The 72,089-nt window shown below is 40.1% G+C and overlaps 1 protein-coding gene across 2 annotated transcripts; it reads left to right on the plus strand.

Moving 5' to 3' along the window:
* Positions 1–18,470: 18,470 nt before the first annotated feature.
* LOC136876915 (hemolymph lipopolysaccharide-binding protein) lies at positions 18,471–53,989 on the plus strand. Of its 2 annotated transcripts, none has more exons than XM_067150669.2 (5): positions 18,471–18,602; positions 25,682–25,812; positions 33,032–33,146; positions 35,130–35,396; positions 53,588–53,989. In XM_067150669.2, exons 2-5 carry the CDS (start codon positions 25,684–25,686, stop codon positions 53,761–53,763), a joined length of 687 nt encoding a protein of 228 aa, XP_067006770.2. In that variant the 5' UTR covers positions 18,471–18,602; positions 25,682–25,683; the 3' UTR covers positions 53,764–53,989. The 2 variants fall into 2 exon arrangements, with proteins under 2 accessions (XP_067006770.2, XP_067006771.2); XM_067150670.2 differs by having other exon boundaries at positions 18,471–18,542.
* The last annotated feature ends 18,100 nt before the right edge of the window (positions 53,990–72,089 follow it).

Below are 72,089 nucleotides of genomic sequence, written 5' to 3' on the forward strand. Positions count from 1 at the left end.
CAGATCAATGAAAGTAACAAAATTGCTCTAGCCCATACCAGAAGACATACTGTAGTGCACTGTAAACACTAGGTCCTGCCAGCAAAGGCATCAGACTTATATAATTAGGATAAAATCTGTTCACAGCTTTCAAAGCAATCGATTTCAAACATTCTTAACACAAAATAGAAAGGTACATGTAAACATGTAAACCCAAATGGCAGCAAAGAAATAAAGTTTCATTAAGCGTACACCGGGGAACTGTATGCCCCAATCATACTCGTATGTTTTGATATACAAACAGTCGTCTCTCGATAGAACTAATGCACAAGTGAGAGAGTACGAAGGTCAGGGTTGCGAACACCAATTTACTGCGAATTAAAAATTTCCTGGGCACTCAGTGCCCTGGCGTACGGTTCCAGGGTTAAGGTAATCCCCTGTAGTTCACGGGTCACCGGCTCACCTTTTGATGGCGTCACGTCTGTCATTGTTAAGAACTTAAATTTGAACTATTACATTATTGTACTATCTATATCATGTTGCATAGAAGTTTAATTGAAAATCCAGCAAAATATCCACTGATGTTAGCATGAAAAAGACTAGATTTCCCACTACCCACCGTATGTTAAAATTTGCCCATTGACGATGAGAAAATAAGCCAAGATTTAGTGAGAAAACCACCGTGTTGGCAAAATTACTGGTGACAAGCCATTCTTTTTTTTGAACTTCTTTTCGATAATTTCATTACTCATATGTCACAACATTTCTCGCACTTCTTGGCACCGAAATTTTTTCACATGTTCACTATTTGATTTTGTAGAAATCACTGAGACGAATTAAACGACATCTCACGTGACATACTGACTCGTTGGAGTCCAGAGTTACACTAATTGTCAGCGATTTTAGTACCTCAAGACGGTGGCGCTATTGCAGCACTGTATGACGTCATACCTTGATCGGACTCCTTTTGTTGGGTACATTGGTCCTGGTTCTTTACAATGGGTTATTGAACACTGCTGTCGCACTTGCTTTCAAAATAATGTTTCAATTTCAAAACGTTCAAGTTTATGTCAAACTCACCAAACCAAATACGGTTCAGAAATTATTCATGTATTCTAGATTTTAAAAAACCGGTAAAAAAATCCGAAGATTTGTCATTTTCGATATATTAAATTTGTTATTTGCTAATTCACGAATGTCACCGAAAGAGCGGTCAAGAGAAAGAAAATTCTGTACAAAAAACTAATGGTTGTATTTTCTGATAGACCTTTGTATAATATACACTCAATGCTCTTTCTCCGCTGTTAAGCAACGGTAAGCAATATCGGCACCTTCTTTTGTCAAGTAAAGAAAAAAAAGAACTGCGATTTATTGACAGGGAAAATTATTATAAATATTCCAGCAGATGTTAGCGTATTTACGAATTGAACTTTCAGTTTTGATTCTCGCAAATTGGTATTATGCTTACATGTGTCATAGGCTTCGCAGGTTGGTAACACAGCCGGAAACAGAAAGTTTTTCACTTCCGGTTGTTTCCTATGTCATACTATCAGTCCTGTATCCGCTCTACAACAAGCAGGTGTTTACGTGAGTTTTGAATAAATCTACTGTAAGTTAAATAAGTGCAATTATTGTTCGAAATGAGCAAAATAACTAGTTAATTTATGTCTTCTTGTTCTTCTTCTGTTAACCCTCCAGGGTTGGTTTTTCCCTCGGACTCAGCGAGGAATCGCACCTCTACATTCTCAAGAGCAGTGTCCTGGAGCGTGAGACACGCTATGCTTAACAGCGGCCTTGTGGGTGGATGGGAAGTGGGAAACCACGTATAACCAATTCCGGGATGGCTTAGGCGGGAATCGAATCCACCTCTATTCATTTGACCTACCGAGGCTGAGTGTACCTTGTTCCAGCACTCGTACCACTTTTCAAATTTCGTTTTAGAGTCGGGAATCGAACCCGGGCCTCCAGGGGTGGTAGCTAATCAAACCAATCACTACACCACGGAATAAATAAATGAATAAAATAAGGAAGGCTGAAGAAGCAGAAATGTTCAGTATTATTTTCTTGTTTGTAATGTCTGAAGCCGTCTTGTTTCAGTTTAGACTCATTTTATTTATAACTGTTAGGTTCTTCAGTTTGCCGAAACTAATTTCGAATAAATAAATTTATAAAGAACCTGGAAAGGAAAAGCATATGGTAAAAGTATTATCCCTGGAAAAGAAACAACTCAATTGAAATAGAATGACGTTTCGTTCTTGAAAGAACATCATCAGTTTCTATCAAATCACACTCAAATACGAGGGTTGGGGCAAAAGTCATGGCAACTTTTTTTTCTTCTTGAAGATACCAGTCCGGTTGGAAAATGTGACATATACAGACGAAAGGACAAGGTGTTAACTACATGTGTGGACAATGAATAGCACTGAAATATCGTAACGCACTAATTTATTACGATAGTATAAGGGCATTATGGCCTTCCCGGTGCAAAAGAATGACAACACAGTATACATAAAGTTTACATTACAAACCTGGGCCTAAAGACCCTCAAAGTAGACCCCTGCTACTAACACCACACGCTGCCAACGATGTGGGAGGTGCTGAATACCATCTGCCTCAGCATTTGCCGCGCCATGTGTGAATCGGGTCATTTGTTGGCGCACAGCATTAGCGATGTCCTCTCGGGCTGCGAATCACCTACCACGTAGTGGTTCCTTAATCTTTCGAATGAGATCAAAGTCACAGGGCGAAATGTCGGGAGAGTACGGTGGGTGCTCCAATTCTTCCCATCCCCAACGTCCCAGTAGCTGCCCTACACACTCTGCTTTATGTGGTTTTGCATTGTCGTGCAGGATTATTGCACTGTCCACAAGATCTGGACGTTTCTCCCGAACGCCACGTCGTACCTGTCGCACCAGGAAGTCCCTGTAGTACTGTGCGGTCACTGTTCTGCCATGTGGAACAAAGTGGCAAACAATGACACCCCTGACGTCATACGCGACGATCACTATCAATTTGAATGGGGAAGGATTCTGACCGACCTTCAGCCTCCTTGGTAGTCGCCACTTTGCGGACTGACGTTTCAGTTCTGGTTCGTATGCCCTGGCCCAAAATTCATCGATGGCGATTATTCGTGACAAGAATTGATCGCTGTCCCGTTGCCAACGTGCAAGCTGGTCGGAGCACATTACATAGTGCACGCACCTTTGAACTTCCGTCAGTGCATGCAGTACCTACCGCGATGCAATTTTGCGCAGTTGCAGCTCATTACGCAATATCGTGTGGACAGTGCGTTTCTCGATGCCACTTGCCCTCTTTAACTCCAGTAGCGTCCATCGTCTGTCTTCATCCAGGAGCTGCTCGATGACGGCACGTGCCACGTCGGTCCGCACACTGACAGGTCGTCCCAAACGTTGCTCATCACTAGTTAACACACGTCCTTGCTGAAACTTTCCTATCCACCGTGCTACTGTACGGTATGGTAGGGCATTATTTCCAAGGGCTTCCACTAATTCACTGTGGCATTCCATAGTCTTTCCCCCTCGGAGAACAGGTATTTTGATGTAAGTGCGCTGTTCAACACGGGTTACTTCCATCTCGCACGACACTCACCAACCGACTGATTTCACAGCCCTCGCTGCGCTACTACCAGCTATCACAGAGCCATCTGTTGTTCTGCATACACACTATGCCTGCAGAACTTCCACACGACACATATATGTTTGTGATCCGTTCATATATCTACAATAAAAAAAAATAGTTGCCATAAGTTTTGCCCCAATCCTCGTATTTAGAAATGTGTAAATATTTATGCCTGTAATCTAGAACTTATCGTAATGGAGATCTCGTTTGTCTCCGCTCCAGCATTTGATAAGAACGAAACATGATATTCTATTTTAATTTTGTTTGTTTTTCAAGTATAATACTATCACCATGTGTTTTATTTTCAGGTAGTTTATTAATTTATTACTCAAAATTAGTTTCAGAAGACTGAAGAAACTAACACTTACATCTATTTAAAAAACTCTGCTTGTGTTCCTGTAAAGGGCAAAACTAGCAGCGAAAATACACGAAACCAAGATCGAAAAGCTACGGGATCAAAAGGAAGCAGATGCTGATAATGACTGACCAGAACGTTGGGCAGTTGGACACTTCCGAAAAAAATAAATAAAGCTTCTAAAGGTGTGGATGATGCCGACGAGGATATATCGGAGTTTAATAGCACCTACAAGGTGAGAACCGACACATTCTGTATATAATTTTTCAATACATCAAACCTTCTAGAATACAGTAATACTTCATACATTTTATGGGCTATTTAGAGAAATAATAATTTTATTTTAAATATCTCCCAGATATGTAATGTTGAATGTGCTGAGTGAGATAAAGCAGAAGTTAGGGTTGCTGGAGAAAATATTCTGCTGTGGTTTGATGTGTAAATGATATCCTCCATGTTTGTTCATTTCTTGTAATTGAGTAGTTTGTTTGTTTGTTTGTTTGTTTGTTCGTTCGTTCTTGCCTGTGAAACTTGCTTGTTAATATACCCTCAGCCGACTAGAATGAAGGTCAGATGCTTTTCATCTGTTTACGTTATTTATAATTCCTTTTTCAGATCTGCCCTGTATTCATAGCCCTGATTTTGAAGCCACCTGTCGTCTGGATTCAAATCCTATGGTCAACTGAGTCTGGAATCAACTTGACAATGTGGTCTGTCATTCCACTGCTATCCAGGATGATGAAGATTGAACACCAAATACATGACTGATAAAATTGTCCCCCGTGAGGCAGAGGGATACTAGAATAAGCAAATTATAAAGATTAACAGCACAAACATATTTATAATGAATTGTTCCCAAGCAGTCTTGTAAACAATCATAGATCTGACCAATCGCTATCCATATAGGATAGTAAATATTTGATTACAGATAGCATTATCGATTCGTGGACATGAGGGTAGAAAATGAAGCGGGAGAGTTTATGGAGTTATCAAAGTAGCTGCAATTTCCTCAGGCTCACCATTAATACATGACAAGTTTCCTAAATCGTTTATCAAAAGGGAACTGCAAACTTACACGAATATGAAATAATTTGTAGACGTGGAGCACAAAGATCAGATGACAAGTGATTTGTTCTTTCTGAAGATACAAGACAAACTACAAAGCAGACTACCTTCACCTTAAAATCTTACTACCTAATATGTTTCGTGCATGGAAAAGTTTGCTCATACTTCAAGGGATATATTAATGACCAGATAAACAATCGAAAGAGAATGTTTTAAAATCCAAGTCTAAGCGGACATAGCCACAATGTGGGTGCGCGTAGAGTAATTTATTTTCACCCGAAAACTATTGACGTATTTTCAATAAACTCCATATTTAGAATCCATGTTACCAAAGGTAGATAATCTCCGGGAAAGCAGGTGCTTCATACCAATAGGTCCTTCATTTATAAGAACCTATTACCATTTTGCATTCTTATGAAATGAAGTACTTGCTCTGAAAAAGTAGAAAAGAAGCCGACGCTTAGTTTTATTCATATCACCTATTGTTTGGTTACCATAGATGGCCGTGAGATGAAAAATGACATTCTCCTATCACATTCCTTGAATGTAGTTGTCAACTGTCGGGAAGCCGTTGGGGACCATTAGCAAGCCGTTCTCTGTTGATGGAGTGTCCTACTGCGCGGAGTACAGATGCCGCGTTAGGAAATTGGCGGCCTCGGAGAGGTTCCTTCAACTTGGGAAACAGGTCGAGTATTTATAATAGGACAGAAGGAATGTCCTCGAAGAAAAGGAAGCATGGAGGACCTTCGAGAGAGTTCGCTGACGTTACAAATCACATGGTTGAAGAGCCATGCACGTAGAACATGCGTAGTATAAAACTGAAGGGCGAAGATGGCGGGTGCACGAGGCTGATGAGTAGGTCCAGAAAAATTTCTTCATTTTTTTAAATTAGAGGGGCATGTTACAGTTTGCTGCTCAGTAGTATTGCTCATGACGATCTGTTTGCTACTCAGTAGTATTGCTCATGACGATCTGTTTGCTACTCAGTAGTATGGATCATGACGATCTGTTTGCTCCTTAGTAGTGTCGTTCACAACGATATGTTTGCTACTCAATAGTATCGTTTATAACGATCTGTTTGCTACACAGTAGTATTGCTCATGACGATCTGTTTGCTACTCAGTAGTATTGCTCATGACGATCTGTTTGCTACACAGTAGTATTGCTCATGACGATCTGTTTGCTACTCAGTGGTATTGCTCATGACGATCTGTTTGCTACTCAGTAGTATTGCTCATGACGATCTGTTTGCTACTCAGTAGTATGGATCATGACGATCTGTTTGCTCCTTAGTAGTGTCGTTCACAACGATCTGTTTGCTACTCAGTAGTATCGTTTATAACGATCTGTTTGCTACACAGTAGTATTGCTCATGACGATCTGTTTGCTACTCAGTAGTATTGCTCATGACGATCTGTTTGCTACTCAGTAGTATGGATCATGACGATCTGTTTGCTACTCAGTAATATGGATCATGACGATCTGTTTGCTACTCAGTAGTATGGATCATGACGATCTGTTTGCTACTCAGTAGTATGGATCATGACGATCTGTTTGCTACTCAGTAGTATTGCTCATGACGATCTGTTTGCTACTCAGTAGTATTGCTCATGACGATCTGTTTGCTACTCAGTAGTATTGCTCATGACGATCTGTTTGCTACTCAGTAGTATTGCTCATGACGATCTGTTTGCTACTCAGTAGTATTGCTCATGACGATCTGTTTGCTACTCAGTAGTATAGATCATCACGATCTGTTTGCTACTCAGTAGTATTGCTCATGACGATCTGTTTGCTACTCAGTAGTATTGCTCATGACGATCTGTTTACTCCTAAGTAGTATTGCTCATGACGATCTGTTTGCTACTCACTAGTGTGGATCATGACGATCTGTTTGCTACTCAGTAGTATTGCTCATGACGATCTGTTTGCTACTCAGTATTAATACTTTCATAACGATTTGTTTGCTACTCAGTAGTATTGTTCATAACGATCTGTTTACTACTCAGTATTAATACTTTCATAACGATCTGTTTGCTACTCAGTAGTATCGTTCATAACGATCTGTTTGCTGCTCGGTAGTGTTGATCGTAACGATCTGTTTGTTACTCAGTAGTGTTATTCATAACGATCTGTTTGCTACTCAGTAGTATCGTTAATAACGATCTGTTTGCTGCTCAGTATTAATACTTTCATAACGATCTGTTTACTACTCAGTAGTATTGTTCATAACGATCTGTTTGCTACTCAGTATTAATACTTTCATAACGATCTGTTTACTACTCAGTAGTATTGTTCATAACGATCTGTTTGCTACTCAGTATTAATACTTTCATAACGATCTGTTTACTACTCAGTATTAATACTTTCATAACGATCTGTTTGCTACTCAGTATTAATACTTTCATAACGATCTGTTTACTACTCAGTATTAATACTTTCATAACGATCTGTTTGCTACTCAGTATTAATACTTTCATAACGATCTGTTTGCTACTCAGTAGTATTGTTCATAACGATCTGTTTGCTACTCAGTAGTATTGTTCATAACGATCTGTTTGCTACTCAGTATTAATACTTTCATAACGATCTGTTTGCTACTCAGTATTAATACTTTCATAACGATCTGTTTACTACTCAGTATTAATACTTTCATAACGATCTGTTTGCTACTCAGTAGTATTGTTCATAACGATCTGTTTGCTACTCAGTAGTATTGTTCATAACGATCTGTTTGCTACTCAGTATTAATACTTTCATAACGATCTGTTTACTACTCAGTATTAATACTTTCATAACGATCTGTTTGCTACTCAGTAGTATTGTTCATAACGATCTGTTTGCTACTCAGTAGTATTGTTCATAACGATCTGTTTGCTACTCAGTAGTGTTATTCATAACGATCTGTTTACTACTCAGTATTAATACTTTCATAACGATCTGTTTGCTACTCAGTAGTGTTATTTATGACGATCTGTTTGTTACTCAGTAGTGTTATTCATAACGATCTGTTTGCTACTCAGTAGTATCGTTAATAACGATCTGTTTGCTACTCAGTATTAATACTTTCATAACGATCTGTTTACTACTCAGTAGTATTGTTCATAACGATCTGTTTACTACTCAGTAGTATTGTTCATAACGATCTGTTTGCTACTCAGTAGTATTGTTCATAACGATCTGTTTGCTACTCAGTAGTATTGTTCATGACGATCTTCTTGCTGCTCAGTGTTGTTGTTCATAAGGATCTATTTGCTACTCAGTATTATCGTTAATAACGATCTGTTTGCTACTCAGTATTAATACTTTCATAACGATCTGTTTGCTACTCAGTAGTATTGTTCATAACGATCTGTTTGCTACTCAGTATTAATACTTTCATAACGATCTGTTTACTACTCAGTAGTATTGTTCATAACGATCTGTTTGCTACTCAGTATTAATACTTTCATAACGATCTGTTTGCTACTCAGTATTAATACTTTCATAACGATCTGTTTACTACTCAGTAGTGTTATTTATGACGATCTGTTTGCTACTCAGTAGTATTGTTCATGACGATCTTCTTGCTGCTCAGTGTTGTTGTTCATAAGGATCTATTTGCTACTCAGTATTATCGTTCATAACGATCTGTTTGCTACTCAGTATTAATACTTTCATAACGATCTGTTTACTACTCAGTAGTATTGTTCATAACGATCTGTTTGCTACTCAGTATTAATACTTTCATAACGATCTGTTTGCTACTCAGTATTAATACTTTCATAACGATCTGTTTACTACTCAGTAGTGTTATTTATGACGATCTGTTTGCTACTCAGTAGTGTTATTCATAACGATCTGTTTGTTACTCAGTAGTATCGTTCATAACGATCTGTTTGCTACTCAGTAGTATCGTTCATAAGGATCTGTGTGCTACTCAGTAGTGTTATTCATAACGATCTGTTTGCTACTCAGTAGTATCGTTCATAACGATCTGTTTGCTACTCAGTAGTATTGCTCATGACGATCTGTTTGCTACTCAGTAGTATCGTTCATAACGATCTGTTTGCTACTCAGTAATATCGTTCATAACGATCTGTTTGCTACTCAGTAGTATTGCTCATGACGATCCGTTTGCCGCTCAGTATTGTTGTTCATAGGGATACGTTTGCTACTCAGTAGTGTTATTCATGACGATCTGTTTGATACTCTGTATTATTGTTCATAAGGATCTGTTTGCTACTCAGTAGTATTGTTCATGACGATCTTCTTGCTGCTCAGTGTTGTTGTTCATAAGGATCTATTTGCTACTCAGTATTATCGTTCATAACGATCTGTTTGCTACTCAGTATTAATACTTTCATAACGATCTGTTTACTACTCAGTAGTATTGTTCATAACGATCTGTTTGCTGCTCGGTAGTGTTGATCGTAACGATCTGTTTGCTACTCAGTAGTGTTATTCATAACGACCTGTTTGCTGCTCAGTAGTGTTATTCATGACGATCTGTTTGCTACTCAGTAGTATTGCTCATGACGATCTGTTTGCTACTCAGTAGTATCGTTCATAACGATCTGTTTGCTACTCAGTAATATCGTTCATAACGATCTGTTTGCTACTCAGTAGTATTGCTCATGACGATCCGTTTGCCGCTCAGTATTGTTGTTCATAGGGATACGTTTGCTACTCAGTAGTGTTATTCATGACGATCTGTTTGATACTCTGTATTATTGTTCATAAGGATCTGTTTGCTACTCAGTAGTATTGTTCATGACGATCTTCTTGCTGCTCAGTGTTGTTGTTCATAAGGATCTATTTGCTACTCAGTATTATCGTTCATAACGATCTGTTTGCTACTCAGTATTAATACTTTCATAACGATCTGTTTACTACTCAGTAGTATTGTTCATAACGATCTGTTTGCTGCTCGGTAGTGTTGATCGTAACGATCTGTTTGCTACTCAGTAGTGTTATTCGTAACGATCTGTTTGCTGCTCAGTAGTGTTATTCATGACGATCTGTTTGCTGCTCAGTAGTGTTATTCATGACGATCTGTTTGCTGCTCAGTAGTGTTATTCATGACGATCTGTTTGCTGCTCAGTAGTGTTATTCATGACGATCTGTTTGCTGCTCAGTAGTGTTATTCATGACGATCTGTTTGCTGCTCAGTAGTGTTATTCATGACGATCTGTTTGCTGCTCAGTAGTGTTATTCATGACGATCTGTTTGCTGCTCAGTAGTGTTATTCATGACGATCTGTTTGCTGCTCAGTAGTGTTATTCATGACGATCTGTTTGCTGCTCAGTAGTCTTGATCGTAACTATCTGTTTGTTGCTCAGTAGTGTTATTCATGACGATCTGTTTGCTGCTCAGTAGTCTTGATCGTAACTATCTGTTTGTTGCTCAGTAGTGTTATTCATGACGATCTGTTTGCTGCTCAGTAGTCTTGATCGTAACGATCTGTTTGCTGCTCAGTAGTGTTATTCATGACGATCTGTTTGCTGCTCAGTAGTGTTATTCATGACGATCTGTTTGCTGCTCAGTAGTGTTATTCATGACGATCTGTTTGCTGCTCAGTAGTGTTATTCATAACGATCTGTTTGCTACTCAGTAGTGTTATTCATAACGATCTGTTTGCTGCTCAGTAGTGTTGATCATAACGATCTATTTGTTACTCAGTAGTGTTGATCATAACGATCTGTTTGTTACTAAGTAGTGTTGATCATAACGATCTGTTTGTTACTCAGTAGTGTTGATCATAACGATCTATATGTTACTCATTCGTATCGTTCCTAACGATCTGTGTGCTACTCAGTAGTGTTATTCATGACGATGTGTTTGCTGCTGGTTGGTGTTGTTCGTGATGATCGGTTTATTGCTCTGTTGAATTGTTCATGACGATCTGTTATTCAGCTGTGTTGTTCATGACGATCTATTTGCTACTCAGTTGTATCGTTCATAACGATCGCTTATGTTATTCATTATGTTCTTCTTTTCCAATGTTGATCTTGACGCTCTGTTCGTTCTACAGTTAAGCCCGTGCCTACCCGAGACTACGATTTCTTTCCTTTTCTCGTCCCCACACCTCGGCGAGGACTTGGTCAGAAGTCTACCGGATCCGTGAACTGGAATGAGCTCATCTCGCCGTTAGCAAGTCGGACACGGAGGCTCAGGTACTGATGGATTGTACAAGCCCATTCCTGAAGCAGAAGAAGCTACTTATAAAACCCGCATTTTCGTAGCTTTAAACGATACAGTTATCAAGGGGAATTTCATGACCATGTTTGGTAAGTAGCTTTAGCCCCCACATTGCCTGTCTTTGGATCTGGTCTTACTCTCTGTCGCTATATATATTGACCCCTTCCAGTTTAACGTTGATATTAGAGGGCAGGAGGAGGCCAGTCACTTACCCTTCTCCAGCGACACTTCGGAGATCGCCTAGTTTCTCGTGGATATCCATTGCCCTACCAATTCTGCTTCGTGAATCTCACGGCACCAGATGCCTGAATATATCGAAACAATCCAGTTAGCAAGACATATGACCCATCTACTAATTTTCCCGATGTATGCCAAGATAACGACATTTTTGTGTCCTTACAGCAACCTTTGTTCATCTTCAGAAACGTCATGAACAATGTATGGCACGTTGTGGTACATATTTTGAACATATATTGTACCAACACAATTAAATAACGCTCCAGTGTGGTTTGTTTTGCAGTATACGGTACTTTTCTTAATTGTTAAACACAAATTTAATTGTTTCAGTGAGGACAAATCGGTGGCAGGCCTCGCCAAATGAGAAACTGGAAAATCTAAAATGCCGGTGGTAGCAACACAAATCCTGGATAAGACTGCGGCGTGATCAAACTAGACACTGGAATGTTCGATGATGAGGCATGCACTAATAAATTCCCTTTCATTTGTGAACAATAGGTGTAGTGGACGTTTAAGTACTTCTTCATTTATACAACTTATATGAGAGTTACAACAGCTCAAAATTCACGCCTTCAACAAGATGTTTAACGCTTCTAAAAGCTGTTCTTGTTGTCTCAGTATACTTATACAGTATCACCGCGTCAAGTAGATGTATATCAATAAGTTTAATAAAACGTTGTTCAGTATAAGTTTATGTTCATTCTTAACCTTTCCCTCGTCAGGTGCATGGTAGAAGAATTAGTCAGGATGATAATTTCTTAGTAACTGAGCAGGCTACTTCACTTACCATGAAAGTATCTTTTCAAAGAGCTGTACTTCAGAACAGAATGTGGAAAACAGGCTTCGTGATGCCCATGTGGCAGTTTGACGGACTATCACACAGAGTCTTCAGGAATAAAAACCTTACAATTCGCACAAAACTAATGGTGTAGCAGGCTGTAGTCATCTCTACACTTCTCTACGGCTGTGAAACGTGGACTTTATACCGCCATGACATCAAAGAGCTAGAGCGCTTTCACCAGCAAAAACTACGCTCCATGATGAACATCAAGTGGGAAAACTACGTCTCGAATGTTGCAGTGTTGAAGCATTGGTCGTTGGCCATGGCCTCAGATTGGCAGGACATATGCGCCGTATGAATGACACCAGACTACCGCGCCAGATCCTCTGTGGTGAACTTTGCTCCGGTTCAAAACCACGAAGTGCCCCCCCACCCCACTGAGACGTTTCAAAGTCCAACTGAAACAAACCTTGAAGATGGCAGAAATAAACCCATAATCCTAGGAAACACTTGCCCAGCACCGTTTACTTAGGCGGCAAAGTGTCCGTGTCTCAGTTCAACACTTCGAACAAGAACGCCGCAGACATGAAGATATTAAGCGACAGGAACGTAAACGCAGTCAATATCTCCCCCGTCCCTCAGCTGCACGATTTGTGGACGTATGTTCTACGCAAGAACTGGCTTGTACAGTCACCGGAAGTTTAACCACGAACTGCTGTGAATTGAAATGAGCTATTAGCCAGGAAATGTGTAAATTCGGAAACGAGTAACTGCCGACGACGACCACTGTAAGCTTGTATTCGAGAGATAATGGGTTTGAACCCAGCCATCGGCAACCCTGAAGATGATTTTCTGTGAGTTCTTATTTTCTCACCAGACAAAGGTCGCTTTCTTCTCAGTCTTACTCCTGACTTGCCCAATTCTCGTCGTAAACCTGTCTGAGTTAGTTCGGCGTTAATACAATAGCTGCGCTGAATAACAAAAGCGCTAGTGCACTGGCCTTATGACCTCAAGCAGGGGGTTAGATCCCGGCTCTTTCCAGTTTAATTTGAAATAGATCAAACAAAACAGTTTACTGGCTTGTAAAAGAAATCCTGAGGGACACAATTCTGGTCCCTCAGAATATCTGAAGACCGTAAAATAGTCTCTGGGATGAAAGACCGATAAGATATAATAATAATAATAATAATAATAATAATAATAATAATAATAATAATAATAATAATAATAATAATAATAATAATAATAATAATAAAGGTGTGGTACTCTAAGGTATGTGTCAGTCTTTATCGACTTCAAGAAAAAAGCGTACGCCTCGATAGATCGCGAGGTGTAGCTAAACGTTCTTAATGAATTCGGAGTTCACCTGAAACTGCTGGCATTAATTAAAACTACCCTGACAGATACAACATCCAAGATAAAGTTCCAAGGATGTCTCCGGATTCCTTTGAGGTCACAACAGGAATCGAACAAGGCGATGGGCTCTCTCCGATACTTTTCAACTGTATTCTTGAGAAGATCATCAGGTCCTGGCGAACGGGTTTAATGAAAACCGATTATAGATCACTGAGAATGGGAACCAAATGCAAGAATGCAAGGGAATGACGGTAGACTGTATAGCTTTTGCCGATGATATAGCGATTCTATCAAACAACGTAGAAATCACTACAGTTCAAATCAAACTGTTACAGGATATCATAAAAAAAAGAAGTAATGATTAACATCAATGACGCATCACCAAAACTTTGGACGAAAATCATATTTGGACATCAGGCCAGTAGGCCATTTAAGTACGTAGGAGAGACCACCATGAAAAATGGACTGGACAAGGAAGCACTTAGGGTACGAATACGCAAACTAGAAATAGTTTACCAAACGTCACACACGACCTACAATAAAAAATGCCTTTCTCAAAGCACTAAGGTACATCACTACGAAAAGTTTCTGAAGCCAGTAGTTATGTATGCAGCCGAAACCCTATCTTTAAATGCCGATAAAGGACTCCTCCAAGAACTGGGGGAAGAGGTGCGCAGAATTATTAGGGGAATCGTGGGATCCAACTAACTTATAAGAAGAGCATCTGCCAAAAAAGATCCAACTAGGAAGTCTATAACAAAATAGAGAAAATCACGGACACTGTCCGCAAAAGACGGGCACGATTTTACGGTCGCCTCAAACGAATGGGCGGAGACAGGTTGACCAAACAGATCTTTCACTTCTTTGATTCCAGACCTAAAACCACGATGCCTTGATTTAGAAACATCAAAGAAAATCTTCAACTGCTACAGATCAAACCGGAAGACGCCCTTGACAGAGGTATTCTTCCGAAAAAAATATAGTGACGAACGGGTAAACCGAGACGAACAACCGAAAGTGTCCCTTGGACACAGGAACGCAAGCAGACTCACTCAGAAAAAGTGAGGGAATTCTTGATTCAAAAGAAAAAAATTCACTGCAAAATTAACAAGCCTTAACGTGGTCCTCGATGGCCCCAGCGAGGAAATAATAATAATAATAATAATAATAATAATAATAATAATAATAATAATAATAATAATAATAATAATAATAATAATCTAATGCCTGGGGGGTACTTGATTTTTTAGCTGTCGTTGTCATCGTGCTAGTAAGTTAAAGAGGAAGGGGAGATCATCACTTGAATCGGATACAATAAAACATCGATATCAAAATAATGCAGATTACGACACTACAACACAGTCATTAAAGCACGACGTAGAAACCGCTAGAAATCCGAAATCTTGATAATTTGTGGAACGTCAGAAATATATAACATCGAAAAATAAGATAGAATAATTCTCAGAGAAATTCTAGGACCAATATATGAAAATGGCATTTGGGTGGAAAAGAAACCATACGAAATTTATTCAAGAATACAGGTACAATTTTTTAAAAAAGGCGATTAAAATTATGCAGACACCACAGAATGGATAACAACAGCTGACAAAGAAACTTCTAAACCTAGCACTATCCCTAAAAAACACAAAAAAATTGCTTGGTGAAAATAAAGGAAGATCTGCAGAAAATTGGCTTTAACGAAGAAATCATTTAAGACAGAACAAAATTGGGAAGCTTATTAAACAAATATAAATATAAAATATAAATAAAAATATAAATTTGCAGATAAACTTAAAATAAAATACAGAGGATGGACAGAAGAATGCGGAGCAATGGTAACAGAGCTGGAACTGAATGCAGGCTTCTGAAACGCAATCTAGTGATAAATTGAATACCGCCATTTCTCCTACCGGGAACATTCTGATGGTGAAGATTTTTCCGCCAACGGAACACAAACAGATCATATAGACTGGACGCTTGAACCATTTTGGTCACCAGGCAGGCTAGGTTGGGCAGCTGTTCTGAGCGATAAGTAGTAGGAAACTCCAATGGTGGCTATTTATTTTGGCACTTGATGGCGTTGATGGGTCCTCGATTGTTACAATATTATGCCTCTCGGAAGTGTTTGTACCTTTCGCTGTGGCCTTCTCAGTGTTGTGGCCGTTGCGCAATACATCGAGATGGAGCAGGAAGCAAATGTTTTTCTTGTTTAGTTCCGTTGGTTGAAAGCGAAGAATTCTAATAGTTTGATGCTACAGAATTCCGACATCCATACATGCAGCACTTAAATAAATAAATAAATAAATAAATAAATAAATAAATAAATAAATAAATAAATAAATAAAATATTCACGTACATATTTTTTCGCTTTTCAGCGTTCAGTCCGTAACCTTCTGTGAATATACTAAACGCCTCCACAATCCCCTGGTAGTAAATAGCTCTGTGCTCTGTGACCTCATTCAGTTACACAACTCTTGTCCTTAAATCATTAGAAAATGAGCCAAACTTCGCCATCTTGGTCTCATTCTACTTCTCTTACCCTCCATGGCCGAGTTTATTATTCTCCTAGGTAACCTATCCTTCTCCATTCGTCTCACATGACTCCATCACCTAAGTTAGTTTATGCGCACAGCTTCAACAGTCGAGTTCATACCTAAATTAACCTTTATCTCCTCATTCCGAGTACCCTCCCGCCATTGTTCCCACCTGTTTGTAATAGCAATCATTATCGCCACTTTCATGTCCGTTATTTCTATCATATGAATAAGATATCCTGTATAGCAAAAATCGGTTTGAAAACCGCCCGGTGTAAAGATTGACTTCTTTCTTACAGAATACTGTTGATCGCAACTGCGAGCTTACTGCATTAGCCTTACTGCATCTTGGTTCAATTTCACTTAGCCTATATTCCTGATATAACATTCCATCGTCGTAGGTTTCTTCCTTACTGGCATAACTTTAGTGTTGGGAATGTTCACTACAGCTAGTTTCAAGTTCCAGGATATTAGATTGCAGGCTTTCAGCAAAGTCTGCCAGTAAGAACATGTTGTCGTGTGCCAAACTGCTTAATTTATTTCCACCTAACTGAATCCCTCCATGTCAGTTTATATCTTCCAGTAAATGATCCTTGAAAACGATTGACAGCACAGGTGATTATAGCCTTGTCTAACTCCTATAAGTACCTTAAGTACATATTCTACCATCAGTTCCCATTGGAGCCCAATGTAAATATGAATGTCTTTGATTGCTTGTAATAATCAACAGTTAATCCAGTAACCCTTTAGTATGGCTAACATGTTTTCCCTCGGTAGGCTACTCTGTCATAAGCCTTCTCTAGATCTACGAAACATAAACGTAAGTCCATTCCTTTCGTTGAATTTTTCAGTTACTTGGGGTATCCTGAAAATGAGAAATTTATTTTCAAAAGATACCGACTCCAAAAGTAACATTTCACAGAAGAGAGAGAAAACGCTCGGAGCGTAAAAATCCAATTGAAAATTCATGTTAGTACTTTTTTTATGTTCAGATAGAATAAATGCATTGTTATACAAATTATTTCTGTTAAACCTTGCTTAAGTTAAGAAACATGCAAGAGAAAACGGTGGATTTGGTACTTTTCGACACTCAAACTTTAAATAATTCCATCTGAAATAAATACATTTCACTGCAGTAATCAGAAAACTGATTGTATTTAATTATAAAGCGATCCAAGTCACCTATTTGTAGTGAAGGCACAGATTAGTTAAATGAAATAATGGAACACAACTTTGTAAATTACAAGTGTTCTGTTGCAGATGGTCCCGTGCGCCGGAAATGGTTCCTCATTGGCTGCATGGATACGTTATCTGTTGGCCATTTAGGATTTGCTACTTATTAATATCAAACGTGATTTTTAACGCCGTATTTGTCATGGATTGGGGCCATTTTGACGAGTTCTTTTTCTTTCCCAATATGGAGCTTCCTACCAATGTATATTTTCCATCATCATCATTATTATCTCAATTTTGATTTTTTAAAATTTGGTACCTTTTGTAAGTAAGCTTCTCAAATCTGATCCTGACAGATCCTAACAGATCCCCAATGGTCAAAAAGAACACTGGTTTTCAGCCAACGTACTCTCAACCACCGATCGCACCTTCCTTGCGTGGTATACTGATGAATGAAATACCTCAATATTTCGTGTAATTCTTCCTGTTCCCTGGCTTATAGATAAGTGCATTTGCTGCTTTCATTCAAAGTACCTTACTAACATTCCATGCCAAATATTCTTAGAAGCAATTTCACCTCAGCCTTCCCACAACATTTCACCATTTCAGGTCTAATTTAATTTATTGCTGCTGCTTTATGACAATGCAGTTTGTATACCATCCTTTCAACTTCCTTCGGCGTAATTTCATGGTCCTCATTTTATTTTAGTCAGGAACTGAGTTGTGCGAGACTTCAAGGGAAATATCTCCTTTTACATTGAGAAGATTTTCCATACATCCGTTCATTCTTTGGGATCTACTATGAGTTCACCTGAGTAATCTTTTCTCCTGTTTTCTAAAATTCTTTATTACCTGAGGCAGGCAGACCATATTTTGATATGGAGGAGGAGGCAACTCTGCTGGTTGTTGTATGTGTAGAAATAACGTGGATATAATCTGTATTATCCTAATTAGGTTTGATATTGGTACAATCGTTAGTCTCCTATGGACTTTTAAACTCGACTTTACACTATCTTGAATCCGACAGCATAAATTATCTTGTAGCGCTGATAAACTTCATCTTGACCTTTATATCAGTCATTCTCAGTGCAGATACAACGTGCGGGGATTCTCCTTCGCAGCTACGGGTGTATATAAAATGAGACAGCTTGGGCCATGTGCCAATCCAGAGGAGGACAGAAGAAAGCTTTGGTTGAGATAAATCGCCTGGGATTTACTGGGGTTTGTTTTGGTGTATTGAAGGTGTGTCATAAGTTATCCAAGTTTGTTACTTATCCACCTTGATTTCAGAGCCAATTTAAGGTAACGATATTCTTAAATTCACAAGAGCCTCCTTTATCTTAAATTGCCTTGATAACATCTTATAATTTAGTCTACCGGTATTTGGTGGAGGCTAGAAAAGTTGGTGTAACGAAATTGCAGAAAATTCGCACAATAGCAAGGATGTTATGGATTTTCGAGTCCGTTTCAGCCCTGAGGATACATTGTTTACAAAATATTAATGCTTTGTATTTTCATGCTGAAAACGAATGACAAATTAAGGGAAAATATTAACCCGATTTTTAATACAAATTTATAACCTATGGTATTTTTGTCATGCGAGTCGCAACCGTTAATTCTTCTCAATTTCCTTACCTCTATGACAGGTTAATTGACTGTAATTACACATTTTAACAAGCAAATGTCTTATGTTCTTAAGGTTTAAGGATGCGACAGAAATTTGCCTCATGCTCTTTTCTAAATCAGTTGCATTCTTTTAAAAGTTGAAATCCAACTGTAAATATTCAGTTTTCTAACCGTTAAATAACATAATAATAAATGATTTATTTTCAAATTCTGCTTCCTCCAACCGCAGGCTGATATTTACAAAGCATACCAGAAATAAACAGACCTCAAAATTGTAACAATTCCTCTTTTAACATTTACATTAAAAAATAATTAAATGTGAAAACCTTTTCTTTCTGAGTGCCACACAAATGACTGAATAATACTTTACATCAAGAAAATTGCTGAGACATTTGCTTCTCTTGTCAGGGTCAGATATTTGTCAACATTCCATAACCAAATTGGAATATTAGTCACTTGTAACAGAGAGAGAGAGAGAGAGAGAGAGAGAGAGAGAGAGAGGGAGAGAGAGAGAGGGAGCACGTGTTGTACAAGTATGAACTCCCTAGCCCATTCAGCAATGATGTTATTATTAATATTATTGTTGTTGTTATTACCTAGGAAGTCTTGAGATTGTGACGTAAAATGGTTGATTCCTTCTCCATAAAGGGAATATTTTCATAAAGGTGAGAGGATTGGGTACTGTCCATTGAGAGCAATGTGCGGCACAAATAGCGGATTTTTTGGATGTTCGTGATCGCAAAAATCCTTACAATAGAGCAGACAGTTTAAGAGGACCGAGAAGGCTGCGCGAGAAGTGTGCCAGGTGGGAGGGTTATCGTGCATTGATACCTGCAATATAAATTCGGGTGTGCGGTCAACTTCGAGAAGAAGCTGTGTTACATTCAATGCAGATGGAATAAATGGCATTCGTTTGCAACATACTCCTATTTTCTCGAAAGAACATTGATATCACAGACCAACGATGGAAAAGCTTTTTCAAAGAATTTGCCATATTCTTATGGTTTTTAGTGTGTTGAATCTGAATGTCGCAATTAAAAAGGTTGTATTAACAACCATTATCTTACATTTCAAAACTTAATATTTATGGAAATAAAATTTGTACCAAATTCGAACGTATTTTATACATTATTAAAATAGGTAAAAAAGGGGTTTCAATTAAGATGGCGGTGTTTGCACTGGTCTGTAGTATATATGGAGAATTAGATCGCGGCCCTCTTGATTCTTATTTTTCTTTCGTTTGTAGCTGAAGCGTCGTCGTTGAGTTCTGCTGCCACCTCTACGTATCAAATGAGGCCTAATGAAACAGTTCGGAAAAGCCTTACGCAATGATGGGCCATGTTTCAAGTATCTCTGAGTGAAATTTTCTTATTTATCAGAATCAAAATTGAAAGAATGCGTGTTTGTTGGACCTGATATCTGAAAAAGAGGTTCGATTCCAACTTCGAATAAAAAAAACTGAAAGTCAGTGAGAGGGAGGCTTAAATATCAAGTTTTTGGGCAACAAAGAGGACCCACATTATATTTCTATTGTAGCCAACGTGCTGGATACGTTCAAAAGGATGGGATGTTTAACGTGCCTGAAGATCCACTTTTCGAACAGTCACCTTTATTTTTTCTCAGACATTTTGTGGGTTGTGAGTGTGGAGCAAGGTGAGTGTTTCCATCAAATTACCAAAGTGATGGAAAGAAGGTAACGGGGCCGCTGGAATATCAGTATTATGGGAGACTGCTGCTGGTCAATTCATTGAAAAGTTCAGCAAGCGACTCACAGAAGAAAACGCCATATCAGAAGCTTTAAGGAGATGAGGGAAAGGAAGTATAAGAAAATGGACACATAAGGGTAGGTAATAGAGATATTTTCATGTTTAGACTTAAATAAAAGCTTTGTACATATTGTAACACTAATTTAGTTTTCATGCTTGTGGTATGTTCCGCTAATTTTCTGGTTTGTAACGAAGTGACATTATAACGAAACCATGGGTGATAGAAAACAATTGAGGTCATATCTGTAATCAGTAACAATACTACAGTAAAAGAATCACCTATTGCCGTTTAATTTTTTAAAAATAAAAGTATATTTTTGTAGGCCTGTGATATTTAGTCAGAAGTTTCGGCGAGGTTATTTTGAGTGAGCGTGGAAAATTAGCGTAACATCGTGATACAATGGCCTATTAACCCACGTTGAAATCGAGGGAAAGTGTTCAGTTTTATAGAACGGATCAAGAAACGTACAGAAAATCTACTACAAGTGGAACTGAATTGCAGGGAACACCAGAAAGGCCGTCTACTGCTCAGATATTGAACAGAGATCATCTCAGGGCGAATCCGAATAGGTCCCACTCACGATGTTGAGAGGCAGAGGAACAGCGAACCCAAAAACGTGGCGCGCAGAAAAGAGTGCCACGTCCGTTACAATATCCGATTACGACGCAAGTGTAGTTTAATTTGCAATTAGTTTGATTTAACTTACCTATCGGTTTCTTAAAGAGAAAAATCAAAACCAATTTATAGTCTTCGAATGGTACGGTTTAAAATATCACAAAACTCTAATATAACACGAGTTTATGATTTTTATGAACATATTATGTGGAAAGAATTTTATGATGACTATGAAACACTTAATATAGTTTTATCTATAGTCGTTTCCAAACTCGAGTTAAAAGAAAACCTGCTGTTAAACTTCGTATTAATGAAGTACAAAGCCACAAGTTAGTCATTTCTTGTGGAGTTACTATAACGTGCTTCGAAGTAAAAAGCCGATGCAATTCGAGAGAGAGAGAGAGAGAGAGAGAGAGAGAGAGAGATGCCAGTAAAACAGATGACGACTCTTCCTCATAGAAAGCAGCTTTTCAAATTTAGAGTACAAGTCTGTATTTAAGTCCAGGCCACATTCGACCTCATAATTTTGACAAGAACCGAAGTTAACTCGTAGAACTTTCATCTCTCTTTATGTGGATTGTTTTTTTTTTAATTCGTTAGGGCCATCTATGGACCACGGTGCTTGTGTTTTAGCTGTTTCTTGAAGTCATCGTCGTTGTTTGCCACAATTGGTGTTCTTAGCGGCTGGTTTGGTAGCTGTTTTCTTGTTGGTACCTCGAGCTTTCCTGATGGCCCAGTAGTCCTTCATTTTCCGGCTAAATTCAATCTTACGTTCCTCAGACCATTTCCTGGTCTCGTCGTTTGGTCTGTGGGTAACTTCTGTGAGGGATGTTACAAAGGATTTAGTTTTAAGAGTTGTATGATAGTTACTCCGATCAGCTATGTCGTTTTGATTTATGTGGAGTTCCGAAAGGTCCTTCTCCACTTGCTTCATCCACACGAACCCAGTAGCTTTGCCCTTGTTAGCAGCCTTGAAGATCCTATGAGATAATCTATTTGAGTCCATTCTGGATAGGTGTCCGTAAAAAGCCAGTCGCCTTCTTCTGATGGCATCTATGAGATTTTCTTGGTGTTTATATAGCTCACGATTTGGTTGATACCATCGGCTTCCATCTGGTAAAATTCTTGGTCCCACTATCCGTCTCAGGAACTTTCTTTCTTGTACCTCGAGGGCTCTTAGTGGGGTCTTCTTAGTTAAATATAGACACTCTGCTGCATAGAGGACTGACGGTCTGATTACTGCATTGTAGTGTCTTAGTTTGACATTCATCGACAGATTTTTTGAAGCATACAGCTTTCTACAGGCATGGTAAGCCTTATCTAGTTTGAGTCTCCTGTGTTCAAGAGCCATTGTTTCGCTGAGGTCCTCTGAGAACCATTCCCCAAGGTACTTTACACTTTTGACTCTCTTGATGTAGATATTATCACTGACTCTCATCTTTCCAGGGGCATCTTTGATGTTAGTAACAAACTCGGTCTTTCCTATGTTGATCAAAAGACCCGTTTTAGCCGCTATTGAGTGCAGTGTTTGGAGCTGAGTAGTAGCCTCCTGTATGTCATTTGCCAATAAAGTCAGATCGTCTGCAAAGGCTAGGCATGGTATCCTCAGGTTGTCTGCTTTAATCCCCATCCGTAATCCAGTGTTCTCTGGAAGGAATCTCATCCACTCTCTAATTATCTTTTCCAGAACGCAGTTAAATAATATACATGAGATGCCATCTCCTTGTCTCACCCCTGTTTTAATGGCGAAACTCTCCGAGAGTTGTCCTCTAAACTTTACTCTGGCTGTGGTATTGTGCAAGGTTGCTTGCACCAGCCTGTTGATCTTGTCGTTAAGTCCTAGTTCTCTTAATGTATTGTAAAGAGTAATTCTATCTACTGAGTCGTATGCTTTCTGGAAGTCGACAAATATAGCTACCCATTGTCGAGCTCTTGATTTGCTGTATTGAAGGATGGTCTTCAGATTTTGTATCTGCTCGGTACAGGACCTCGATGCTCTGAACCCTGCTTGATATTCTCCTAACTCTTTATCCAACTGTCTTGTGACATGGCGTTCCAGAATCTTGGAAAATATCTTATAGGTAACAGCAAGGAGTGATATTCCTCTGTAGTTACTGGGATCTGTTTTGCTTCCCTTCTTGTGGATTGGATGGATAATGGCTGACGTCCAATCATCTGGGAGCCTCTCACTAGTCCATATGTCCAGAATTACTTTATGTATGCTCCTGAAGGTGTGTTCTCCGGCATGTTTTAGCATTTCTGCTACTATCCCGTCTTCTCCAGAAGCTTTATTGTTCTTGAGTAATTTAATTACATCTCTGACTTCTTCATACGTTGGAGGAGGGATAAACTCAGTATTGGGGTTAGTTGGTTCTGTAACTTGGAGACGTTCAATAGGTTCTTCTGCATTTAAGAGTCCTTTGAAGTAGTTAGCTAGGGTCTTGGTACAATCGCTGTCATTAAGACACAGCGATCCATCTGGTCTCTGGAGATGTAAAGCAGGGGAAGCGAATTGGGTTGTTTGTTGCTTGAGGCCCTTGTATAGATCTCTAGAGTTGTTCCTTACAAAATCCTCCTCTGCTTGCTTAATCAGTTCCTGGTTGTGCTTCCTCTTGGCCCCTCTTATGATGCTCGACGTAGTTTTCCTCTGTGCAATGAAGGCTTGTAAATTAGCTTCGTTCTTATGTACATTCCACTTGATCCACGCTAGCCGCCTAGCTTCTATAGCTTTATCACATTCGCTGGACCACCACGGATGCTTGTTCCCTTTAGGTCTATTGGGGATTGTTTCCTGAGCCGCTACTGTTATGGCATCCCTAAGTTGATCCCATTTTGTAGATGTGTTAATCCTGTTGGTATTATGAATCAGCCTCTCTTGGTAACTAGTGCTGTCTTCTTTGAGTTTGGTGATATCAAACCTAGGGATCTTCGTGTTTTTTGCTAACATACCCGTGGTCTTTATTAGTGGTTTTAGGTTCGTTTTAACCAGAGACAGGTAGTGATCAGAGTCAATGTTGGCTCCTCGCATCACTTTGACATTCATAATATCCCTGTGGTGCAGCTTGTCTATTGCTACGTGGTCAATTTGGAATTCACCCATCATGCTATTTGGGCATCGCCATGTCATTGCCTTTCTGGGAAGGTGTTTGAAAGCTGTAGACATCAAAAGTAATCCATACTTGGTGCAGACACTGATTAAGCGTTCCCCATTTTTGTTGGTTCTCTTATGGGCAGGATATCTTCCGACAATCTTCCGGTATTTCTGTTCTCTACCGATCTGGGCATTGAAATCTCCTAACAATATAGTCGTATGATGATTTGGTACTTTATCAAGGGTTTCTTCAAGGGCATCCCAGTACTGGTTTGTCATTTCTGGGTTTTTCCTGTTAGAGTCATTGGTAGGAGCGTGGAAGTTAATCATTGAGTATCCCCTATTCTTGCATCTGAAGGAAAGCACCGATGTTCTATCGTTTGGTGATGAAAAGTCAAGTATGCTTTTAACCAGTAGATGGTGTACTGCGAAACCAGTCCCAAGGAATGGTACATTTTCCATTACTCTATTACCAGGTTTCCCTTTATATATTCTATATCCTTGAGACTCTATGGCTTCTTCGTCCGGAAACCTAGTCTCTTGGAGAGCTGCTATACTGATGTTCTTGTCGTTCAGTACATCAAGTGTATGCTTAAGCTTTCCGGTCTTGATCAAGGAGTTTATATTGATTGTGGCTAGATACGTAATATTTCGTTTCAAGTTTCGTTTAGATCCGACTGGGTCACATGAAGGTGTAGGTCCCCCAGAATCCGATGACCTACTTGTGGATCGTCTACCACCTGAGGTATTATGTTCATTAAGTTTGTACTTCATGTTTGATACAGTCTATCACACAAGTGATTATTATTATTATTATTATTATTATTATTATTATTATTATTATTATTATTATTATTATTATTATTATTATTATTATTATTATTATGTCCGACTCGTTGGCTGAATGGACAGCGTACTGGCCTTCGGTTCAGAGGGTCCCGGGTTCGATTCCCGACCGGGTCGGGGATTTTAACCTTCATTGGTTAATTCCAATGGCCCGGGGGCTGGATGTTTGTGCTGTCCCCAACATCCCTGCAACTCACACACCACGCATAACACTATCCTCCACCAGTTACCTACACATGGCAGATGTCGCCCACCCTCATCGGAGGGTCTACCTTACAAGGGCTGCACTCGGCTAGAAATAGCCACACGAAATTATTATTATTATTATTATTATTATTATTATTATTATTATTATTATTATTATTATTATTATTATTATTATTCGCCTCTGTTATTAATTATTCAGAGGGGAGATCGGTTTTGTATTCTTTTCCAGACATGGAAGGTCTCGTGGTGCTTAGTGTAGTGCTAGCTGCCGTCACAATAGCAGAGGCTACTGAGGTCTCCAATACGGTCAGCGTATCTATCAGAGGTCGCACGAACCAGACAGGTCACCAAATAACACAGGTAAGTAGTGTCATGATGTGTTGACGGTAAAAGCAGTTACAGTTCAGTGAGGCTCAGTGACTGTGTGACGGTTGGAGTTCATTGAGTCCCTTCAGGAAGATTGACATTAACTGAGTTCTGGGTTCCAGAAAAGTAACTGAGCAGGCTTATATTTCAGGAAAAATAGTGAAATGTTCTGAACCAGGGGAGGGATTAAAAACCTAACCAAGATCTTCGTGAGCTGTGAGCTTGCACACGGGAGATAGTGGGTTCGAGCTCCACTGTCGACAGCCCTGAAGATGGTTTTCCGTGGTTTCCCATTTTCACACAAGGCAAATGTTGCGGCTGTACCTTAATTAAGGCCAGGGCCGCTTCCTTCCCATTCCTAGGCCTTTCCTATCCCATCGTCGCCATAAGACCTATCTGTGTCGGTGTGACGTAAAGCAAGTTGTAAAAAAAGAAAAAAATATTTATTTGTTTATTTATTTATTTATTTATTTATTTATTTATTTATTTATTTATTTATTTATTTATTTATTTATTTATTTATTGTCAGACTCCATGGCTAAATTGTTAGCGTACTGGCCTTCGGTCGAGAAGGTCCCTGGATCGATTCCCAGACGTGTCGGGGATTTTAATCCTTGGTTAATTCCGATGGCTTGGGGACTGTGTATGTGTGCATTCTTCATTACTAAAGATCATCATTGATAGGGCCGCATCCCCGGTATCACCCGGTCTTTCCGGAGTACACACGCCATTATTTATTTATTATGCATAATACTTGGACGTATCGTGAATTCAGTGTTGTATTGATTTCTGTAATGTGGTTTTCATATTAGAGAAGAATGTATTAAACTTCGAACATTATTTCCGGTCATACGGAGCGGAAGGTCAGGATGGGCCAAGTTTGCTTCACGTTAAAGAACAGAACGAGGAGCGATTTAATAAGCTGGCATCAAATATAAGAACAATGTTAGCTATCATTGACAAGTTCTATTATACGGGATCAGTCAACGAACCTGGACAACAGGTCGCCTAAGATCTGTCGCCACAAACGAGGGTCGTGGACGATTCCTCCAACAACTATTACAGTCCCCAAAGCATTGTCTACTGCGAACGTCACTGATGCTCGATTAGAGCGATAGGGCTATTCGGCGGATGTCTGAAGTGTTGAATGGTTTTGCGTACCATGTTAAAGTTTCTAAGCGTCCAACAGAAAGGGACGAACGAGCCCGATAACATTATTGCAGCCGAGTGTTGTCCATGACTTACGAGTTACCACATTTCTTCTGCTGCTGATTGGATTACTTCTAATTCGTGCATTACATACCCTTTCTCTTTTTTATTGTGTTACTTCTTCAATTTCCGGTCTGTCTAAAGCCCAGGCTATTAATGGTTTCCACTGCAGTCCCATAACTATAACATGATTGCAATTCATATCTTGTTCACAGATATTTTAAAGACATATACAGTGCATATAAATAATTAATGGATCATTTAATTAAATTTGATGTTCCCTTATTTTTATTACGCCCAAGTTGTTATCGCTATTTCCTTGCTTAACCTTATTTAATATCCCTTTCATGTCATTTTACTAAAGCTTTAGGGGTATTTTCCTTCAATTTTATTCTTTATTATAAGCTGATCTAAAAGGTTTTCAAGCTCGGACTATCTGAAGATGTTGTGAACTTTTAAATTATGTTTACTATTATTATAAACATTTAAGCTCTTTAGGTTTTTTTAATCGTGAAATTACCAGCGTTTTGCCCCAGTGTAGCAGTGGCCTCATCAGTTGGATTGCTACACCTTTCCAAGACGCTGGCAGCTAGTGCGCCGTTGGGACACCACTGCAAGACTCTTATGTAGGACAATGTAGTGTCGGTGCACTAGGGGAATCATTTGCCTCCACTTGTATAAAAGTCTGCCTTTCTATTATTATTATTATTATTATTATTATTATTATTATTATTATTATTATTATTATTACTCTGAGGTATTGCAAAACTGTACTATTAATAAACCTCATGAAATTTGAAGTTTAATGATCCCCTTAAATGATCAGATGTTTCTTTTATATCTTTCCATGTTATCGAGGGCCATGTTTATTAACCTCACTTGCTTGTTCCTCTTAATGTGAGCGTATTCGTATTTTTTCAACTTCACCGATTGTGTGAGTGGGCTTTCGTTTTTTTTTTTTTGTGCGTGAGATTTTTTCAACACGGTGGATGGTCTTGTTAGAATATCGGGATTTAAGGAATGCCTTCCGGAATTAAATGAGTAATTAATTGATCTTAAACATTTTAAGTGATTGATCATTTTCGTGCTCTATTCTTGAAAATTGTATCCTTTCATCTAAATCTCATCGGACATCACCTTATATGTGAGGTTAATCTTCAAGCCTCATGTGCTTAATAATTTAATCGTAACATATTCAACATAATTCAAGTTTATATTGAGGTTTTCTGGATTTACGGAATGTCTATTATATTATTTCAACCAAATAATTATTGAAATATTTATAACACACCATAAAGGCGTTCTTATTTTAGATTTGCTTTACAGCAGATTATCATTTCTTTAAGGGAACTTTCAATTAAATGTTAAGCATAGAAACCACAGATCCTCCAATTTCCTTCCGTTCTAAGGGCCATATATTCACAAATCTCATCACTTTAATTAATTAGTTGCGGCCGGAGGAAAGGTAAGTGATTATTTCCGAAGTTTTCTTTTCTACTAGCTGATGTACCCGTGCTTCGCTACGGAATTCTACACTGTATGCAAAATTCTATGTTGGGTAGTGTATACGTTATGAGTAAGAACGCATTAAATAGCGTAGCTCTTAACGTTACCCCAGAAACGCGACGGGGAAGTCACCTTACGTCCTTTCTCATGTGAAGACTGGGTTAGGGAATATTCATTTTAAAGATAGTCCTTCTTGCCTACCATTAGTCGCAATCATGTTCGGGAATTTTCATTATAATGCCAGACACTCACTTTCGACCTACCCTTTTACATCCTCAGAAAGACTGAATTCTTAGTGGTTTTACCAGCTGAAATCAACATAGGTTATTACAATGACGTCAGTAGGAATGTGGCGAAAAAAAAGCAATGCTATCATATGAAATACTCGATCAAATGAAGACATCCAAACACCATGAAATAAGGAATGTAGACTACGGAAATTTTGGCAATATATTTATCGAGATAACATATTTAATTCATTAATAAATTCATTAAAGGTACAAGACTACAGATTAATATCCGTGCGTGAAATTGCATTGCAAATGTGCCATGCTGGTTCATTAATAACGGGTGTAATCGCCTGACTGTTGAACGCGGGCATGTATTGTGTCGTACAGGTGCCGGATGTCAGCTTGTGGGATGGAGTTCCATGCCTGTTGCACTTGGTCTGCCAATGCAGGGACGATTAATGCCGGTTGTAGAAGACGCTGGAGTTATCGTCGAACGATGTCCCATACGCGCTTGACTGGGGACAGATCGGGGGATCGATCAGGCCAAGGCAACATGTGGACACTCTGTAGAGCACGTTGGGTTACAACAGCGGTATGCGGGCGTGCATTACATCGCCGGGAATGCTGTTAATGAATGGCAGCACAGCACGTCGAATCACCAGACGGACGTACACATCTGCAGTAAGGGTGCGTGGGATAACCACGAGATTCCTCCTGGTGTCATTGGAAATTGTTCCCCAGACCAGAACTCCCAGTGTACGTTCAGTGTGTCGACGCCACAGATGGGTGGAATGCAGGCACTCACTTTGACTCCTTCTAACCAACACACGGCTATCACTGGCCGCAAGGCAGAACTGGCTTTCATCGGAAAACACAACGGACCTCCACTCCATCCTCCAATGAGCTCTCGCTTGACACCACTGAAGTCGCAGACGGTGGTGGCTTTTGGTAAGTGGAATGCACGCCACGGGGCGTCTGGCTCGGAGCTGTCCTTCAAGTAACCTATTTCGAACAGTTCGTTGCGTCACTGTGGGGCCAACCGCCGCTCGAATTGCTGCTACAGACGCAGTCCGCTGCGCCGCAGCCATACGCCGAATACGGAGGTCCTCCCTCTCGGTGGTGCCACGGGGACGTCCGGAGCCCGGTCTTCTTGCAAGCGTACCTTCTCGTCGCCACTGTTGCTAGCAGCCGTGCACGATCGAGACATTCCTACCAAGTCGTTCTGCAATAGTGCGGAAGGAAAATCCACCTGCACGTAGCCCTATTATACGGCCTCGTCGAACCGCATGAGCAGTTGATACTGGCCTCTTCGTCATCATAAAGGCATTATTGAACCACTAACAATCACTCCGTCCAATCTCACAGGTAACTAACGCTCTCACACAGTGCAGCCCTTATTTAAAGCAAACCTGATGTGCAACGTCATAGGGCCACTACTAGCGCCACGGAAATGCGATTTGCGGGAAATTTGAACCTACGCCATCTTTCAGATGTATAAACACACCTACGAACGTTCGTTAATCTCGCACAACCACTTCTTGGTGTTTGGACATTTTTTCCGCCAGTGTAATAATAATAACAATTAAATTCAATAATTTTATGGCTATTACAACCACAACGACGCAGTTCTTGTACGGCAGACCGTTCGATGAGAGTGGGCGTCGTCTGCTGTTTATAGGACAGTGCGTGCTATTATGGTGGAAGATAGTTTTGTGTGAGGGTTGCAGGTATGTTAGGGATAACAAAAACACAAAGTCCCTGAAGCAAGGGAATTAACCGTTTACAAGTGAACTTCATGGTTCAGGCAGGAATCAAACGTCGAGCTCCGAGGACGAAAGACTAAGAACCTGAGTGGAGGTGGTGAATATTGTTTTAAGAGGAAATGAAAATGAAAATCCAGAGCCTGTTTCCAGTCATTCGACAGGGTCAGAAATGGCATGAATGAAGCCCCATCTAGCGGCGAGGATAGGAAATGTGCCGGTTGCCGAAGCCTGTTGCACCCCTCTGGGGCAATGATAAATAACTGACAGACGAAATGAAATGTTAATGCAGAGTGTTGCTGGAATGAAAGATGACAGGAAAAACCGGAGTGCCCGGAGAAAATCCTGTCCCGCCTCCTCTTTGTCCAGCACAAACCTCACATGGAGGAACCGGGATTTGAACCACGGTATCTAGCGGCCAGAGCCCGGCTCGCTGCCGCCTGAGCCACGGAGGCTACTTAAGAGGAAGTACAACCTGGGAAATCATGTTCTATTTAACACTAATCAAAGAGAAAAATGGAAGGGGTGCGACACCTGGAAAAATGAATATATAGGCCAAGTAAAGACAAAGGCCACGGAGGGCGTGAAAATGAAAGACTCCCCAGGTCTCGCAACCTAATACCGTAGGGGTCGAAAAAAAGAACAAGAGTTGGGCAAGGGAGGTCGGATAGGATAGGTGAAAGTGAGAAGCCTGGCACTAGTAAGTAGAAGCAGTGGCAGGAATCAGATAGGTGCCCCGTGGTCGCCCACCCGCCCTTCCAAGTTCAGAAACCATGTGGCCAATTTTAGTCACCTTTTAGGACAAGCAGGGGATACCGTGGGTTTTACTCTACCACCCCCACCCACAGGGAGTTCCAAGACACTGACCACTCTGCAATGGGTCTGAAAGCAATAATGATGATAATAATTACTAGAGGACTCGTGCTGCTCGGCAGAATTCGTTATAAATAGGTCGGATAACTCATCTTGATCTGCCTGTTGTAGTGATATTGTTTCGCCTGCCAGTTTCAATGTTTTCATGAACATTTAATAAGAAGCGCGTTATGGTATGACGCAGTTTCTAGTCAGAATTAATTCATTCTGACGTCATCATGCCGTCTATTTCGTAAAAATCTATCCATATATTCGCTTTTCTATCCTGCAGTTCTTGATGTAAAGCTTGGTATTGTGTCGTATAAGGCAACGGCATTTTTAATCGCAGTTCTTCTTTATAGAACGGTTGTCTTGTGAGCTCATAGGTTACTTTCGAAGGAGCATTTGCTACCAGGCAGATAACCTTTTTATATGTCAGTTGCTTTAACGGGTGTCAGTCTAAGATTGGAGTTATTTCTTTTGTAGATACTAATTCCTAATTTATTTTAAATTTCTGTATTTCTACTTTTTAATTCATTTTTAGATATTAAGTTTTTTAGGTCATAAGTCCACTTCGAACCTGAAAAAGTCTACCTTTTAATTAATTTTTAGATATTAAGTATATTCAAACTTGAAAAAGTATTAATGTGCTGTAAATTCCGTTTGCTACTCTACTTGTTAATAATGTTGTATATTTTTATTTTTAGATATTAAGTTCTTTCTAACATTTGTCATTTTTAATAATTAATGCATAGTGACTAAGCCACCTGTAATTGGAGAAACATCTCTGTTGGTAGTATGAAATAAATAAATAAATAAATAAATAAATAAATAAATAAATAAATAAATAAATAAATAAATAAATAAATAAATAAATAAATAAATAAATAAATAAATAACATTTTTAAGATGCATGGCCTTCACTCTTTCTAGTGTAGCTAGGTTATGCTTCGATAAGTGTTCCCATATAATATCTAGGGCGTTTGTCATAATGGGGTCTAATTGTACACAACCACCATGTAAGTTATTAGGAACACTCTGCCACCTGTTGAATAGGCCTATATTTGCAAGCTGGGAAAGGTTAGAGTATCAAAGAGTATTAGGGAAAGTGCATATTCTCTGGCTTGACGGGTAGTAATCAAACATGGCTGCATGCAATGGCAATACTAAGGATGAAAATCACAGATATCAGAAATTTAATGAAAGTGTTAGTCGCTTAGCAACCTGCTAAGTACAGAATGTATTGCGGGTTAGACTAAGGCTTCGCCTGCAATTATTGGATTGATCATTCAATGACTTTATTGTACGATTACTCAAAGTTGTCTGAGCTTAGAGACATATCAATGTCTCATGATTCACGTGCATGCAATTCTGCATAGAATCAAACAAAAATGAAGTAAATCGGTCCAGTAGAACGGACGGACAGATTTGCCAAAGATGTTTTTAGTAAACTCCTTTAATACATAAATAATAATTCAGTCACTGTCTGGAAGCCACTGAACATTGTTTACTTTTGTTGTTCATGTTTGTGCACCGAACATAACCACACATTGTTTGAATACAGGAAGATCACACTACACACAAACATTTCTGTGTACTTTTCTTCAAGACAAATGGGCTACGTAATAAAATATATTTGTAAAACCGTTGTTCCAGTTTGAAATCTTCTACGATCGTGTCGATGGCATTGGACAAGGGACGGTCCCCTGGCAACTGGATGTGCAACAAGGAGTTAAAGAGAGTTCCAGATACCTTCTGGCCAGTCTTTCCGGTAAGATAGGTCAGATATGTCACTCCAAGTAGCGCAATGCTATGCACTGTGATAGCTCAGACTAGATTTATTCCTTCCCTGCAGCTCTGTAAACAAATAATCCATCGCTGAAAAAATACGTGCAAATGTGCGCCGAGGACTTAAGAACATTTACCACTACTCAAGGTAAATATTCTTTTTTTTAAATTGGGGTCAGGCATTGATTGAAATTGGTAAAAATATAATTCGTTGGATATTAAAAGTGTTATGTGTTCTCTCGAGTCTCAGTACAAGGTTCAAACATTCGCAGACAAAGTGAGCAGTAAAATGTTATTCGATATTGTGCATGCTATTCAGTCCAGTCCAGTAGGCCTGTCTGTTCATGTATCACCGATCTATGGACGAATAATCTCAAGGCAATAGATGCTGTGAACGCTGTTTTGGAGAAGGAGGAGCCCATCCAAAAAAATGCTTGGTTATCATTGGTCATCACTTGTCGGCTTATAGCTTTAAGATATTTAAGGGACCCTTGATTTATTGATCTTGAGGGTGAAGAGGAGCCTACTTTAGTGCTATGTTTTGTAACATGGTGGAGGCAAGCAAGCAAACCAAGTTACCTGTAGCCTGCTCAAATAGGGCTGAGCTGGACCCTGGCAGGAGTGCAGCAGCTTGCTTGTATTGTTGTTTACGTGCGACCAGCTAGTCTGCCTGCTCTCCAGGCAAACATGGGAAAGCTGAATATGTACAGCCCTGACTGCAGATCTTGAAGTTCTGTTTTTTCTATACTAGTGTTGTACCTGACGGTCTGTTTGTCTACACTAGTGTTATTCATGACGGTCTGTTTGTTTTACACTAGTGTTGTTCATGAGGGTCTGTTTGTTCTATACTAGTGATGTTCACGACGATCTATTTGTCCTATACTAGTGTTGTTCATTATGGTCTGTTTGTACTAGTGATATTCATGATGGTCTGTTTGTTCTATACTAGTGATGTTCGTGCTGGTCTGTTTGTTCTATACTGGTGATGTTCATGATGGTCTGTTTGTTCTATACTAGTGATGTTCATGATGGTCTGTTTGTTCTATACTAGTGATGTTCATGACGGTCTGTTTGTTCTATACTAGTGATGTTCATGATTGTCTGTTTGTTCTATACTAGTGATGTTCATGACGGTCTGTTTGTTCTATACTAGTGATGTTCATGATGGTCTGTTTGTTCTATACTAGTGATGTTCATGACGGTCTGTTTGTTCTATACTAGTGATGCTCACGATTGTCTGTTTGTTCTATACTAGTGATGTTCATGATGGTCTGTTTGTTCTATACTAGTGATGTTCATGATTGTCTGTTTGTTCTATACTAGTGATGCTCATGATTGTCTGTTTGTTCTATACTAGTGATGTTCATGACGGTCTGTTTGTTCTAGACTAGTTATGTTCATGATTGTCTGTTTGTTCTATACTAGTGATGCTCATGATTGTCTGTTTGTTCTATACTAGTGATGTTCATGATTGTCTGTTTGTTCTATACTAGTGATGTTCATGACGGTCTGTTTGTTCTATACTAGTGATGTTCATGATTGTCTGTTTGTTCTATACTAGTGATGTTCATGATTGTCTGTTTGTTCTATACTAGTGATGTTCATGACGGTCTGTTTGTTCTATACTAGTGATGCTCATGACGGTCTGTTTGTTCTATACTAGTGATGCTCATGATGGTCTGTTTGTTCTATACTAGTGATGCTCATGATTGTCTGTTTGTTCTATACTAGTGATGTTCATGACGGTCTGTTTGTTCTATACTAGTGATGCTCATGATTGTCTGTTTGTTCTATACTAGTGATGTTCATGATTGTCTGTTTGTTCTATACTAGTGATGTTCATGATTGTCTGTTTGTTCTATACTAGTGATGTTCATGACGGTCTGTTTGTTCTATACTAGTGATGTTCGTGCTGGTCTCTTTGTTTTACACTGGTGATGTTCATGATGGTCTTTTCATTCCTCAGTTAATCCCGCGCCTGCACAAGACTACCAGTTCTTCCCTCTCCTCGGCCGCTACAAGATCCACACTTTGGCGAAGAGTTGGTCGGAAGCTTATCATATTTGTCAACAGGAAGGAGCTCATCTCGCTATCATCAACTCGGACACGGAGGCTCACGTGCTGATGGAATTGTACAAGCGCAGCCCTAAAGCAGAAGGAGCTACCTATGATGGTAGTGCATACATTGGGTTGAACGACCTTGTCACAGAAGGGAAATACGTCACTGTCTTTGGTGAGTATTGTTGTATAGATCCCCACACTTCATGTCTTTGGATCATCGCTAATACCATAATGTATCTATTTTTACTAGCATGGTTATCAGCCGTTATATTGCGTGCTTAAAAGCAATAAACTGCGGGGGAAATGGCCAGGGAACAATGTTGGCTGACACTGCGGGGACAATAGCGAGGAAAATAATACTATCCTGTGAATAGTTGAGGCTTGCGATTTGAGAGCTTCTTAAAATTACCTGGAAGCTGGCTAAACTGGAACTGAACTGGAAATGGGAACTGCGAGGATCTTCCACTGGCCTATACAGGGTGAACTAGAATTATACCGACAAAGAAAATCAGATATGCTCTTCGTGTTATGTTAAGAACGATGATGAAATCGGATTGGCGGAGAAAATATTTCCTTTCGATAAAATGAGGATAATTTGTTACTTCTGGACGCGCCATTCAAATTGATGAACTCGCCGTATGCCAGAGCACAAGTCGCTACCGTGCTTCATGGACGAGAAGTGGAGGGAGGGGAAGTGGGGTGTATGATGGAGACAGAGATAATGCTCCGCGCGTATGCACAAGTTTCTTCGTTCGACTCGCACAGGATTTCCCTTGTCTGTTACAGGAAATATCCACAGTTCGTTTATTAAACAGTCGTAAATAGACGCATAGTACAAGAACACACTGTAATTAAGACGCACTTATCAGTCAAGGAAAGCGCCGTATAGTTTCCCCTCTCGTCTGTTGGTCGCAGTAACGTTCTTTATTATTTAACATGCGCTGCTTCCCCACGATTGTGTATTCCTTCACTCACAACATTGTAAATGAAATTAAATACTGAACGGAGGAACAATATGTCCAATGCTTTGAATACAGTAAATGCTCAATATGCCCCCTGCCCCCAATATTTCGATTCACATTTCACAGCAGTGAAGTAGTGACATTTGGACTCTGGTCACGACGCGTGGTGTGTTGCGAACGACCGGGAAAGCTGCCTGTATTCTTGGTACAAGTTCATCTTTCCTTTCTACGAGCTTCGGAGATTAGTCGGTTTGTATTACTATTGTTTCTATTTCGCAGAATGAAACCTTCAAATTTCGTAGTAAGGTCAATGTCTGACTAGGGAGGCTGCCTCTTGCTCCGTATACCAGCTCTCTGGCAATCCACTGATCAATAGGTATTTTGTACTTTGCTGACAGGTAGGGCAAGCATCGTACATAAATAGGTTGCTTTTCTAGGTCCACATCCTGAGTCTAAAGAGAGTCTCTTTCAAAGTGAATGGTGGGATACAAAACGATTGCTTTACTGTCGTTACTGTTGATGGCTATGATGTCAGCCCTGCGATTAGAGTCATCAGTGTAATCGGGAGATAGTGGGTTCGAACCCCACTGTCGGCAGCTCTGAAGATGGTTTTCCGTGGTTTCCCATTTTCACACCAGGCAAATGCCGGGGCTGTACCTTAATTAAGGCCACGGCCGCTTCCTTCCAATTCCTAGGCCTTTCCTATCCCATCGTCGCCATAAGACATCTGTGTCGGTGTGACGTAAAGCAAAAAAAAGTCATCAGTAGAGATGCGGTGTACCTCCTCCACCATCTTACATCCACGCTATGTCAAGGCTTGAGCAACCGACGTCCCTACACGGTGGTGGCGATGGTTGCGATGTAGCTCATTGCTAATCATATAATCTTCTTCTTCTACTTCTTAATCTGTTTACTCTCCAGGGTTGGTTTTCCCTCGGACTCAGTGAAGGATCCCATCTCTACCGCCTCAAGGGCAGTGTCGTGGAGCTTCAGAATTTGGGTCGGGGGATACAACTGGGGAGGAGGACCAGTGCCTCGCCCAGGCGGCCTCACCTACTATGGTGAACAGGGGCTTTGTGGGGGATGGGAAAATTGTAAGGGATAGACAAGGAAGTGGGAAGGAAGCAGCCGTGGCCTAACTTAGGTACCATCCCGGCCTTTGCGTGGAGGAGAAGTGGGAAACCACGGAAAACCACTTCCAGGATGGCCGAGGTGGGAATCGAACCCACCTTCACTCAGTTGACCTCCAGAGGCTGAGTGGACCATATTCCAGCCCTCATACCACTTTTCAAATTTCGTGGCAGAGCCGGGAATCGAACCCGGACCTCCGGGGGTGGCAGATAATCACGCTAACCACTACATAACAGAGGTGAACAATCATATAATCACATTATATTATTTTATTACGTTTTCGGAAAATTATTTGATTTTTCACTACTGTAGGCTACTGTATGCGTTTGTGCAACTGTTGCTGTAAGATATATATCAGGGGTGGCCATTAACCTTACTTCTGGGAGCCGCAAATTTAGGAGTCAAAAAATTGGGAGCATGTGTAGAAAAGAGTTTATAAAATGAAGACAAGTTCTTAATTTTATAACCAATGAAGGAACATTTATTTTCTACACTACACAGGACATTATTTTTAAGGTGCACATCAAGGAATGAGATTTCACTTTTGGGAAGTGCTTTCTTTTTAATGTTCATTTTTGCTCTTAGTTTTTTGAAATATGGCTGATATTGGTAAGCGCAGTTCGCACAAGTTCACTCAAATGTTCATCAGTTCGTTCAGATCGATATGTAGATTTAATGAATTTAATCGTTGAGTACAGTGATTCACACACATAAGTAGTCTCAAAGATTGAGATTAGTCCTTTGGCACACTGTTTCGTTAGTGTGTATTTTTCTTCTGGACCATTCTTCCAAAATTCTATGGTAGAAATGCCACTTCGTTTGAGTCCTTTTAGTCCTTCGACCTCTTGCAGTTCTTGTAGCTCCAACTCTACAGCTGCTGTATCCTTTGTTATTGGTGATGAAACAGAATTGCCATCGCCCACCACATCAACAGAAATAGGATTTTCCAGGAATGAAAATGAATGTTTCAGTGATCTCAAATCATTAAATCTGCCATTGATTTCTTCAGCAACAGACATTTTACTCATGTAATCTTCAGTTTCCACCTGAACGTCAGGAAGGCTTTCAGTAATTTTCTTCAAACATTTGAAGTGAGAAAATGTTTTAGTCTGAAGGTCTTTCCCAAAAATCTTCAACTTACTATGCAAGCTAAATACAGTCTGGGCCAATTCAGAAATATCTTTACAAGGAAGATATTGCTTTGAGCGGGAGTGTGTGTCAGTGAGCCAGTGTTGTGAGGTGAAGCCAGTTGAGTTCACGTATAGGCAGTAGTGAGTGTCGATACTGTGCTGAAACAGCACACAACAGCACACAGAAAAGTATCGACACTCGCTACTGCCTGTACGTGAACTCAACTGGCTTCACCTCACGACACTGGTTCACTGACACATTCTCCCGCTCAAAGCACTTTCAAATGGAAGGCGCCGGAACTATCTTCACCTCCCATGTCTTACCACTGACCTATAGCGCTAATAACGTTAAGCCACAGATCACTGCTACTGACTGCGCCAGCCGAGATATGTCGTTAGATTCCATTAATTATATCATTTAATTTTACTCTAAGGTTGGTGTCAAGAGCCGCACAAGACTGACTCAAGAGCCGCATGCGGCTCGCGAGCCTCGTTGTGGGCAGCCCTGATATATATTAATGTAACATTAGTTTCGATGAAGTATAGGGCTTTCTTACTGAAGCAGTGAAGTTCTTTGATGTACTTATTTCTTCTAACTCTTTTTTTATTAATTTTATTAATTTTTATTAATTCATTAATTCATTATTAATTCATCTGAACGCCTTCCACTAATACTGGTACATTTTTGTTTTACAATTTGTTTTACGTCTCACCGACACGGATAGGTCTTATGGTGACGATGGGAAACGAAAGGGATAGGAGTAGGAAGGAAGTGGACTTAGCCTTAATTAAGTTACAGCCCCAGCATTTGCCTGATGTAAAAATGGTAAACTACGGAAAACCATCATCAGGGCTGCCGACAGTGGGGTTGGAACCCATTACTTCCCGAATGCAAGCTGACAGCTGCGCGCCCCTCACGGCACGGGCAACTAGCCCGGTATTATTGGTAGATCAACACTCTCACTCACAAGTGGCTTTCTTTTGGCGAGTGGATAATTACTACAGAGTTCATCACCCTCCGTCATTCTCTAAAACTAGTGGCATAGACCTGTCTAGTTCAAAGAATATCAGGGTAACCCAGTGAATCTAGAAAAAGAAAAACATTACTGTATTGGTCTATCATTTGTCGATATCGTCTGTTCACGAGCAGGACTTCTCTGATAACTAAGAAGACGAGATTTTCTTCTGAGGGCGCGGAGTCAATTTCTCTGCGAAACGTAAAGAATTTCACCTGTTTTCTTGACATGTGAGCCACACCCTCCCCATCTATCACTACATAAATCAGTGATCCTAGCAATACCTTAGTGAAATATTCATGGGGAACACTATTTGAGGCCCGGATCGTGCCGACTGGGCAAGGCGCAGACATAACCTTGAGCTGAAACCCCCCCCCTTGTAATCAGGCAACAAGGGCAAGACTACATCTATTTGAAATAAAAGAAGAAATGGTATAAAACAGGGGATTTATTAAATAAATATGAGAAAAAATTTAAACCCAGAGAAGAAAATCACACAAAATAAATAAGGAAATTAATCGTAATACTCATGGACATACCTTGTTCTTTTTCACATAGTTGAAATATGGCGTGAGCTCAAGGTAATACTCTTCAAAAAATTATGGATACGTATTTTAAAATGCTCACTGCACCTCGACACATCGCTACTGCATTACCAGCAGCTTCCCCTCAACATAAACTATTCAACCAGGTCGCCCGTTTTACCAGGATTCACATATCCAAGGCACTGCACCACATATTACATCAGGCAACTAACAATGTGAAACGTTAGCACAACAATAAGCCGTGCAGGAGAACAAAAGGCAGATAAGAATAACGACAGATGAGACTGAGCACAGCCCTCATGGACCAATCAAAGCCAAGACAGATCCAAAGAATACAATAGGTACGCCCATGTGCAAATATGAAACCAACATGGCGGGTACTCAAGCTAAGCATCAGCCATGAATAAAAAATAAAATATATAGCTCTGCGTTGAGAACAAACAAGGTGCAGAATTAGAAAGGCAAATACAACAGGTCGATCGACATATCATCCTTTTCTCCCCCACACATCCCAACTCACATGCATACCACATTCACGTACACACAAAGAGGGTATCGGGAAAATAAAACACGAACGGCCGTTCAGATTTCGTAGTCAAATACAAACCATAAATTATGACTCCACGGTCATTATCAGCGGGTCTCACGTACGCAAATGTTTGCGTGCGGCGTGCAATTACACATAAGGTCAGAATTGAACATTACTTTATTCACATTACTGGCATGTTGCGCCTTGTACAACCTGGATTGGTATCTCCTGCGGTCGAGACAAGGGGCACATCATGAGGATCACGCAGTGCACCAAATCATAACCAGAGAGACCCTTTTTCAATTATCACAACAAGACCACCAACACATTCATTCAAAGCACATCGTACGACGGAGCGGTAAGATGTATGCCATCGACCGTAACATACGGGAATAACTCGTCACCAAATTTAAATATAAACCAAATTATCACATACCTGTGATTATCAATGGTAAAATCGAATAGCAGTTAGCGTGAATGTCCAGGCTTGAACACATTGAATGAATACTTAAAGCATAAAAATGCCACACCAAACATAGCGGCAGCCATTGTTAGTATCTGCCCCACATAGAACAGCACAAGCACTCCACAGATTAAAAATTATCGCTCCAGCAAAACGAACGACCTCACAGATAAAAACATAGCGTGTGCTGCTCCCTACCGGACGTCATTAGACTGACACATGTAAACATTGAAAGACAAAACTGAAGGAAGCCATTTGCATAATTAAATGACAAATCGTGGAACATTCGATAAGCATGGTTCAAATATCCAGCGGCACCGCCTTTTAAAATGCTCCGAAACTCGTTGATCAGACGAGTGGACGCATTTTAAAAGAGGACCATGACTTAAAACTACGAGCGCACGCCCACTTAACCTAGGTACTTATGAACTACTTATATCTACAATTATTTACAGACACATGAAATTTACAAGAACAGTCACCACATTATACATTTTAAATGAGACAGTCTGCCTCATGGGAGGTCTGTACTAGCTTGCCACGTGCAACGCTGACTTACATCAGTCCATTATTACACTGTTTCATTCGCGCACTCAGGTTGAAATCTAGGCATTCAAAAAGTCAAGGCGGTTGGGTATAATATTTCCATGCACTCAGGGATCTGGATGTGAATTCAGTTCAACTCCAGCAATTCGAACCACTTCCATTTTTTATTTCCTTTCTTTTCTTTCCTTCATTTCCGTTCTCATTCATGAAACACGATTTTTACCTGAAAGAAAAGGCATGTTAGAAAATTGGGAATTCATTAAGGACACCACTACAGATACGTAAGATATAGAAATATACGAGGTTTACTGGCTTCTTTGATGGTAAACCTTTACCATCGAGACGTGAGCCCTACTCACCCTCTTACTTACTACGTCTTCCAGTTCTACTGTCACAGGTCCCAGGAATCTGGTTACCTTTTTAGGCTGAGACCACTTATTACATAATTTGGCCGTGACTTGATTTGCCGCTAAGCTCAATGGAAAAACTTTCACTACGACCAAGTCTCCAACTTTCAGCTTTACTCTCTTTCTGTTTCGATTGTACCTCTCGGCCACACCGTCTCGAGCCCTGGTTAACTGTGTCACTGCTTCCTTCCATTTAGCCTCTACGTCCATCGTCCTGGACGGTTTGGACAGATACCCTATATTCCACTTCAATTGCAGTGGGTCGACGAGATCTCTACCTAGAAATAGAGCAGCCGGGGCTTGCCGGTGCGACTCATGTACACTGCTGTTGAATGCTAAAACAAAGAAATCAAGATTACAGTCCCATCTGCGCTGGTCAGCGTTGTGAAAGGCCGTCAAACAAGCTTTGAGATTTCGATGTAACCTTTCAACGTGCGAGGGTTTGGGATAGTGAGGGCTCAAAAACACATGCTTGATTCCCCACCCACAGCGTAAACGTCGGAGCTTACGACAGTTAAAGGTGGACGCATTGTCAGTCACTATCGTCTTAGGGGGTCCGTAAATTCCAAAAATGTGTCGGGATAGGAAGTGCACAAAGTTGTTCGAATTTATCTTGCGCACGGGAAATAGCCAAACAAATTTTGAAAATGCGTCAACGACGGACAAGATCCCAACGTTGCCACTCTTAGACTTGGTGAGGGGGAAAAAATTGTCGATGAATAACCTTTCCCCGGGGCATGTCGCTATGTCAGCAGAATGGGGTCCAACGAGAGAAGACTGCGCGGGTTTAGCCCTTTGGCAAACATCGCAACTTCTTACATACTCTAAAACATCTCTTTTCAAGTTAGGCCAGAAGTAGTCACGAGAGATTCGATTTAAAGTTTTATATTGACCTAAATGCGCACCCAGATAGGAGTCGTGATAAAACTGGAGTAGCAAGGGCCTCAATTTCAAGGGTACGTAAATTTTGTCACTACCATTTTTCCGACTTCGACGGGACAACAATCCTCTCTTAACACTATACGACTCGTCTTCGAGAGAGCCATCCGCGGTTCGTTTCAACAACTCACGACACTCGGAGTCGTCCTTCTGGTGTTCGGAGATATCCGTGAAGGACCAGGGGAAATTTTGCAAAATACTAATGGTGTTATCTTCTTCGGTTGGGACACGGTCTTCCTCGGGTTCTGCCTCACTCTCCTTCACTCCCTCGAATACGCGCCACAAGCAGTCGGCTACCACATTGTCCTTTCCACGAACATGTACGACAGTAAATTTGTATGCATATAATCGTAGAATCCATCGGGCGGTTCGACCAAGTCTTTTCACATTAGCGCTCATCCATGAGAGAGCTTGATTGTCCGTGTGGATGTAAAAATGGCGGTGCTCAAGATACGAGCGAAACTTTTCGACACCCAAAACTACTGCTAGGCATTCTTTTTCGTAAATGGAATACCTCAGTTCAGCTCCATGCAGTAGTTTACTAAAGTACACGACGGGGACTAGCTTACCCTGCTCATCAGCTTGATTGAGCACCGCGGACACAGCGAGCTCGCTGGAGTCGCATTGCAAGACGAAATCTCGGGAAAAATCCGGACTATGGAATACAGGGGCTTCACAGAGTGCCAGTTTCAATTGTTCGAATGCCTGGGTTTGATCATGGCTCCAGACAAAGCGACAACCTTTTCTTTTTAGCAGGTTTAAAGGGGCCGAAATCTCAGATAAATATTTGATGAACCGGCTGTAAAATCCTACCATACCAAGAAATCCTCTCACACCGCGAACGTTTCTGGGCAAGGGAAAATCTTTGATGCACTTAACCCGGTCAGGGTTTACAGCGATGCCAGAGTCAGATACAACGTGACCTAGAAAATTTAGCCGTTTGGTACAAAGAGAGACCTTCTTTGGGTTGATCGTGAAGCCGTGCTTGCGCAACCGACTGAGAACTTCGCGAAGATGGGCCAGGTGCTCGTCAAAGCTGGGCGAAAAGATCAGAAGATCGTCCAAAAAATTAAATACACAGGAAAATTTGAGGTCACCGAAAATTTAGTCCATCACGCGGCTAAGCGCTTGTCCTCCCACAGATATGCCCATCGGGACTTTATTGAATTCGAACAATCCAAACGGAGTGGCGAAGGCAGTACAGGGGCGACTTTTACGTTCCAAGGGGATCTGATAATATGTGGAATTGAAGTCAAATACAGTGAAGTACTTGGCGCCATGAAAATGCTGGAAGGCACTTTCGATGGTGCGTAATGGGAAGCTGTCGAAGACAATGTTCTTGTTGACCTTTCTGTAGTCTATCACGAATCTCAGTTTGCCGTCCTTTTTAGGGATTAGGAAGGCGGGACTACTAAAAGGGGACTTGGAGTGACTGATGACCTTCTTATCTAGCAGGTCGTTGACATATTCCCTCATAGCGGACAACTTCGGGGGCGAACAACTGAACGGAGGGGACCTCACAGGAGTGTCATCTTTGAGTTCGATGGCGTATGAGAAATTCTTGGCCCACCCAAGCTTATCGGTCAAGACGTAGGAAAACTCCATTAACAGGCAGTTCAACATGAGATTTTGGTTTTCGCTGAGCTCACATGAGGCATTGACAAGAAGAGGTTCCGTCAGAGCGGACACAGTGGGACGCAGAAATGGTGTCTCAAAGGGGTAACTGACATCAGATTTAAAACGAAAGGCAAAGGATCGATTAATGAAATCCAGGGACAAGCCGGTAGCCAACATAAAGTCGGTGCCTAGTATGATCGGCGCGGACAGGTTGGGCACAACATGAAACGTCCAATCCCACGACGAACCATGTATCTTGATATGGCACTTGGTTCTACCAACGGGACACACCTCGGGACCATCGACAGACACGTACTTCCTCGGGATCTCACTATCAGGAAGATACTCTAATTTCATAGAAAGCAGCAGGGATTTGTCTACAAGAGAAATACACGAGCCGGTATCCAACAAGCCATACAATACACGAGACCCAATATAAACTTTGGCCCATGGGGTAGATGACGTAAGGCCCCAGATCCTTTTACTGAGACCGACCTTAAGCGCCAACGGCGGGTTATCACGCCGGCGCGCCTCTAGTTTCCCTGCTGAGGGTTACAACGAGGACATACGCGCACTGTGACACCAACAAGACCACACTGAGAACACTTTGCAGGGGGCCTGGACCAACAGTTCTTTGAGACGTGACCTGATTTACCACAATTCCAGCACGACTTGACACTACCACCCTTTACAGTAGCTGTGTTGGATGGTTGGGTTGCAATGACATAAAGCGAGGGCGGAGTTCGAAGGTTGAGCCTGCGTTCGGGGCTACGGACGAGACGAGACGGAGGAGGGGAGGTACCAAAACTAACAGATTTGATGGGCATACGGCAAGCGACATCAGGAAAAGAGCACTCGGATGGAATGGGAGGCGGACGGTATTGTTTGTTTTGGCTAACTATGCCCTCGAATTCGCGACCCAGGTTAATGATGTCGTCGACGCTCTGAACTAGAGACCGTTTAATGTGTAGCTTGTAGTCGGGGGCAAGATTTCTGTAGAATTGGTCGAAAATCTCGTCTTCGGGCACCTTAACATTCATGCGGTTAAATAACGTTAAAATCCCAATGGCATAGTCGTCGATGCTTTCACCTAATCCTTGCGTTCTACGGAAGATTTCATGCTTCAGACAGTAGTCCATATCAGATACCCCGAATCGCTCCTTTATGCGGCTGGCGAATTCACTCCACGTTATGATACTCCCTTTAATAAGTCTATACCATTTTAGAGCCGGTCCCTCCAGCATTTCCGGGATGACGGGCACAAACAAATCGAGAGGTAACGAGCTACTCTCAGCTATGTGCTCGACTCGCTCCAAAAATTCAATTATACTGGAGGTTTTCCCTTCACCAGAGAAATTTAACCTCCATTTTCTCACAATTTCAAACACGGGGTTCACTTCGGCATGACGGTCGGAACTGGGCCTAGGAGAAGGGGAAGTCAATCGCCTACGATTCTCGTCAGGAATACGATTACGAAAGGTAATGACATTATTATCGTCAGGGCATGAATTACCGCGGTTGCTTCCCGCGGACGAAGCATGGAGTTCATTTGACCCTTGCTCCATTTCGCTTTCCGGGTTAGGCATGTCGCTAGTAACACTATCGTTACGATTATTTATTTCTACAGCCTTATGATTATCCATATCCCAACCCAAGTTTCAAAAGTATTGAACACGAGACACATGCACAAAATAACAACTATGGATATGAATTCAACAATGCACATAAATTATAGATTACACTTAAAATTAGGGCCAGCGATTAACTGCATCATGAGATTAAATTAAAGCGACCAGAACTGACTTCGAATGGGTTTCCAGCTCTACCTCGTCCGATTTCCTTTCAGAGGAGGTATCCCAGTCAACCACGCTCTGCTACCATGTACTGAGCCACACCCTCCCCATCTATCACTACATAAATTAGTGATCCAAGCAATAACTTAGTGAAATATTCATGGGGAACACTATTTGAGGCCCGGATCGTGCCGACTGGGCAAGGCGCAGACATAACCTTGAGCTGAAAACCCCCCTTGTAATCAGGTAACAAGGGCAAGACTACATCTATTTGAAATAAAAGAAGAAATGGTTTAAACCAGGGGATTTATTAAATAAATATGAGAAAAGAATTTAAACACAGAGAAGAAAATCACACAAAATAAATAAGGAAATTAATCGTAATACTCATGGACATACCTTGTTCTTTTTCACATAGTTGAAACATGGCGTGAGCTCAAGGTAATACTCTTCAAACAATTATTGATACGTAATTTAAAATGCTCACTGCATCTCGACGCATCGCTATTGCATTACCAGCAGCTTCCTTTCATCATAAACTATTCAACCAGGTCGCCCGTTTTACCAGGATTCACATATCCAAGGCACTGCACCACATATTACATCAGGCAACTAACAATGTGAAACGTTAGCACAACAATAAGCCGTGCCGGAGAACAAAAGGCAGATAAGAATAACGACAGATGAGACTGAGCACAGCCCTCATGGACCAATCAAAGCCAAGACAGATCCAAAGAATACAATAGGTACGCCCATGTGCAAATATGAAACCAACATGGCGGGTACTCAAGCTGAGCATCAGCCATGAATAATAAATAAAATATATAGCTCTGCGTTGAGAACAAACAAGGCGCAGAATTAGAAAGACAAATACAACAGGTCGATCGACATATCATCCTTTTCTCCCCCACACATCCCAACTCACATGCATACCACATTCACGTACACACAAAGAGGGTATCGGGAAAATAAAACACGAACGGCCGTTCAGATTTCGTAGTCAAATACAAACCATAAATTATGACTCCACGGTCATTATCAGCGGGTCTCACGTACGCAAATGTTTGCGTGCGGCGTGCAATTACACATAAGGTCAGAATTGAACATTACTTTATTCACATTACTGGCATGTTGCGCCTTGTACAACCTGGATTGGTATCTCCTGCGGTCGAGACAAGGGGCACATCATGAGGATCACGCAGTGCACCAAATCATAACCAGAGAGACCCTTTTTCAATTATCACAACAAGACCACCAACACATTCATTCAAAGCACATCGTACGACGGAGCGGTAAGATGTATGCCATCGACCGTAACATACGGGAATAACTCGCCACCAAATTTAAATATAAACCAAATTATCACATACCTGTGATTATCAATGGTAAAATCGAATAGCAGTTAGCGTGAATGTCCAGGCTTGAACACATTGAATGAATACTTAAAGCATAAAAATGCCACACCAAACATAGCGGCAGCCATTGTTAGTATCTGCCCCACATAGAACAGCACAAGCACTCCACAGATTAAAAATTATCGCTCCAGCAAAACGAACGACCTCACAGATAAAAACATAGCGTGTGCTGCTCCCTACCGGACGTCATTAGACTGACACATGTAAACATTGAAAGACAAAACTGAAGGAAGCCATTTGCATAATTAAATGACAAATCGTGGAACATTCGATAAGCATGGTTCACATGGTAAATGCCCAAAAGATTATTATCATGTTTAATCCAAGTTTCCTGTCCGAGTAACAATTCTTAACTGATAACTCAGGGTATTTAAATGAACTTAGCTTAAAAAAGCAGGGAAAATATGAGGAAATACCAACATAATATGGCCATGATAGCGGATTTCGAAGAAAGCTGGAAGTCTGAAAGAGTCCGCCTCTGTGGTGTAGTGGTTAGCGTTATTAGCTGTCACCCCCGGAGGCCCGGGTTTGATTCCCGGCTCTGCCACGAAATTTGAAAAGTGGAACGAGGGCTGGAACGGGGTCGGGAGGCCAACTGAGTGTAGGTGTGTTCGGTTCCCACCTCAGCCATCCTGGAAGTGGTTTTCCGTGGTTTCGCACTTCTTCTCCAGGCAAATGTTGGGATAGTACCTAACTTAAGAACACGGCCGCTTCCTTACCTCTTCCTTGTCTCTCCCTTCCTATCTTCCCATCCCCCACAAGACCCGTGTTCTCCATAGCAGGTGAGGCCGCCCGGGCGCGGTACTGGTCCTCCTCCTCAGTTTTATCTCCAACCTAGTGTCTGAAACTCCAGGACTCTGTCCTTGAGGCGGTAGAGATGGCATCCCCTGCTGAGTACGAGTGAAAAATAAACTGTGGAGGGTAAACAGATTAAGAAAGAAAGTCTGAAAGAAAAGTGTGCGGCTCATTTTCCTTCCAGCTCAGAACTGTGCAAAGAAAGTTAGGAAGGGTACAATTGTAACAACTTTGCATCAAATGTTGACGTCATTCAGCAGCAAGTTCATTTAAGATTCATAGACGACCTTCAAGGAAGTATTGCGCTATTTAAAAGGCCACTAAATATCAACATTGAGGATCAATGTCCTAAGATTCAGCTTGAACTGTGTGACCTGCAAACAGTTCCTTTTCTCAACAACAGAGAGAGAGTGAGAGAGAGAGAGAGAGAGAGAGAGGAAAAAGGTAACATTTTTTTCAAGCTTTTTTCTGAAACTTAATTTCCTCAACTCTGTGATTTTGGAGTTAAGGATGTATTCAATGTCTGCAAAAACTTACGTCTCTGAAAGTGCCTTTTCAGATATGAAATGCTAAAAGTAACGTTACAGAAACTCTCCTTTCAATGACGCTTTTAAGCATTTATTGAGGCTTGGCACAAAAAATATCACTGTGAACTTGTCAGCAGAGAATGAAAACACACAAAGCTCACATTAATGAGAACCGGTATTAGCACAAGAAGTTTTACTGCTCCCTATCCGTACAGTTATGTTTAGTTATTATTTATCAATATACTGTGTGTTTGCATAATAATTTTAATTTGTCTATAATAACGCTCGTTACGATTATAACCATACCACAGCAACGCCAAAAGATACACATATGGGAACATACGCCATTTTGCTAGAAAGTGTGGGACCTTTTTGGTCAAGAGTCAAATGCCATCTAATCTGAAAAAAAAAATGAATCGATACTGATTGGTGAACAAATGCCCTTCGGACCGTGCGAAAATCGACCGCACATCCCTCCGTTCCTGTAACATAACATCTGGCCTCCCAGGGCCGCAGTGTGTTCGCGGTAAAAGTAAATATATAAATTCTAAGACTAACTTGTAGGCATTACAGAACGGAGGAAACTAGGATGCATTTAACTACGACAAATGAAAACAGCAGAAGACAATATATTTTTAACAAATTGAATTCCTTTCGTTAAAACACACACATCAAATATAACCCTGAATAATACAAAACTATACATTTCGGACGAATTAAACAAACAAAATAGAAGGTACTATTCCGTTACATTTTAAATTCCACATTCGATTAATGATCGTTCTTTTATTTCTGAACCCTACGATAAGCACACCGTTTCTTTGAACACTAATATGAAATGTACCATAATACATGAATTTGTTTGTAAATGCGATGATTTATCATTAAGCTATTTCTTCTAGATTGGAAGAAAACGAATTGCACTCCCGACTTCTGGAGACAACGTTGGGTGGTCGCCTAATGAACTAATAAAATCTTAAAAGTAACGCCAAATAGTACAAACACATATACTGTAGACACGACACAACAGAAAACATAGAGAACCGGATGTTGGGTCCGGCATCGAATCCAAATTGCACTGAAAAAACAAACCAAGCCACGGGGCAAAACCCGCTCTCCACATCTGACACACACGCACACAAAATAAAATAATTATCAAAGAACGTCGTACACTGAAATATAAACACATGATACACAAATCCTCTGAAAAACATAAAAAACAAAAGAATGTGAATTGTTGTATTTCGTATGAGATTTGTGTGTGACGAAAATCCTGGGTTTGCCTTGGGACTCTAACCGAAGATCTTATGCACGCCACCACGATTTGGGTCACTGAAATTCCCTAACTGTTATGATTATAGAAGATGAAGCAAGTATTCTAGTCTGGCGTTCCATTAACTCGTATTACCATACCGAATTGAACATAATGTAATTGAGAAAAATGCAAATCCGAACTTATTTTGTGAACCGCAGGCATTTTTTCATTCTGTGACAGGTTTCCACATATTGATTCTACTCTGGAGCGCTGCCCCTCGGCGAGGAGAGATCCCTCATTCAAATATAATCACTTGACACTTGGTCCAGCCTCATCTCAAAAGGCTAGCGACCCCTCTCTTTAAGTGGTAACACAAATCCACTTTAAAAGCGAAGCATTCTGCAGCTTCGGAAAAATATCATGGTAAATTATATTTCAACAACAATTAAATACATTCATAAATACGTAATCTGCACATATGCCTATTTTATATCAAGTCAAACCTCTAATTATCCATACATTTCCTCAGAATTCAATCATGAAATACCCGTGAAAATAAACACGCGGTTTTCTTATAACTTATACTCAACACATCAAATAGATTGTCCGGCTCCATGGCTAAATGGTTAGCGTGCTGGCCGTTGGTCACAGGGGTCCTGGGTTCGATTCATTGCAGGATCAGGAATTTTAACCACCATTGATTAATTTCGCTGGCACGGGGGCTGGGTGTATGTGTCGACTTCAACATCATTTCATACTCATCACGACGCGCAGGTCGCCTACGGGAGTCAAACAAAAAGACCTCCACCTGGCGAGCCGAACATAAACTCGGACACTCCTGGCACTAAAAGCCGTACGCCATTTCATTTCGTCAAATAGATTATTAGCGTGGCCATTATTTTCAGTCTATAAAAACCTTATTCTCATAACAGAAAAATGAAAATCCCTATCTAAGTTGGAAGGACAGGTAGTCAAGCCCCAGGCATGTCACACATTAACAAAATGACACAGCCAATTATTTATATTACGATCATGCAAATTTTATTTAAAACCAGAGTGCATTGCTATCCCATCGATTAACAGATCAGCAAAGGCACATAGATAACCCTATCGTCATGCATTACGGGTGTTAAATAATGTCCGAAATCTAAAGAAAAGGAAATATAACCCGTTGGAAACCATAAGAAAAAATAACACTTTAACCTTATTACCTAACGCACTCTAAACTTTTAGGATATTTTAATCTTTAATCCATGCTCATGCATTACTCTCAATTTAAATTACATATGCTTGAAATTAATATCCTACTCCAAAGTTTTCTTCCCCATCTACAGTAAGTTATCCTTACTCAAGAAATACAATGACCGACTCAAAGTTGCTTCCTAGCTTCAAAACAAACTCATATTTACTTTGAGAACCCTATCCTAAGTTATTTACATATTTACGAGAAAGTTAAACCCCGCATTTACAACACTATATAATATTTCAAATCAGTGTACTTATCGTCATGTTGGGATGTCCATGTTTCGAACCTCGAAGAGGCCCCTGGTGGATGTTTACGCATCCCATCTCTGGTTTGAAGTTTCCTCTGCCGATCTCCGACTGCACCTGCATTCTCTTGGGTTTGGATCCACTGCAACTGGCTAGCACAAACAACGTTCCATTAACCACGTCTTCCTTCGAGACTGTTTATAAAAATCAACTTTACTGTGGAACCTATTTAAATTGACTCCGACACTGTTTAAAAAATTATCTTAACGGTATAATCTATTTCTGCACTGTTTATAGAGAACTAACCACCTCATATTTTAATATCGCGGTATTCAGTCTCAGCGGGCTTACGGCAATACAATGGTCCTATACCCGCTCAAATTTTCACATTATTTCCACCTCACCGTGACTTTTACACTCTTGTTCGTAACCAGCATGCATACCAAGTATATTGCATATTTAGCATGAAATTGTTTCTTTTACTGCGTTACGACACAATTCAATTTTTCCCCCCGCACAAAGCAAATATATCTGCAGACTCGCGATGCGACCGGAATGTCTGCTCCTCTCAACACTCAACGACAAAGTCCTCCTTCCACAACAAGGCGGTCTCTTAAATAAACTCACCCCAGCTCGCAGAACGAGTACCAGATCGTCCCCACTACAATTTTCATATCTCGTGTTCTACGGGTTTCCCGACATCCGTGATGCGGTCAAAACGTGTAGCTCATAATTTTATGACGGCTTATCGTATGCGGAAAGCAATTCAATCGGTAATTAAATGGATATATTCAATCAAGTAGGGGCGCCTCTTCGGGGATTTTCCATTCTGAGTCTGGGTCCACAGCTAGCTTGGGTACGCTTCTAATGCTTACCTCATCCTCTGCAAGGCAATTTAACTAACGCTGAAATTTTATAACCCTTTATAATTTTGTCAGAGGTATAAAATGCTCAAATATGACTTGCCGATCTTTCACATAATAAGTAATGCAATTATCTCAAAATAACCAGTCTGAAACGAAGGTAGCAGGTTGGCACTATCTTATTTCCGCCATTTTTAGTGGGCGTGGTTATTAGAGTGTGTCTTCCCTCTTTGTTCTTTCCTCAAATAGCGTTCTCTCTTCGGGAATTTTTCAAGCCACGAAGTACTTGAGTGTGCCCCACCAAGTCGAGGCCGTTGCGCAATCAGATGCAACCCAACTTCCATACGGACGAAGAAGGCTAGAAAATGCCTCAATTCCCTCAGTCAGTTACCGATGCAGTTACATATATAACCGATACGTTTACCTTACATGTCTGTATTATATTTACGCCTACCGTCAACTCCTATCCTGAGTATTCAGTATGCTTAACTATTGCATGCAGAGCAATGTCACATTTTGAACCAGGGAAAGTCAAAACAATCACAAATTATTCTAATAGCATAAAGAGACTTGTTTGATTTATATCATTTCTAAATGCTTAAAAATAACATATTACTAATTTCCCCAGTTTGATTTATTCATCTGTTCCAGGAAGTACCGAATGGAGCTTCCAGAGGACTGGGAATCAGCCGAGCATATAACTACCTTAGATGTCTTTCACCTCACCCTAAGTCAGAGTTGCGACGGACGACACCCGTATTTCTTTTGTCGATGATTGTCTAACTGATTTGCCACTTGCTTCTTCCTTTCCATGACCCGTGTTAAGAAGCGTATCCCCTTCTTGCTTCTTTTTCCTCATAGACAAATATTTCCCTCATCCTTTAAAATTTACAAGTGTTCCTAGAAAATGTCTGAACAATTTTACTTTAATTTTTTCAGGTGAAGACATATCGAAGACGGGGTACGTCAAGTGGAGTAAGGGGGAACCAAACAATTCCGGCGGTAGTGACACAAATCCTGGACAAGATTGCGGGGTGTTCTTGAAATCCTCTGGGTTGTTCGATGACGCCAGATGCACCAACAAATTTCCTTTCATCTGTGAACAAGAACTGTAGAGTACGTTTACATATTACTTCAAGCTACATGCCTTACTTGAGAGTACCAACACCTCACTTGAACAAAATGTTGAATGTTTCAAGACGCTGTGGTAGTCGATGTTTGCCTGTCTGCAAAATACATCGGGTAATTTTGGGACGTATTAGTTACCTTCAACAGAGCATTGAAGTTCAATTCTCAAAAATGTTTGCTTACATTCATCAATAAATGTTGATTGTATGACTATCTGATGTTCTATGTTGTTGACTGCTGCGTACCCCTCGTTGACTGGTTAGGACATCTAACGATAATGTGTGGCAGTAACACACCTCAACTAACAACAATAGTCAGTCTGTTTACTGTAATTGTTGACTAGCAAATGTACCTGTGCTTCGCTACGGTATTCTACATTGTATACGCATTTTTACGCAAATTACTGTACATGCTGTGAGTAAGGTTTTATTAAATTGCATGTCTCTTAGAATTTCCCATTAATGTGCGCGTTGGGGAGATTTTTATGACAATGGAAGGCCACGTTTCCTACTGCCGTTCACAATCGAATTCTGAAGCTTTTACTATAATGGCTAGCTCACTTTCCTACTGCCATTCACAACAGAGTTGGGAGTTTTCATTATAATGGCAGCACCCCTTGTATACTGCCGTCACAATCGATTTGGGGAGTTTTCATTACAATGGCAGATCCCTTCCCTATTGCACGAAAAATGGGGTTGAGGTGTTATCATTATAATGACACGCCCCTTTTCCTAATGCCAGTCAAAATCGAATCGGGGAGTTTTGATTATAATGGCAGGCACATATGCCTACTGCCAGTCACAATCGAGATTGGGAGTTTTGATTATAGTGGAAGGCCTCCTTGCATACTGCTAGAGAGAATCGAGTTGAGTGCCTTTATTATAATAGACAGACCCCTTGCGTCCTACAAGTTACATTCGAATTGGTGTGTCCTTATTGTAATTAGTGGCACACTTTCGTACTGCCAATCACAGTCGAGCTAGGGAATACTCGTTATAATGGCAGGCCATCTTTCCTACTGCCAATCACATTCGAATTGAGAAAAAAACTTGCGTTTGGCTTTTAGTGCCGGGAGTATCCGAGGATAAGTTCGACTCACCAGATGCAGGTCTTTTGATTTGACTCCCGTAGGCGACCTGCGCGTCTTGATGAGGATGAAATGATGATGAAGACGACACATACACCCAGCCCCTATGCCAGCGAAATTAACCAATCATGGTTAAAATCCCGACCATGCCTGGAATCGAACCCGGGATCCCTGTGACCAAAGGCCAACACGCTAAGAAACTTCGATTATAACAGCAGGCAATTTTGATTACTGCAAGTCACGATCTAATTGAGGAAATTTGTTTATAATGGCGGGCAGCATTGCCTACTGCTGAATGCAATCAAGTAGGGGAGTTTTGACCAAAATTGCAGTCTCCCTTATCTACTGCAAGTAAAATGGAGAAGAGAAATCTTCATCATAATGGCAGGCTCCTTTGCTACTGCCAGTTACAGTGGAGTTGGGTAGTTTCCGTTATAATGGAAGGCCTTTTTCCTACTGCAAGTCATAGTCGATTTGGGGAGTTTTGATTACAATTGCAGACCCCTCTGCTACTGATGGTCACTATCGATTTGCGGAGTTTCAATTATGTATTTCTCTTTCCTTGGCTCTTTTCTTCTCCTCAGCAAAAATTTTTAATATTTTACTCAACTTACTAAGCCACTTATTAACTCCCAGCTCGGGCGTCAAATCGAAAGACCTGCACCTGGCGAGCCGAATACGTCTTTGAACACCCCCGGCATTAAAAGCCATACGCCATTTCATTTCAACTCCTAGCTTGAATCAATATTTGAATTTTGAAAGATTAGAACAGCTTTCACTAAGAATTGTTTATACTGTATATTCCTTTATGGTAAGCCACATCATATGCAAGTGTTAAGGTATTAACTCCAGTTAAGAAGTATTGGTAAATCCAACACGCTGAAACCAAGCTGAACTTTCAAGATTGGAATATTCTTCAGCGAACGTAAACAAAAATACATGGCACTTGCGGTTGTCATTTTCTGTTCGATATGATTTGTAGTCTATAACGGAGAACAAGTTAAGTTGACTATTTCTACGTTGCTCTGTGTACATAATTACAGAAACTGTCCACGGATGAGAAGACAGATCCGTAGGACAGGCACTGCTGGAAATTTAAAAGTGGAAATATGCAATATAGCGAAATACCGAAGGTATTTATGGATGAAGTGGGGATGGCCTTTCAAAGGGATTTTCAAATACCTCAACATGAAATTTAAAAATGACCACACAGAAAAAGTATTTATATCACCGTATGCCCCAAAAAGGGGGTAACATTTAAGGCAAAACCCTCAATTTCTGCTTTAGGAGGAATTTGGCTTAAAATCTCAAAAACTGCAATAATTTATGAAGATGGTGTAAGAAGTTTACAAAATGTTTATAGTGTGACCTTTCACGTACATTTCAATTCAGGGTTCTTAATGTTGGGTTACGCCTCGGCAGGAATCACGCGGTGATCCATGAGTCTCCACTCTAGGGACGTGCAAGTTCGACGACTTGGGTCACAGGTCTTACGGTGGACTGATATTGGTACATTTAATGTGAAGAAATGACTATCGCTTACTATCCTACGTTAGGTAACAATCCCACAGCTGGATGTCAAAAATATTTAAAATATTGGTACAGTTGATGTGAAGAAATGATTCTCACTTACTATCCTAAATTAGGTAATTATCCTAGCATTCCTTATACTACGACAAATGAGAACGCTGAAAATATTTCTTTTATGGAAGGATTTTCCGTTTAATGACTAAGAAAATAAACTTTGAATGACAGTTACATAGTAAATAAATTGAAAGCAACACAAACGGACATAGGAAAAATTGAACATTACGTCAATTAGGGAAAATAAAATACCTAACTTTCCACTCTTGTTAACGTACATTGGTAATATCATCAATTAAGATCGAAAATAAAAGAGAAAAGTGTCTCAGTGCTAAAGGCTTAAAGTGGGTAAAATTTTTATCGTCCATCCCACATCCTAAAACACGTGACTGGGAATTGCTAAATCATCCGTATCGCAGAACTATCCCTACTCAAATATGTCTCAACATTCCGTTATTCCTTATTCAAATCATTGCATTGACTGTTGAGAAAAATCTACTTGACAACTTGAAAACACCGGTGAGTCATGTTCATAATCACCGCACATGCAAGAAATTGTTCGAATGATATGGATTACACCATAATACATCATTCATCAACATGGTACAAGTGAGAAATAAGCTCGATCCCTCCTGGACATTCACCAACATCTGCACCTAGATAATGGACATGAAAGAAATATTGCAACATCTGCAATGATTTTTTTCTAACTACGTTGATTCTGCCTCCCTGGATTCCTCTGCGAAGTTCACCTGGAAAACTACCTCAGCTCTAGGCACCAATTCAAATGATCTACAGAAATATACGACTAGCAAAAAGAATTGACTCACTCACCGTCGAAGATCATATCCTTTTAACGTGATCCGATATCATACAACATTATTTACTTCGTGAAGATCCTAAATGTTTCCATTAATACTGTGCGCTCTTGTCTACCTTGTATTTAATTGAAACACAATTTAACGACCATGCTATCAGTGTTCTCGAAACGAAATCCTAAGAATATCATTCCAAACACGGGTTCATGCCCAAACAAATATCATTCAACATGACAATATTGAAATTCACACGCATGACCGACTCAATTCCTATCATAATAACTTTCATCAGTATCTTCATATCGCATCATCCTAAGAATACGCAATCTCAATGACACATCTATAACAATTCACATTACATTAACCATTTACATATTCCAAAGACCCTATTATATTGAACACTTCATCACATCACTCAAAAGTCATGCACAGCGAATTCACATTACTTTTAAACAATCTATTCAGGCATTTCACGTTGAAGACTCCTGATCTTATCGCCGTATTAGCACAATATTACCGCGATAACATCGCGATTGCATTCCCGAACACTGAATCTTGTACAAGTACATGATCTCTGATGACTTTAAAAAATTGCGCACATCACGATTATTAAGTTCTTCCGAGGTATTTCAAGCCAAAAAGTTAAATTAACGACCTCCACAATGATACTATTACGACACAAGCACCACCGATGCCTAAATCATCCCGTGTAACCTTGCCAGATATCGTTAAGAATTCACACGACCTATCGTACATTATATCACGACATAGACTGAACTACCACACCGGACACAACGATCTTGTTCGACGCAAAGCAATGATTAATAAAAGAAAACGGTCGCCTTCAAGTTGTAAAATTACATGTCATAAATCGACATAAAGTAATATGCTACTCTACATTTAAAAGAAAGCAACTACATTGCGGAATAGAGAGACAATATTTAAGTACTTATCCTTGGTCGAGTCCCATGATGATGGCACCTCTCGTCTTCCAGTTCTTAACTTTACCCATTGGAATCCATCATATTTCTCATCAGATCCCCTGAGGTCCCTCTATTGCTTAACTGCTCATGTTGGAATTTGCTGTCATTTCATAATCACATCCAATATTCATTGGTTCCATGTCACCTGAAACTTAAAATACCTATTAGAACAGGGTTACATGCATTAGTATAATTACAAAGTTCGAGCACCACACTTGCCTTAACGTTCTGACAGAACAAAATATATATTTTGTTTTACAATAGGTTATTTCTCTACGATATGCCAATATCGCGTTATGTTTAGCTTTATACAATCCTTCTCTGCGTATATAATAGCTCTAATCCTTCCAAAACATAACAAGATAGAGATTCACCCTCATCAGGAAACAAATTCCACATTACCATTCTGATAATTACAGACAATTTGCTTTTTTTAGGATTTTTCCATACTTCCAGCTCCCATCTGTTCTTGACAATTAAAACACATGACACATAATGCGTAGTGATCCCGTACGAATCATTTGTGTCGGCAAAGGAACTCGTTTAACAATTTACTGCATCGTATTTTAGGTTATTAATCGATAATTTCGTCATCAGTCTCGATCACCGAATCGTACCAGACTAGATGAGCAAGGTATGACCGTCACATATAAACTCAGCTTATTCCGATTAATTCAACACATTCCATGGCCTTCGGTATGTTTCTACCATTGATGTTTTCCGCCATTTATACGCATTTTTGCAAACTTTACTTGAGGAACGTGGAATATTCATTTAATTCTACATTATGTATCACGACGTCTTATTATTTACCGAAATTTTTCGAGGCACCACGGGGTTTAGGGCTTATCATCATTCCGCCGACACCTTCAATCCGCCGCCTGTCGTTCACATAATTAGACGGGTCACCTGAGTTCAGACACTCCTGGACGTATGATGATCGGACCTATGATTTCATTGACGTTAATTTCATCATAAACTTCCAACGCATTTACCAACTTCATCCTGACATATATTGGAAGGTTATATTCCCCCTTTACTCAAAAAATGAAATTTCGTATGTAAGGAGAAATTTCATGCTTATGCATGGTCTAAACGTAACTTTCGTCTTCAATGAAATCATCCTTATAATATCTCATACGAAGGAAAATAACTCTATTTCTGAAATAGTACCATATCCTGCCTTCCAGTCTTGTGTAGGCTTCACATTATTCGCTATCCAATTCGTCTGTCGGTAAATAGTAATCCCATGTATCTTCATTTCCTTCGTCTTCCACAATGAGATTAACTTCTTCCTCATCAACGATAGGAAAACTGTACTGCTTAAGATTTGAGGCATTGAAAACAGAAATGTTACTGGAGTCTAAACTCTGTATCTTATATGTGTTATTGTCTAACGCTTCAATAACTCTGAATGGCCCGATGTAAAGATGAGCGAACGTTGAATAAAATCTCGCTGTAGGACAGGATACGGCCGGTTTTCTCACGAGAACATAAGTTCCAACTTCCAAAGGTTTCCGAAATCTCTTGTACCTTAGCTTCTTGAATCGTTTTTCGGCCTGCTTTCTCATGCACGCCTGAGCTTGCTTTATGTTCTCCTCGATATCAGGTTTTTCCTCGACTGGCCTAGCGATGATGTCGTTCCAGGGACGTTTTGTTTGTTCATTCATGTGAATAACGCTTGGAATGTTGCCAATAGATTCATGCCATGTGAAATTCATACAATCAGCTATTGTCGGTAAACATGAAGTCCACGTCCAGTGACGCTCATGACAGAAAATTCGGCAATATTTTGCTATACCTTTCATGACCGTCTCAGCCGCATTAGATTCTGGATGTCTTATGGAGCTAAACCGGTGTTGGATATTCATCTTCCTTAAAGCTTCCGAAAATTCAGCTGATGTAAATTGCGTTCCATGGTCCGTTGTTATGCACTTCGGTTTACCCATTTTTGGTATTGTCACTCTTTCTAAACTCCTAATAATTGACTTGGAATTGGCCTTCCTAATGGGCCGAAGCGATACGAATTTTGACATTTCGTCGAGGACAACCAACACAAAACGGTTTCCACGTTTACCTGCGGGTAAACTTCCATACAAGTCCATTGCGTACACTTCCCTAGGGCGATCTGGTATCACAGATATTGGTGGTTGATACAATAATACAGAGTTGTACTTCACCCTCTGACATGTGTCACAAGTCTTTACTATTCTACTTATGGTCCTCCGGATTCCAGTCCATGTAAACATTTCTCCTATTGTGGCCGCTAATTTATCCAATCCACCATGACCAATCATCCTATGAATATACCAAATAAGCCCACATCCTAACTTGCGTGGTGCTACCACTCTTAATTTTCTCCTGTCTTTATCTATGTATTTATACAAGATGTTATTCGCGAGCACGTAGTCATTCACTTGATCTTCAGGTCCATCATTAGGTGTTCTCCTCTGACAATGCTCAATAATCTCTCTTAAGGACGAATCTTCAAGCTGTAATTACGGTTATCGTTTTAAATTCTCCAAACATTCCTCATCCTCTTGAGTTATTTCGATCATATTGACTTCCTGAAATTCTTCCGTCGGATTTCGGCTCAAGCTGTCCGCCAGCACGTTATTTTTACCCGGGAAAAATTCGATTCTCAAGTTAAACTGCTGTGCATAAAGTGCCCATCGTGATACTCTCTCGCTAGATAACGTGGTCTTAAACACAAACGTTAGCGCCTTGTGATCAGTCCTAATGACTACTGGATACCCGTACACTATCTTTCTCCACTGTTGTAAGGCGTAAATAATCGCTAACATCTCGAGTTCAGTAGCGGTGTATTTAAGCTCGTGATTCCTCAATTTTCTACTTACGAAAGCCAAATAATTTATATCGTTCTCTCCACCATTCTCTTGATACAGGACAGCTCCAGCTCCAACTCCAACTGATGATGCGTCGGATTGGATAATAAATTCACGATCAAAGTCTGGATATTCAAGTTTAATACTATTGGCTAGCAACTCCTTAGCATTAATAAAATCTCGGTCATGACTTTCATTCCATCGCCACCGATTATTGGTCTTCAGTAAATCTTGCAGGGGAGCCAGTACCTCTGTATATCTTAGACAATAACTAGCAAAAAATCACGTCATTCCCAAGAACTGTCGCACATGCTTAATCCTTCTGGGCTTTGGAAAATTACGTATAGACTGGATCTTAACAGGGTTAGGCCTTATACCAGTTCCGTCAATCACATGTCCGACGAATAAGATCTCGGATTGGCAGAATTTCGACTTGGATCGATTGATTTTGAATCCAGCCTCATCCAAATTACTTAGCAACTGCTCCAACTTGACTACATGCTCCTCGAAAGTAGCCGTCGCTAGTACGATATCATCAACATAGATAGTTATAAATTCCTTTACTTCTGGCCTCAGATTTCTGTCTAGAGCTCGTATAAGCGCAGCTCCTGAGTTGGAAATTCCAAACGGGAGTCTTTCAAAAATATATGTTTGGTTATCAAACATGAAACCAGTAAATAGTCTACATTTACTCTCCAAAACTATATGAAAATATGAGGTCAGATCTAGTATCATGAAAAACTTCATGTTCCTAAATCTCCTAATTATCTCCTTTATTACTGGAGCCTTATCATACTCTGGAATTAACTTGGCGTTGACCTGCCTCGCATCAAGCCATACACGGACTGAACCGTTGCCTTTCCTTACGACTACCAGCGGACTGATGTAGGGAGAATGTGCCTTAGATATTATGCCATTATCGATCATTTCCTGTATCACCTTCCTGGCCTCGGGCATGAATTTGTCCGGTATCGGGTGCGGTTTAATTTTAAATGGCCTCCAATCTTTCACCAGTAATCGGTATTCAAAATTCTTTACTGCTCCAGGCTGGTTCTTAAAAGTATTGCTGTACTTCTTCAGCAGATTCTCAATTATCCCTTGCTGCTCAGGACTTCCTCCTATTCCACCGTCGATTGTATAACCACACACAGCCTCTTCTGTGTCATATCTTTCCATCATCCTCTCGGTGACGTATGCAGCTTCATTTATTGAAATATTCATTGTTTTCTGCAGCTCACTTGTCTCCTTGTTCTCTATCCTAGCTGTGATATCCTATTTTCCTTCGCCGTCACATCTGACCCTTATTTCTTCCCTGTTTAAATCAATTATTATATTATTTTCTCTGATGAAGTCAGATCCGATAATCAAGTTGAACTGGATTTTATCCATTACCACAAATGGGTGTTCCATTACATTTCCTCCAATCTCTACTGGCAAGTATGTTTGTATGTTACATTTCGTAACTTTGTCTGGGATTATGCCCTTGATTTTCATATTGGCTATTGGAATTACGGGCAAGTGTGTTTTATCTTGTAATTCTGAAAATAACAGCTTGGAAATGATGCTAATGCTCGCTCCAGTGTCTAATAACGATAATAATCGAATACCAAGTATCGTGACATAAATAACGGGTAGTCAATCTCGTTCCTTCGGGTTGTCCGTCTTCATCTAGCAATTACTCAGGTTCGAATTTCCATGATTCAATTCCAGCTATAATCCATTCGTGTTCCTTGTAATTTGAATTTGATCTACTAACTCTATCACCTAATGCTGATTCCAGAACGAAGTTTTTTTCACCCCGTCATTACCTTGGTTGTTATTATCAAATGGTGTAGCTGCGGGATTTAATACTTTATCGGCGCCTTCTTTTCTTTGCTCCTGCTGATACAGTAGACTTGTCGCGCCTACGCAATCGGCATTCATGTCTTGACTCATTATTGCTCATTCCCACTGTTTACCTTCTTGTTGTTTTCTCAATTCGTTAAGGTACTTTTCCCTTCCTTTGCTTATCTCTTCATCCTGACGAATATCCGACTGTCTCGTATTCTCTCGGTACCTGTTCTTGCGATACGGCCATTTGTCTCTGCACCGATTCCACTTTGTGCCTCTGTAGTACCTGGGATATCTTCGTTCTTCATTTCGAAATGGTATCCACTTCTGGCGCGTTTTATCATTCTTTCCATTCCGATGTTCCGTTCTTCTTTAATCTTCAATCGCCATCGGCCTCTCTCCTTGACTGTAACCGTTGTATCTATCGTTCCTTTCTCCTCCTTCATCTCCTGCTGGTGTTACAACATTCACCGTCGGATCGACGTGTCTTACTATCCGACTACTAACATGCGTCGTCGTGCCGTCAATCTGTCGAAGTATTGATTCCGCTTGCACTGCAGATTGGACGTTCGCTGCCGTAAGTAATCTCTGTACATCCGAGGGAAATTGTTTGACTATCGCACGGACCATTTCCGTCTCTGTAGGTGGGGAATCAAGTTCTTTCAGCCTGTGAAATTGCAATGTGAAGTAGTCTGCAAATCTGCTCGGTCCCGATAGAGAATATTTCTTTGAATACAGTTCGAGCCTAATTCCTTGTTGAATGTCGACGCCCCAGAATTTATCCAAGAAAGCCTGTTTGAAGCCCGCATAGTCTTCAAAAATGTATCGTAAGGCCTTAAACCAAATAAGCGGTGCTCCTTCTAGGTGTCTCTCCACCGTCTTCAACTGACGTTCCGTGGATATCTTCGCTTCCCGAAAGTACTCTTCTATCTCTCTAAGGTAACCACGGGGAGTCATAATAGATCCTATGTTCCCATTAAATTTCTTAGGTCTATCCTCGTGTGTACGTATAATGTTAATAATCTGGGTTCCGTTTCCTGTGTGAACCGTCCCATTGTCATTAACATCAACGCTAAGCTGCGGCATCTCGAATTGACTATTTATTTCGGTCTTCCTTCCATCCTCAGTCAGTGTTTGCCGATCAGTCAAAGATGATACTAAATGTTTGCTAGTTTCATTTTCAATCCTCAAATTTTGCACGTCCTTTTGGATAGCGTTCAAATCACCCTTCAGTCCTTTTATTTGCCGACTCATTGAAACTTTATTTTCGTCCGTTTCTTCCGCTACCAAATTAAATCTGTCATTAATTTGTTCTCTTGCCTGGGCTATCTCCTTCCGTATACTTTCATTGGTAATATTAACCTCATCCGTTACTTTCTTAAATTTTTCGTCCCAACTAACATCGGATCCTCTCATCTTTCCTTGCATTACATCCACTTCTTCTTTGAGCTCCTTGAGGTCTTGGTCAACTTGAACTTGCAACTCCTGGATGCTCGACTTGAAATCAACCCTCAACTCTTCGAATTTTTCCTGAAAACTTCTCTTGTTCTCATTCATTACTGCGTTTACTTCCTCCTTTAAGTTTAATACCTCTCCTTGTACTTCAGCTATTTTCGATCCCAGCGATACAACTTCCTCTTGCATTACTTTCATATTTTGTTGTACCATCTCAGTGATCTTGTCGAAAGTTCCCTGCATTCTCTCTTGTGATTCGTGGATTTCTGTCCTCATAGTGTCCTGTGATTCACAGATTTCGTTTGTCATAGTCTCCCGTGACTCACGAATTTCTGCCCTCATACTTTCTTGCGATTCCCGAATTTCGGTCCTGGTAGTATCCTGTGATTCACGGATTTCGTTTTTCATAGTTTCTCGTGATTCACGAATTTCCGCTCTTGTGTTTTCCTGTGACTCCTGAATTCTTTTTTCCGTATTTTCCTGTGATTCTTGAATTTTTTCTCTGTATTTTCCTGCGATTCTTGCATCTTATTCATTTTCCCTGCGAGCTCCTCCAATAATGACTTTACTTGCGCAAGAGACGCCATCCTGATTCTCCTATACTGTTATTTATTAATTATATATAAACTCTCAATCTCTCAACAGTCCTTGGTCAGTGTTTACATTCAACACTCCCTATTCTTACCTAACAAACCTCACGAATAAAATCGATAAATTGAACGTATGGGTCTCTCCGGATCTGACTTGAAATATGACGGATAACCAACGATAAATGACACGGAACAAGATTTTATGCTATATCCAAGTTAAATGACTCACTATCCCGATTAACAAGAGTCGAAGTTTACGGAATATCCTTCCATAATGTCATAAAATTAAATTAACTAAAATCGTAATACTGTTTAACGGACGTATCCTTCCAACATTATTATTAAATCTACAATTAAATAAATATTCTAAACATCCTTCACAAGCGATCATGTCGGTGTCTCGACATCAGATGTCATAAATTCAATGCTTTCTCTCACTACCAGTATCGTCTCCAGTTTTCCTTTATGTAGTCATCCCGTAAATAATATCTACTCTGTTCTCTTCATCTTGGGCACCACCGATAGACATTAAAAGATGATTTGTAGAACTCAAGTCCACTGTCGGGCGATAAAATAATTCAACTCTAGCCGTTGAGTGATAAAATGATTCAACCCTAGCCCCACAGTTGGGTGTCAAAAATATTTAACCTCTCTGTGCCCTTTCACGTACATTTCAATTCAGGGTTCTTAATGTTGGGTTACGCCTCGGCAGGAATCACGCGGTGATCCATGAGTCTCCACTCTAGGGACGTGCAAGTTCGACGAGTTGGGTCACGGGTCTTACGATGGACTGATATTGGTACAGTTAATGTGAAGAAATGACTATCGCTTACTATCTTAAGTTAGGTAATAATCCCACAGTTGGATGTCAAAAATATTTAAAATATTGGTACAGTTGATGTGAAGAAATGATTGTCACTTACTATCCTAAATTAGGTAATTATCCTAGCATTCCTTATACTACGACAAATGAGAACGCTGAAAATATTTATTTTATGGAAGGATTTTCCGTTTAATGACTAAGAAAATAAACTTTAAATGACAGTTACATAGTAAATAAATTGAAAGCAACACGAACGGACATAGGAAAAATTGAACATTACGTTAATTAGGGAAAATAAAATACCTAACTTTCCACTCTTGTTAACGTACATTGGTAATATCATCAATTAAGATCGAAAATAAAAGAGACAAGTGTCTCAGTGCTGAAGGCTTAAAATGAGTAAAATTTTTATCGTCCATCCCACATCCTAAAAACACGTGACTGGGAATTGCTAAATCATCCGTATCGCAGAACTATCCCTACTCAAATATGTCTCAACATTCCGTTATTCCTTATTCAAATCATTGCATTGACTGTTGAGAAAAATCTACTTGACAACTTGAAAACACCGGTGAGTTATGTTCATAATCATCGCACATGCAAGAAAATGTTCGAATGATATGGATTACACCATAATTAGGGTTTGTGATTTTTAGCATTTGCGATAAATGCGAAATATGTCGAAACATTGTCAGTGTATGTACCTTCATGTTAGGTATATGACCCGTACGAGTGGTTTTTAGCGATTTCGAATTAGCGGTAAAACGCGAAATTGATTCAAAATACGAAATTATACAATTTATGCGAAATAGATGCGAAACTCTCAGTTTTATACGAAATAAAAATATATATTTTTAAAAACGATGCATTTTTCTTCAAAATAAGATATATGTTGTTATTTATTTCAGGAGAAATAATTATTACGGCGCCCATTGCGATCGTAAAGCGGTAAGATGCTTTGACGGACACTTCCGTCCTGCTGCACGGAACATTTATAAGTTCGTTATCGCAATTAGCTGGTTTGTTTTGCAGCCTACCTGATTGATGTCAGATGATACCTGAAGCTATTTTCTCTGTGTAAATAGTAACTCTGAGTTGAAATACGGAAAATAAAAAGCACCTCATTTTGCCGCTCGTTGTAAACAATCATGGCGGCATCCAAGCACGGCATGGATGAGTTTATTCGTAACTGGTTTGAAAATAGTGATGTTGGAAGTGGAAATGATTCTCTGGAGAGTGAAAATACTTCTTCTTCTTCAAGTGACAGTGATGAAAGTGATTCCGATTTCAGTTCTGAGATGATAGTGCCAGTTGAAACTACGTGACAAAACCAGAATGCAACAAGAACGAGTGAGAAGTCTAGGGTTTTTTTTGCTAGTTGCTTTACGTCGCGCCGACACAGATAGGTCTTACGACGACGATGGGATCGAAAAGGCCTAGGAATAGGAAGGAAGTGGCCGTGGCCTTAGTGTGAAAATGGGAAACCGCGGAAAACTATCTTCAGGGCTACCGGCAGTGGGGTTCGAACCCACTATCTCCCGGAGGGCGAGCTCACAGCTGCGCGCTCCTAACCGCACGGCCAACTCGCCCGGTGAGAAGTATAGTAAAATGATACTTGGAATTATGATCTTGTTGAAAATAAGCCTCTTTCTGTAACATGTAAACCAGTTTTTGAAATTCACTCTATAGTGGGGAGGGGGTTGGGTAATAATCCGAATAAATGGACGTAGGGAATGAATTTCTAACCCCACAGTTCTGGGATCACGTTACTAAGGAAACCAATGCCTATGCTTCTACATTTCTTGCTAATTTATCTGCTTCCCTTGAAACCAGTAATACTTACGAACAAAAACATTGGTTTCCTGAGACGAGCTAAAAGCTCACTTTGCTTTGTGTATTCTTATGTAGCCTATGTGATTAATCAAATTTATGTTAAAGTGACGAAAAAATAAATGGTATGTAAGGGAATATTTCCTTTCACAAGTAGGCCAAAGGGTTAAATCATACAATGTGTGGAATTTCTTTCACTGGCTAAAGAGCACTGCAAGGAACAATCTATCAAACAGCAAATACACTCTCAAGCACCACGTTCATTCTCGTCGTGTGTTGACCCTTGATCATAGTCGGTTATTCTTGACATTGGTGTTGAGTAGTAGTTCTGTTTAAAAGTACGGTAGCGATTTATTTTATTGTCTGGTAGCCACGGGTAGAAGCAAAGTGACAATCAAATAGCATGCCGAAAGTCACAAATCGGGACATCTTTATGTAAGCGATAGAGATGGCCTATATTGATGTGCCGACTCTGCAATCAAAGACTTGAAGAAGAAAAAAAAAATGTTTTGCAGTCCTTCCTTTGCCTTGGCAGCACTTCTGTCCATTTGGGCCTCTACGAACAGTGTCGATGTAGAGTTGTTTTTAGCAACTAAAACATAATTGTAACTGATAAGCGGTCTCAAATGAAGGAGGACACCTTTTCAGCAATTGGCATGTTGTACTTTAATCGTCATTGGAATTCCTCTTCCTTGTAGGTGTGTTGTACTGTGATAAATAAATACGTTCAGAATAGTATTTTTCACTTTGAAATTGTTTGTAAATTTGAAAATAAGCATATTCCTGTGTGTGCGTTAATACTTCTTGCAGTCTTATGTTGATGTTTGTCTTGTTTTCCATAGTGAATTCAAAACTGCATGACGAGCAGTGTGTGATTAAAGAGTATGATTTTACTCCCAACTGTTGTGTGTGCAGTTTAGCAAATTATGCTTATTTTTAACCAATTTGCTACAAAACGCTAAATTTGAGAAGTTTAGATGCTACAAAACGCTAAATTTGGAAATCAAAACGCTAAATCTCTGATTTTTTAATGTTATAAACCACGAACTCTAACCATAATACATCATTCATCAACATGGTACAAGTGAGAAATAAGCTCGATCCCTCCTGGACATTCACCAACATCTGCACCTAGATAATGGACATCAAAGAAATATTGCAACATCTACAATGACTTTTTTCTAACTACGTTGATTCTGCCTCCGTGGAGTCCTCTGCGAAGTTCAGCCTGGAAAACTACTTCAGCTCTAGGCACCAATTCAAATGATCTACAGAAATATACGACTAGCAGAAAGAATTCACTTACTAACCGTCGAAGATCATATCCTTTTAACGTGATCCGATATCATACAACATTATTTACTTCGTGAAGATCCTAAATGTTTCCATTAATACTGTGCGCTCTTGTCTACCTTGTATTTAATTGAAACACAATTTGACGACCATGCTATCAGTGTTCTCGAAACGAAATCCTAAGAATATCATTCCAAACACGGGTTCATGCCCAAACAAATATCATTCATCATGACAATATTGAGATTCACACGCATGACCGACTCAATTCCTATCATAATAACTTTCATCAGCATCTTCATATCGCATCATCCTAAGAATACGCAAACTCAATGACACATCTATAACAATTCACATTACATTAACCATTTACATATTCCAAAGACCCTATTATATTGAACACTTCATCACATCACTCAAACGTCATGCACAGCGAATTCACATTACTTTTAAACAATCTATTCAGGCATTTCACGTTGAAGACTACTAATCTTATCGCCGTATTAGCACAATATTACCGCGATAACATCGCGATTTCATTCCCGAACACTGTATCTTGTACAAGTACATGATCTCTGATGACTTTAAAAAATTGCGCACATCACGATTATTAAGTTCTTCCGAAGTATTTCGAGCCACAAATTAAAATAACAACCTTCACAATGGTACTATTACGACACAAGCACCACCGATGCCTAAATCATCCCGTGTAACCTTGCCAGATATCGTTAAGAATTCACACGACCTATCGTACATTATATCACGACATAGACTGAACTACCACACCAGACACAACGATCTTGTTCGACGCAAAGCAATGATTAATAAAAGAAAACGGTCACCTTCAAGTTGTAAAATTACATGTCATAAATCGACATAAAGTAATATGCTACTCTACATTTAAAAGAAAGCAACTACATTGCGGAATAGAGAGACAATATTTAAGTACTCATCCTTGGTCGAGTCCCATGATGATGGCACCTCTCGTCTTCCAGTTCTTAACTTTAGCCATTGGAATCCATCATATTTCTCATCAGATCCTTTGAGGTCCCTCTATTGCTTAACTGCTCATGTTGGAATTTGCTGTCATTTCATAATCACATCCAATATTCATTGGTTCCATGTCACCTGAAACTTAAAATACCTATTAGAACAGGGTTACATGCATTAGTATAATTACAAAGTTCGAGCACCACACTTGCCTTAACGTTCTGACAGAACAAAATATATATTTTGTTTTACAATAGGTTATTTCTCTATGATATGCCAATATCGCGTTATGTTTAGCTTTATACAATCCTTCTCTGCGTATATAATAGCTCTAATCCTTCCAAAACATAAGAAGATTGAGATTCACCCTCATTAGGAAACAAATTCCACATTACCATTCTAATAATTACAGACGGTTTGCTTTTTATAAGGATTTTTCCATACTTCCAGCTCCCATCTGTTCTTGACAATTAAAACATATGACACATAATGCGTAGTGATCCCGTACGAATCATTTGTGTCGGCAAAGGAACTTGTTTAACAATTTACTGCATCGTATTTTAGGTTATTAATCGATAATTTCGTCATCAGTCTCGATCACCGTACCGTACCAGACTAGATGAGCAAGGTGTGGCCATCACATATAAACTCAGCTCATTCCGATTAATTCAACACATTCCATGGCCTTCGGTATGTTTCTACCATTGATGTTTTCCGCCATTTATACGCATTTTTGCAAACTTTACTTGAGGAACGTGGAATATTCATTTAATTCTACGTTATGTATCACGACGTCTTATTATTTACCGAAATTTTTCGAGGCACCACGGGGTTTAGAGCTTATCATCATTCCGCCGACACCTTCAATCCGCCGCCTGTCGTTCACATAATTAGACGGGTCACCTGAGTTCAGACACTCCTGGACGTATGATGATCGGACCTATGATTTCATTGACGTTAATTTCATCATAAACTTCCAATGCATTTACCAACTTCATCCTGACATACATTGGAAGGTTATAATAGCAACACATATTGTGAAATAAATCTTTAAATGGTTCCCTTGTATTCAATATTACACATATTGATACGTATTTGTAAAGCGTGTCTGTGCCTTTCGGATTTGGGACAATCATCTTAAAAAGAAAAGCCTCCTGGAGGCATCTCTAGTACACATGTAAATCTTCCCGTTATCTATATAAATAAAATTAGCTGTAGATAATTTCGTTTATTTTGCCATTTTCCCAGATATGTATCCGTCTTATGTTAACTCAAGACCGTATCTGTGGGTTTTAGCTTTCGAGTCTGTTTGTTTGTTTGTTTGTTTGTTCGTTCCACCATCGCGGCGAAACAGCTGGATAGATGTCAAACAAACTTCATATTTAGAGTCTACTCATCGAGGAGCAAGTTTTGATATGCATATGATTTAACAATCAGTGAATAGACTTGGGGGGTTACAGGGAGATCAAACGAGTTATGTGATATTTTCACAAACACTGTTGATTTTCTATATAATCTGTATAATAAATGTGAAACTTTCTGTCATTTTAAATAGTTTCTTCTATCTACATAATTTCGCTTATTATTCAAACGACGGAGAAAATTAATTATTTTTAACGGGTTTCATGCTCTGCGTCGAATGACGGACATCCTCGCAGGCCGACAATGTATCTACCGGTTACCATGGCAACGTCTCTGGCTGCTTGCCAGCAGGGAAATAACGTAATGCCATTTTCGTCATCATTGCTGTAAACTCGTGGTTGTTCGTTGGGTAGAAGGCGAGAGAGATGTCAAGCTGCCATTCTACGGGCTATTTGCGGAATACCGTAGGAGGTTACAATCCTATTCGAATAGTGCTAAGCGTGGTTGTTAATTTTTGAACAGTACCGCTGAGTATAGCTCGGTATTTCACACCGAAAGTTGTTTTATGGCATTTGGTATAATTTTTAATGCATTTCTCTTCTACTTCCTTTTTTTGCTTTAATTTCTCGCCTCTGCCTTGCTTCTTCGACTTAAGTATAACACCCTAAGTCATTTTCTTATCTGAATACCTAACAATCCCTGAGCCTAAGTTTCTCCTCTATAACCGCTTTCTTTAAATTCGTAACTAACATTTTCAGTAAGTTGCCTAGTAATTGAAAAATACTCTGACAGGACTAGATGGTTATGTTTATGTGTCCCTGC

This window comes from Anabrus simplex, chromosome 7 (genome assembly GCF_040414725.1).
Source record: "Anabrus simplex isolate iqAnaSimp1 chromosome 7, ASM4041472v1, whole genome shotgun sequence".
Lineage (NCBI taxonomy): Eukaryota > Metazoa > Arthropoda > Insecta > Orthoptera > Tettigoniidae > Anabrus > Anabrus simplex.

What these genes read in the sequence shown, in the direction of transcription:
- LOC136876915 (XM_067150669.2), top strand. Translation starts at nt 25,684, where the DNA reads ATGGAAGGTCTCGTGGTGCTTAGTGTAGTGCTAGCTGCCGTCACAATA. An exon ending in CCTTCTGGCCAGTCTTTCCG is followed by an intron (nt 33,147 to 35,129) that starts GTAAGATAGGTC and finishes TTCATTCCTCAG; the next exon opens with TTAATCCCGCGCCTGCACAA. An exon ending in GAAATACGTCACTGTCTTTG is followed by an intron (nt 35,397 to 53,587) that starts GTGAGTATTGTT and finishes TAATTTTTTCAG; the next exon opens with GTGAAGACATATCGAAGACG.